The sequence below is a fragment of the Papaver somniferum genome, chromosome 8, assembly GCF_003573695.1.
Source record: "Papaver somniferum cultivar HN1 chromosome 8, ASM357369v1, whole genome shotgun sequence".
Lineage (NCBI taxonomy): Eukaryota > Viridiplantae > Streptophyta > Magnoliopsida > Ranunculales > Papaveraceae > Papaver > Papaver somniferum.
In genome coordinates this window covers 29803124-29875212 of record NC_039365.1, presented here as the reverse complement: position 1 = coordinate 29875212, position 72089 = coordinate 29803124, and the positions used below count along the sequence as shown (strand labels likewise).

Genomic DNA, 72089 nt, shown 5'->3' with positions numbered 1-72089 from the left:
GCCGTTGTTACTATTTGTTATGAAGCTCAAGCTCGTCTTCGTGATCCTGTTTATGGTTGTGTTGCTCATATCTTTGCTCTTCAACAACAGGTACGTATATATATTTATTTAAACTAATCAAAACTTCATGTCAGGAATTAATTTTATTCATGATCAGATATACTTATATAACATTTTTAATTAGCCCATAATACATCAGTACTGCACTCATATAAAAATTTCACTATACTGATCAGGCTTTTGGTTTAGTTTAAAACATAGATCCATTCCCGTTTCCCGGTCATTGCTAATAGTACTATATTGCCAATGATATTTTTTGCTTGACTATGTGAATTGTAGTTCTTGTTGTATCAGATCTAAGACTTAGAAATTAACAATCATTTCTAATGAATTATTTTTAGGTTATCATCACATAATTATCATTATGGAAAGTGGAAACCCATATTAAGAGATTTAAGATAGAGGGTTTGAATCGTTTGATCATTATTATTATGTAGAAATTTAAGTGTTGACGAGTTTTAAACGCATAAGTAAACCAAAATTAGAAGAAGTTTAGGGTTATAAGATGATTCCGACCATAGTTGAAGAACACAATTATACATGTCAAGAGTTAGGGTTTCACTGAAGAAAATATCTGCGGTATATCTGATCTTCAAATGGTGTATCAAATTTGCTAATGATCCTTCTGCACCGAAGTTTTTTCCTACTTCTGTAACCGTCACCCATATGGTCACGTCATCTGCTGAGAACTAAATTTAGGTTACATTTCATGAGTTTTGATTGCCTACTCTACAGAACAATTAACACTACCCTAGTTTAGACTTCTCTAGGTGACACGTGGTTAACAAACTGGGACCTACTGAGTTTTCTATGGTTGATAGTTCATACGTCAGTTTTTCTAGCAGGTAGTGTTCACTAGGTTACACGTGGCACTGAAGGTTATGTGGAGTAAGTGTACATTTGTAACCCCTGAAGTATGGGATATGTGTTCCTCTTAAACCGGAAACCAGTCGGGTTTTCATGTGATAAAAACGGGCCGGGTTATTAATTTCCGTTTCTTTTGTCTGAAAAGGGAATATTTTCCCTTTTTGGTATATTTTAAGTACAGACAGCAAACGCGATCCGAGTTTTGGGGATTTGAGTGGGTCCGAATGATTAATAATTGTTAATTTTCCTCATTTTGAGGGGACATCATTTGAGGACTAGCTTAAGTGACTAAATTAATATCGATTAACCAGTGTAGTTAGCATGGTAGTTAAGGTCTGTAAAATAATTGTTAAGGGCTGTTTTTTGTGTTGGTGAATAATCATCTGTGGACTTTGCTCGAGTTTGTTTTTGCCAGCTTTGTTTAGTAGCTGTCTAGCTGAACGTCTGAACTAGATTGAAATGTGCATCAACTTTGAGTTGATGGTGTGCTAACTAGGATTTTGTTATTTCGTAACTGATGTAGGTGGTGAATTTACAAGCAGAATTAACATACTTGCAAGCTCACCTTGCAACATTAGAGCTTCCATCTCCATCGCTGCCACCATCACTTCTCTCGCCGCCGCCACTTTCCATATCCGACTTGCCATCAGCAGCTACTATGCCAGCCACTTTCGACTTGTCTGCTCTTTTTGACCCTCTAGTGCAACCACCATGGACAATGCAACAACAGCAGCAGCAACAACAACAACAATCCAGACATAGTACAGATATTGTTCAACAGTTTGGAGGTGGTATTAGCAGGAACCTAAACGATATTCCGTCAGCTGGTGGAAATGGTGATCTACAATCATTAGCGCATGAACTCCTCCATAGAAACGGTTCATTAGGGGTCTCAGCACCGTTGGCCGGTCCTTCTGCGCCACCACCTAAATGAACATACTGGAACGCTAATGAATAGTACTGTTCTTTGATATACAAACTAACCCTAATGAGATTATTGTTACATGAAGTCTGATTACGTGGTTTTTCCTTTAGGGTTGTTCTTTCATCCATGGCATGGTTAAGTATGAATTTCACACATGGAGTCATGTCGTTCCGAGCTTGGTTCAACGGATTGCTCGAGTTTCATAACCAGTGTAAAATGTTTCTGGTCACATTCTCTTTACACGGGTCTGAGACTCTGAATTCGTTCATTTTTACTAATATCAGCTGATATTTTCAACTCCCTTGGACCCTTGCAAGCTTTTACGTTTCAGATGTACTGATTTTTTTATTTATTTAGAATAACTGAATACCTTTCTGTCTGTTCGTTTTCAGATTCCGAACTGTTTCTGAAATATATTCAAAAGGTTACCCATTTTCACCTAACAAGTTAGAACTGCTGCATCCTGTAATGAGAAAAAAATCAGAATAAACTGATACGGCGCATTTCATGAATCTTCAGACAAAATTCAGAATAAACTGATTAAAATGGGATGAAAGTTACATCAGTTTTCCAGTTGGCAAAGAACTATATTTACATGCGATGCGACTCATTTGTACCAAAATCTTCTCTAATGAAGATATACGTCGACACAAGCTCAAAAAATTACCTACTGCAGAGGCATGAAAACTTGTTCAACTAGATAGCCTAATTAAAATGCAAATTCTCGTATGGCCGAATTGGAAGATTCCTTGCCATCAACTCCAAAATTTCCTTCCAAGCAAAGATGTGATGAATGCTAATCTCATCTTGTTTGTTGATGATGTTTCTCAACTGACAAGTGATAAGGACAGAACTATGGACTTGGAAACTAAAAAGCAGGCGTTTTCTGTTTATCTTCTTGTTCAGTGTATTCCCTCAAAACAAGCTCCACCTCACCTACCACGCCTAACTTACGAAACCACTTGGCTAGAACATCTGAAGCTTCTTGACCAACCATAATACCTTCTTTCTCTAAGCCGATCAAGAGATCCAATGCCATATTAAGCTTGTTTTCCTTTTTATAAGACGACAATATTAAAGCTATACATTTATCACTAGGCTTGAGTCCAGCACTTCTCATATTTTCGAAGACGGTGCGAACCCCAGTGCAATCACCCGATATCGCGTATGCATTCATGAGGAGGGCACATAACCGCTCATCAGGAGCAATTCCGGCAAACTGGATTGAATCGAACACTCTTTGAGCTCCTTTAGTATCACCCACGGTAGAGTAAGCTCTTAATAACGCTTTATAAACCTCACTTCCCGCATATATCTCTTGAGATTCCATTTCAATCAGTAAATTCTCTCCACGGCCAGCAATTCCAGCTCTAACATATGCCATTATCATAGATCCATAAGCTCGTTTATCCAATGGCAAGCCCAACAACTTCATATCCTCAAATGTTTCTTCAGCCCGTTGTAGGTTGCCGTTTTTGCTGTACATATTAATCAGAGTTGTTAGGGTTACTTGATCGCAGACAAATCCCCTTGTTTTCATAGCATGGAAAGCAGTTTCAGCATCTAGTATTCGACCTTTCTTGGCATAACCATCAATTATCTTGGTGTAATCTCGAACATTGGCCTCAAAAGATTCTTCTAGAAGTGCCAATTCGATCACCTGATAAGCAATTAATAAAAATTTCAGTTTTGATAATAATATTGAGAGCATATGATTGAAACTATTAGCACCATTAACCAAATAAGCAGCTTCAAGAAAACTTAGAAGCAGAAATGCTGTAAATACATATACATGAGCGAAAAACAAAGAGATAAGCATTGTATAATGAATGAACCATCTACTTTTCTATCAAAGGTCTACTCTGCAAACAAGTACTACAGATTTCAAAGTCTCACTTCTTTCAACTTTCAAGGAACTGGGCATGGTTACTGCAAACCAGGTAAACTAACAAAACATGGAACTGACGCTTACTCAGTTTTGCTACTAAAGATTTTAACTTTCAAACCAACTGCTTCAATCAACAAATAACATCAAACTAATGAAGCGTAGGAGAAACCAGGATATCACGGGGTGCTACTTCTCACACTTTAGTCTGCCCATATTATTCTAGTATTCTACAATGGTGTCTATATTACTCGCTGGCTAGGGATGAGACCAATGGATGAAATCTCACTACCTTCTCCATCTGTTCTTCAGCAGTGCGCTGTATGCCAGAAGTCCTCGTGAATCTACAAGCATGTACTTGGGCACGGCTATTCATGAGGATACAGAACGAGATAACCCACAAAAAAGCACCTTAAATCTATTCTACAGTATTTATCAAAGTAAAAACACATATTCAGATTTTTACTATTTTGCCACAAAGTTTGATCAGATTTTTAAAATACTGAAAAACCAAGATTCTTCAATTAGAACAAAAAGTTTGATATAGATCTTATGCAGATGGGGAAACAGAATCATGCTTAAGATTTCCTAACCAATTATCCTATGAATATCGAGAAACTCGATGACAACTGATGAGGACCAGTGAGGGTGAGATACTAAAAGCAGAAGAGAGCATTGGGTCATATACACATGGGAGTTTTGTTCCTTGAAGCAATTGTCTTGTGAAACTCAGGGTTTGCTTGTTAAGTATGACATCTTCAAAGAAGGAGATATCTTGTCATTGTCGCTTCTATCTTTCTCTTACTTATACTGAAAAAGGTGACCATATATGGAATCTGAAGAAAGGGAAAGAAAGAGTAGAAATAACCCAAGAGTACAAAGTATTTCGTGCAAGAAATTTCAGGAAATTTGAAGTCATGTAAAAAGAAACAAACACAAAGTATGTTTAAGGACGAGATTGCTGATAACTACAAGGCGATTAACTGAAGGTATATAACATAACACAGGCAAGCTAAGGTACTCATATAATCACCAAATGACAAATTTCCGAGCACGACAGAAAGGAACACAAAGTATGTGTGAGAACAAGATTGTTGATAAGTACAAAGTGAATAACTGAAGGTAGATAAAACGGGCAAGCTAAAGTACTCATACTGTCACAAATGATAAAAATTCTGAGCACGACAGAAATGGTAAGAGAGCGAAAAGACTGAACCAGCATCTTAATGGATGTCAAAAGATTCAAAAGCTATCCGGGTTTGAAACCTGTGACAAACCATCGATAGCATACAAATACTAGCTGTGACCGTAGCAGACACAACTAAGATGGTTATAGATTTCAAGACCAGTACAATGGGTTCAAAAGGTTCCACGATCCACAACATTGCATCATATAATATAATATATAGCTAGCTAGCTATCAAGTTCAACATTCCACAAAAAACATTTACAACCATGAGACCAATTTTGATTGTTCTCCAATCAAGTTTATAAATGTCGTTCAGTTTTCACTAAAGGAGTTTTAAATTTGACAGTTAATGGGTTTTAGTGCAGTGATGAGTAATGAGAAACCTTTATATAACACAACACAAACCAATTTTTGAGCCCCACAACCTCAATTCCTTCCTAGACCATATAGGCATATACCCTAAACAAAAGACCTAGTGAAGAAATAATCAAATTGATGAGCAAAATTAAGGAGAGGAAATAATCACCTCAAACAACAAAGGATGATCCAAATTAGTCAATTCCTTGAGAACTGCAAGCCAATCACATCTCTGGGGCTTCATAATCTTAACCCAAGAAGTCAATAACTGATTCAAATCACTCTCTTCATTATTACCAAAACAGATGAGCTGTTTCATAAGTGCTTTACATCTTTTAGTCATCTTAAATGGAAGTTTAGAAATGGCTTGCTTTTGTTCATCGCTAATATTTGTTCCAATTTCAATCCACTTTAATTTCACTTTCTCCCCCTCTTTCTCTTCATCTTCAACTCTCAATTTTACTTCTTCTTCATCAACTGTTTCTATTTCGTTCTTCCTAATCCATACATTTTTAACTGGTAAAACAGATGATTTAACAGGAATTAGGGTTTTGAATCTGTTTTTATTTGGATTTAAGTAATGGGTTTTGGCTGAAGTATTGAAATGAGAGATTGGGCAAGTATAGGACCTATAGGTTAACATATTGGAGGCATGTATATTCATTTTTGCTGAACCCGGAAGAGGATATAGAGCAAGTTCCTGAGAGGCGTTTTGCACTAACAAAAGGGTGGCTGAAAATTTTGGCACAGCGCTTATTTTATCTGTACACCCACAATTAGATCTGGGGCATGGGATGGCTGTATGTGTATCCGCCTCATGTAGGCATGTATATTCATTTTTGTTCACAATACTGATAAGATGATTAATGTCATGATCTTTGATAACCCAAGCAAGCCTACATTTTTAGGCACGTCAGTTTCCTTTTCTTCTGTATACCCCGAAGAAAAGATGACACAATGAAAATTCATCAGTAAAATTGGTGCTAGAGCCAATCTTTTTTGGGTTATTATAGGTGACCTCAATATAATTATGTGTGATTGTGAAAGATCTATACTCTCTACTCCAACTACTATTGAGTTTCCTGAAATTCAATATATTTTGGATAGTGCTGATCTTTCAGACTTAGGTTATATTGGCAATAGATTTACCTGGAATGACAAGCAATCTGGTGACAATTGTATTTATGCTAGATTGGATAGGGCTTTGGGTGATGGTCACTGGCTGCATCATTATGGCAGCACCCATGTGCACCGTATTGATATTATAGGCAGTGACCATATACTCATTATCTTGGAGACTAACATTATGTCTCGCCAAGGTAGTAAGCCCTATAGATACTTTAAATGTTAGGGTAGAGATCCATATGTAAGAGAAGTTATTAAAAATGCTTACTCAAAGATGTCAGAAACCCTTCCTCTTTCGAGTTTACTAATACGTTGAGAAATATGAAATATAAACTGAAATTACGAAATCTTAACCATTTTGGAAACATTGATCATAAGGTTAGTCTCTGAATAATCAACTCCATGATCTTAATAATCTTCCACATTCTCCAAACAATGTGGAATTGATTAAACAAGTAGAGTTTGATCTAGAACATTGGCAAAAAGTGCAAGAAGACTCTTATGCCCAAAAATCTAGACAAGAGTTCTTTAAATATTTTGACATAAATACAGGTTTTTATCATAATTATGCCAATAAGAGAAAGCATTTTAATCATATAAGTGCTCTCACATTGGATAATGGGCAGTGGGTTAATGATAGAGCTGACCTTGAAACTCTTTTGATAAATTATTTCAGTTCCATTGGAACTACTTCCAATCCTTACAGAAATCCAGAGATTCTTAATTGTATTGATCCTTGTATTTCTATCGGTGATAACATCAATCTTCTTAGGCCAGTCACTGAGGAAGAAATTAAGGATACAATTAACTAAATGACTCCCTGGACTTCCCAATGGCCCGGTGGTTTTCCTCCTGTGTTTTATAAGGAGACTATGGATCTGTTAATTGATGATGTTTGGAAAATAGTTAACAATTTCTTTGATTCCAAGCACATCTTAAAAGAAATGAACCACAATTTTCTCTCTCTAATCCCCAAAATCAACAATCCTTCAAGTCATACTGAGTTTAGGCCAGTTTCTTTGTGTAATTCTATTTACAAAATCATTTCCAAGATTATTGTAAATAAAATGAAACATCTTTTGAGTAAAATGATAAGCCCATTTCAGGATGCTTATGTTCCTGGGAGACATATTCAAGATAATGTCATAATTGCTCATGAGATGGTCCACACAATGAAAAGGAAAAGGAAAAGGGACAAATGGGGTGTCATGGGCCTTAAATTAGATATGTCGAAGGCCTTTGACAGAGTCGAGTGGTCTTTCCTTAGAGATATTCTTAGAGCTTTTGGTTTTTCGGAACACTGGTGTGATCTAATCTAATCAACCTATGTGTTAGTACCACTGGCATTTTTATCATGTTAAATGGTTCTCCATGCAAAACTTATAGACCAACAAGGGGTCTGAGACAAGGAGATCCCTTGTCTCCATACCTGTTCATAATTGTCATGGAATCCTTTTTTAGATATCTTATCCATGCAGAAAATTGTCATCTCATACATGGGTCAAAAGACATTAAGGAGGATCCGAGTATCAGTCATCTTCTTTTTGCAGATGACCTCCTCATATTTGCTAAAGCCTCTCACACTGAGCTGTAAACTTAGTGAGTTTAATTAAGGACTTTAGTTTGGCCTCTGGCCAAGTGATTAACCTTCAGAAATCAGGTTATTTTTCAGTAGTAATGTTCATCCTGATCATGTTGTTTCTCTCATAAATGACTTAAAAGTTAAGAAGATAGATCTCAATAAAAAATACTTAGGCATTCCTCTTTTCATTTCTAGAGCTAGGTCTGATTCTTTTAATCATCTCAATGAGAATTTTGACAAAAGAGTAGCTAAATGGAAAGGTAAACATTTCAACCAAGCAGGTAGGTATGTGATGGTTCAAAATGTGTTAAAGTCTTCTCCTATTTATTATATGAACGCTTTCACTATCCCTGATAATATCAATAATAGTATGGAATCTGCTCAAAGAGATTTCTGGTGGGGTAAGTCCAAAGTTGGGGGTATGTATCTTAGGGGTTGGCCAAGAATCTGTACTCACAAATACCAAGGGGGTCTAGGATTCTGTAATCTTAAGCATGTTAATCTTTCACTTTTCACCAAAAATGCTTGGAAGGTTATTCATAAACTGATGCCATTTGGGTCATTATCTTGAAGTGTAAGTATTTCAAAAATTGTCACCATATGCATGCTGTTAAAAATGTAGATTGTTCATGGGTTTGGAGAAGTATTAATCGTGGCCTTGAGGTTATCAGTCACAATTCTATTTGGGAGGTTAAAAATGGTGACAATGTTTCTGCTTTTACTGATAATTGGATTCCTAATGCTGTTGAACCTAATTTTGTTTCAAATCCAAATCCTAATATTATTTTTTTTTGCTTTTATTGATAAAGAAACCAAATTTTGGAATGTTGAACTAGTTAATTCCTTCTTTACAAATCAGAATGCTAGAAACATCCTTAGTATTAGGGTTCCTTTATCAGGTTGTGATAGAATCATTTGGCCATACACTAAGAATGGTCAGTTTACTATCAAGTCAACATATGAACTAATTTCTGGGCAAAATGCTTATATGAATAATCCTCAGAGTAGCAACCATGTTTATAAATCTCTGTGGAAATTACCTATTCTTCCTAAAGTTCAGACTTTTGCCTGGAAGTGTCATGAAAACATACTTCCAGCTAAAACAGTCCTTGCAAGATATGCTAATGGGCATGATACATCTTGTAATATGTGTAACTGTGGTTTAACTGAATCCCCTGAACACATTATTCTTCATTGTGTTTTTTCAAAAAATGTTTGGTCTCTCACTCCCTATGAAGATATCATTGAACAAGATTGTGTTTTAGATATCAATATACATGATTGGGTCGTCAATAAATGGATGTCTGATGATAATCAGAAGGAGAAAGCAGGAGTTGTTTTCTCAATCGCTTGGAGTATATGTAAAGAAAGATGTTTTTGCACTTTCCAGGGGAAAAACCTTAATCATCACACGACAGCCAGACTTGCTCTTAATCTAGTCAATGACACTGAAATGTATTCGAGTAACAATAGTTCCCAGGTTTCAAATTGGCATGTTCCTGTAGAAGATAAAAACATCTCAAATGTCATAAGCTCTCTGCCACATGACTGTCATATTATATTCAGTGATGCTGCCTTTGACAAGAACTCTAACTTATCTGTCATTGGTCTGGTGTGGAATGATATTGCAGGTTCGTTTCGGGGATGTAAGCTCCAAGCAGGGAATGTGAGAAATGTTGAAGAAGCAGAGATCCTGACATTGTTTGAAGCAGTGAGGTGAGCCAAAGCTAAAAGTTTGGAGAAAGTCTGTTTTATCAGTGATGCTAAGTCTATCATTGACTCCATCAATTCCAATAATAACCAATTGTATTGGTATAATAATTCAGTCTTAGATGACTGCAAAACAATTTCTTCTAGTTTTAATTTTGTCAAGTTTGAATTTTTACGTAGGAATCATTTAGAGTTGGCTGATCAAGCAACAAAATTTAGTAGAAGGTCTAGAACCTCTGGTGAATGGATGGGTCATATCCCTGCATCCCTTAATTCTACTATGTAATCCCTTTTTATCAATACAATTACTTCTTTTCTAGCCATAAAAAAAAAAAAACTCATGCAGTAAGTATACTGTATTTTATTTTCTAGTCGAAGCACTTGTCATAGGTTTGATTCGATAATTTCCAAGTTCCGATGCTAGATGATGCATATTTTCTATGTTAAAGAGAAAAATAAATTTCATTAAAACCAACTAATTAATTTACATCTTTTTGTCAAAGACAAAATAAATTTCGTTAAAACCAAGTAATTAATTTACATAAACTTCTTACCGGATGGTTATTTTGGAAGCTTTGGAGATTAGCAAGGTTCACGTAATAGCTGATGCGGAAACTGTGATGAAGTCAATCACAATGAGTAACTTATTTGTCAGTTGGGAAAATGGGAAAGTCATTAAAGATATTAAACCCATTTTATTTTATTTTTAATTGTGTAGAATTACTCATGTTAGATGGAAATCATATAGATGATGTCATCTCTAAAAAAGTGAGAAGAGGGAAATTTTCAGTTGAGGAGAAACAAAGTGTTTCCTCCTGTATTGATACTCCTTTAAAGAGGCATATTGATCCTTCTCATATTTAAATAAAATGGATAACCTGTTGTTCAATTAAAGACATTTTTAACGAAATTAACACGCACGTTCAACAACTTGTTTAACAAAATTTTACACAATCTGAAAATATAATTTCCTATGTATTATTATCTAGAGAACCATTTATAGCGAGCATTCAGTTTTTGCAATGTGATTTTATTTATGCTTGAGCCTTCATCCAGTTAAGAGATTGGTAAAGAGTACATGTTTCAGCAAGTTCTATATCTCCAACCCTAATTACTGTTTGATTAGTTGTTACAAAAGAATTTACCGGAGTTGTCTATACAAAAGCAATACATTACGTGTGGGGTATAAGATATACATCCACATTTATTATCAAACAATGGTTATAATTGTTATACTAATTTTAAGAATCAGTAGCAGAGTGAGTGAGCTTGTTAGTAGACATATTAGTTGGCGCTACATAAGAATCCTATAAAGACGGAAATCTTTTATCTTTCATATAGTTACTTAAGGAGCTTGGCGATAATGATCAATAACAAAAGCGCATCTAACTTTTCAAAGCTGCCACATTGTATTAATCAAAAACTTATTGCAAAAAGGAAATGTGTTAGAAGAAACCAGCCACTTTATCAACCATTGAGAAACATATTGTCGAGAAGTGATGAAACTAGAATAACTTGGTAAACTTGCAACCAAATTATATATTTGATTTGATAAAGAGGGATTTATCTGTAATGCGAAGATCACAATCTAAATTAGTCTACTATTAGGATATCTATTTTCATAAAAAAAAGGATATCTTCATGAAAAATTAGTTTACAATAGTAATAAATATTATTGTGAAACTTGAAAATAGGATAGGAGACACAGGGTAAAGAGGAAAAGGAGAGAGATTTCTTATTAATGTGTGTGTATTACAGGGATTTATGTCTCTATTTATAGGGATAGAATAAACCATAATGTTAGATACAAGGACATCTAAGTAAATAAACATTGGTTTATAACATTCCCCCTGATGAACATTGTGGCTAAGTCGTTACAAACATACCAGGAAAACTCAAACAAGAAAAACCTGAAATCGATGGACATGCAAATTTTGCCTCGTTAAAACCTTGACAAGGAAACCCAGTGGGACAAAACCTTGACGAAAGAAAAAGAGTACCACGCGATAAGTCCAGTAAATGCACCACTAATGATGGCACTCTCCCTAATGAGCATTCCAGTTAAATCTTGTCTTGCAAATCTTCGAGCCGAGACTTCTCAATTTTGATGAAAGAATTTCTTGAATGCGAAAGAAGGTTGTTCTTTCATGGAAAATTGCTAGTTGATGAAGTCTGATTTTGCGTTAGTCTTCTAATAATAGTGTTCTCGGGTCTTCATGATTCTGTAAATACATTGAGGACTTGTGTCTTAGATTGCTAGCTTCTTGGAGATGATTTGTAAAAGTAGTTGATGTAATTTCTCCAACAAAGTGCCAACATACGAATGTGTTACAATAGGCGAACAAAAATCGTATTTGTGACTAAATCTTATGTGGTTGATAAGGACATCCAAATTTCTAAGATATGATTATGTTGATTTGGTCTAGTCAAATGTGGACATCCACAAAATAACCGAAATTATACAACTCTTCAATAAAATTGCCTCACTAAAACCTTGCTAGTAAAATCAAATGGGACAAAATTTGGACGAAAGAAAAAGAGCACAATATCGATATTTTAATATTAAACGTCAGTGAGATGTTGCCTCGTTAAAACCTTATCAGGAAAACCATATGGGACAAAACCTAGGATGAAAGAAAAGAGTATAACAACTTTTGACGTAAATATGGGTGCTAACTCAAGTAGATGAGTATCACAGAAAACAAGCACTAAAATCATAACTCTAGTCTATATCATAGACAAGTTTAATGCAAACATAATATTTGCATATTTAAGAAAGTAATACTTATGCTGCTAAAGTGTGGATGTTTGTGTTTTTAAGGACTCCTCAAGAGACCTGTAAAGTTGATAGCATCAAGTGATCCAGATTTGATCTTTTACCGATTTAAAAAACACAACAAGGATTGCAAAACCTGATATAATCGAGTCAGGTGGCTGCCTAAATATAACTTGAATCCTATAAGGATTACAAGTCGAATATGTTCTCCGACCATATTTCTTGTGTGAATGCAATATGAGTCCACGCCAAATCTTCATATATGAAGAACAAAATTTATTGAATGAATCCCAAGGCTTGAGTAAAATGCAACCTTCAAATAGTTTTTACAACAAACATATTTTTTCGTATAACGCACTTATGACTATACACCAACCTGTAATTAGTAGGCTTGGAAATCTACAATTGTTGGTCTTAGAGACAAAATTGAGTCAATCAACCGAGATTAATCCAACTTAATTTGGATTGTATGTCAACCAATCACATATGTCGATATTCCTCTGCAAAGGGGTTCACAATCACAATCATTTATTTCAGTAGCTATTATAAACGAATATTCGACAATCATTAGTTTATTATGACCCGACACAATTTTTTAGTACAGGAGTTATAATCTCCTCTTCTTCAAAAGCATTATTTGGTAGCTTGTAATAAAATGCTACGTTCTTGCTAGAAGTGGTTGGATTTTCCTTTTCAAACGGCATAAGCTTATGGAAAAGCTAAATGAGATAATTTCACGTCTATTATTTAATGGAAGCCTTTATAGTTTTGAACATGATGGGAGCAAAATTGATATAACTTTGTAGTTAATGAATGCCAACATTTGCTAGTGTATAGTTTCCCCCTGATTATGACGAAAATATTTTCATCTCATATACGATTTTCTCGATTAAATTGAAGACATATATTGATAATCTATGGATTTTAAGAACACCGGGTTGGATAGTAGATGCTGACTTCAAAAGTCATACAAAAAATTATCATAAAATTAAAGTATATACAATTTGAACATCAACCATGGATTTTAACGGTTACAGCCAAAAAATTCTTAAAAAATCTCCAAAAATTTCGTGACTTAAAAGGCCAACGATATAATGATTCAAAATAAAATTATGGACACTTTCCTTATCAAAAGAGATATGTTTCAAGATTCATTTAGTCACTACAAGGACTAATAATATAGGCTAACGAGCTGAGTGCGCACCCAATGACCTTGAGTGTCCTACTGTATTCCAACTACAAATGGAACACTTTCAAATTTGTGAGATTATTACCACGAGAAAAAAATCAAAATTACTAGATATCCCTAAAGAATGCAGCAATTCCTCGTTACTAGTATTTGCAATTGGCTTATACCGTTATAACAATATTTTCATCCACAATCAATAGGAAAAAAAAATTAATTGGATATTATGTTTTTTCTTTTAAAAAAAATACATTATCATTATTCTTGGAAAGAAAATGACTTTGTGGTTGATTGATGGTTTCTCCCAAGGAATAGAAACCAATGGTTTATTAGAAGAGAAAACCATGTGTAATGGTTAAGGATTCTTGTAATCTTACGATCCTTGTCAATGTATTTGAATCGGCCAGATAGATTAGACCATATTAAAAAAAATGTTAATCAATTTTCTTTTATCTTATAAAATGATGGAAAAATTTTACACCAAGTGGTTTGTACAATTTATCAAACATGTATTGACAAATTAGATTAATTAGAGTATTGTCGTTTAGTTATCGCAAAGGCGAAAATCCATTTTATTAAGATATCGACTACCAAATATGTTGGAAGCCTCAAATTTTAAGGTACTTAGCTAGTCACAAGCTGTAAAATGCAATGTATTTACTTTGTATCGCTGTAAGCTAACATGTCGTGGGAAACAAGTATAATAGTAAAGTAAGATCAAAACATCGAGAGACTCATATCTTGTTAAAAATTCAGACATGGATCATCAAGGGGACGAATTCACGAAATTCGAGTGTACTTCCCCATTGACTTTCGTTCCCAACATAATTTTCTCTTGAACCGTACAATGTCTTGACTACCATCTCTTTGCAATCCACAAACAGAGCCCTGCCAGCATGTATCAATATCAAGACTTGGTCCAGATACACCATCTTGAAATTGTAACCATACGACATACTGGTATGCAAATTTGTTAGTACTTTAAGATCAACCTTGCATTCATGGTCCAACCAGGACATTCAACTGTCATTTCATACACATCCATATAGCAACCCTTCCTGGAAACTTCCACGAACCTCAAATTCCCGATCTGAACTCCGAAGCAGTTAATATTGTGATCGGAAACCGACTCATGCCAACCGGTGAGAGGTCTGAGAAGTTCCTCCAAGGTTTTACGATCAATATTAAAAGAAACCAACGATCCATAAAACTTGATCCAGCTCAAGCAGTCATTCCAATACACACTTGACTTACTCCTCGAAGGATTTGAAATATCAACATTGTCTGCATAACTACTCCATGTGGAGGTTTCTGATGAGTAAACCTCGATAGAAAATTTAACGGTGGTTTCTTGTAGAAAAAAAATAGTAACCACATGGATAAATCACATGATCCTTGTCTACTTGACAAAGATACGAAATTTAATTGGTCGTAGATTTTCAAATATGCACGTGATTATTTATTGTAAAGGTAACCAAATTGGTATAAAACTAAATTTTGGTGATTACAATTTCAGAAGAGGAATAAAAACTGTAAACCATCTTTTGATGGATTTTTTTTCTCTATGAAATTGATTAAAGAAGAAAGGGAACCAAACTTATTTTACAAAGTTGATCACCCACGCCCTAAAAATATGTACAATACTTTTTATTATTATTTTTTTTTTGCTTTTTAGGGTTAACCAAAGGATTTAATTGCACCAAAAAAAAAGAGTGAGTATATTCATATTCTCAATTACACCCAAAAAATTAGCGAATGAATATAATCATATTCTCATGGTCGGGTTGCGGAAACATATGAAATCTCCATTGGGATGCCACTTCTGTAATTTCCTCGGAAGAAGAAATAGTTATTTTCATATTTAAAAAAAGGGCAAGATGAGCTATTGATGAGCACGAAAGTGCGACGCATTTTCACCCATAAATACATTAGCTAGGACTTATTTTATCACTAATAAACTTTTTTGTAGGTGTTTTTGTGAAATAAGCTCTTATGGATAAAGTTACTCGAAAAGTGGTTTTTGTACCTCGGAAGACACATGTTATTCGAACCCCAATTTTGGATAAGGGGCAACTCAATTACTAAGGGGCACCCAGATGATATTCACACCCCAATTGTTGGATAAGGGCTGACCCTCCTCTTCGTTTGAATTTCATGTTTTGGCGGGAAATAGTGTTCATCAGTAACAAATATTAGGGTTTGTGTTTTGGAGGTGATTTAAGTAGACTCAATGGCTGAAATTGCTTGTAACGACTTTATTAAGACTAAACAGGGTTGATATATGCAAGGGATTCGATCAGAGTTGGTTGAAGAATCATGTTGGAGCAAAACAAGAAAATAAATATTCACGGGCAGTTTCAGGCAGATTTTGGATACGAATTTCAGGGTTGTTCGGGGAAGATTCAATCGCTGGATTCAATTTTGTTGGACCTGTTAACACTAAACATGATTGATATAGTCATTGTATTCGAAAGAATTTGGCTAGATAATTCTATTGAGAAAATCAGGGAAGATAGGTATTTCTAGGGTTTTTAGTTTGAAACAAGGAGTGATTTGAGAGAGATTATTTTGGTGAGTTGGATTTATATGATCCTGTTACGACAAAACATGATGGGTATATTGGTTAGAATCGATTACCAAGGGCCGAATCATTGCTTTTGGATAAAACAGAGTAACCCGAGTTCTGTGTGTGTGATTTGGATGGTTGCTTGTGGTTGTTGTGCGTCTAACCACTTCTGGGATGCTGACTGAGCGTGTTTGGAGTGTTTCAACATGAGAAGACAGCGTGAGAAGATAAATTTGAGAAGAAAATATCTTGAGGATATATTCTTTTACTGCCGAATAATGGAAGAAAATTTGGAGTGATTGAGCGAGATTTCTTGGTGATGCTGGCTATATAAAGAGTGTTGGTGTTGCAGAGAAGGGTATCGAGAGTTGGGTGAGGCTACAGAGAGGAAGAGGAAGCTGCGGAGCAGATTTCTCTGCTGCTGCAGGGAAGAAGAACCTGAAGAACAATAAACTGATAAGAATTATCGTTCTTCACCGTCACATATCCTATCCATAAACGGAAGTTCTTCGCAACAGTTGTAACAGTGAAGTTGTAACGACCATTAAGCGTTGCAAACTTCTGGTTTATATTATTTTCCTCCCTTTTTTTCTTTGTAAACACCATTTGAGCTATAAAAATATATGAGCGTGTTTTTCATTATGTGGAGCTAAACCTTTCTCTGGGACGACGGAGGAAACCAAAATTCATCATGTGGTAAATTCATTTAATTCTTTATATGACTATTTGCATTGAATTAAAATTAAAAAAAAAATTCTTAATTAATTGTCATTTGGTTTGATGGTTTATGCTTAAGATTAATTCTTTTGATATGCCATGCTTAAGATTTACAATTAATATTTTAAGAATCTACCTTAGGTAAAGAAATAGAGTCAAATTCTTATTGAATGAGCTATAATGGTTTAGAATAAATAGGTGAATCGCATGAATTTGAATATTTGGTGGAATCCTAGTCCCAGTAACTCTCGCCTTTGTTTATTATTTTATTTAAACCTTTAAATTTAATATTCACAAGTCTTAGAGTTCGAATTCTATTATCGCAACAACAATTAAAAATCAGATCATTTTGGCGTCGCCGACGCGGATTCGTTTTTAGATTAATTTTTAGGTTTATTTTTATTTTGTACAGTATTTTCATTTCATTTTAGATTTTCTTTTTTCCTTTTTATGCGTTTCTTTTTGTATTTCTTTTCAGGGACTTTTTGAGGATGATGACTTCTTCTGAGGAGACGTCACCTAAGATGACGTTGGTGGAATATAAGCGTAGAAAGTCAAATTATCAGGAAACCTCATCTGAGATGATGCTTGCTGAATATAAGAGTAGGCAACAGTATGGAGTTTCTACTCCACATGTGGTAAGTGAAGAATCACCTTTAACAATATATGAGAAGTATTACAAACACACGCCGCCTAGTTTGGAACAAAGATTGAGAGTTCTTGAATGTCAAAGATTATATGCTGATGATGATGAATCTTGTAGTGACTCTCTGTTCCAAACAGAACATATAGATGACCCTATGGATGATTGTGTGGATGATTTGCCTAATTTCATAGATGAATCCATCCCACAAGATAATTCACCCAACTTAGAGGTTGTTTCTAAACCCCTACACTTTCAAAAGTTGCCTAATTTAGGGTTAGAATTGTGTGCTTCTAAAGTGTTGTTGGATTACTTTGCATCTAAGTACCCAGAGGACTTTCCTATTCCTGATATCGTGCATGAGCCAATTGAAAATTTACCAGTCCCAATAATATCCCCATATTAGTTCTTTACACACTTTCTTGTGTTGTAAAAACTTGGTTTGGAGGTAAGTCTCTGTTTTTGATAGTTTCAGTGTCTCTGCATCGTGATAACATAAGTGTGAAGCTGTCATTTGTAAATGTTGTATTTTGGGTTGATCCCCAAATTTTCCGGTTGTTAGTTTTTGGATATCCTTTTTGTACATTCCAGTAGATGTATTTTTATTTTTATATTTTCGTTTACTTTTTGCATTTCCCATCTTAATATTTGCGTTGGATGACTCAATTACATTGAGGACAATGTAATGCTTAAGTATGGGAGAGAGGTTAACTTTTTACTTTATTTTTTCAGGAAATTCTTTGCAAATCATGACCAGCTGTGTAGCGGGTCTGTTCCTTTTTCTTGCATGTTATGACCAGCTGTGTAGCGGGTCTTTTCTTTTTTCTTGCATGTTATGACCAGCTGTGTAGCGGGTCTAAAAAAAATATATTTATGAAAAATAAAAATAAAAATAAAAATAAATTATGACTAGCTGTGTAGCGGGTCTTCTCTCTCTCTTATTTTATGATTAGTTGTGTAGCGGGTCAGCTTTCTGTTTTGCTCGAGGACTAGCAAAATGTAAGTGTGGGGAATTTGATGAGCACGAAAGTGTGACGCATTTTCACCCATAAATACATTAGCTGGGACTCATTTTACCACTAATAAACTTGTTTGTAGGTGTTTTTGTGAAATAAGCTCTTATGGAGAAAGTTGCTCGAAAAGTGGTTTTTGTACCCCGGAGGATACATGCTATTCGAACCCCAATTTTGGATAAGGGGCAACTCAATTACTAAGGGGCACCCAGATGATATTCACACTCCAACTATTGGATAAGGGCTGACCTTCCTCTTCGTTTGAATTTCATGTTTTAGCGGGAAATAGTGTTCATCACTAGCAGATATTAGGGTTTGTGTTTTGGAAGTGATTTAAGCAGACTCAATGGCTGAAATTGCTTGTGACGACTTTATTAAGACTAAACAGGGTTAATATATGCAATGGATTCGATCAGAGTTGGCTGAAGAATCATGTTGGAGCAAAACAGGAAAATAAATATTCACGGGCAGTTTCAGGGAGATTTTGGATATGAATTTCAGGGCTGTTCGGGGAAGATTCAATCGTTGGATTCAATTTTGTTGGACCTGTTAACACTAAACAGGATTGGTATAGTCATTGTATTCGAAAGAATTTGGCTAGATAATTCGATTGAGAAAATCAGGGAAGATAGGTATTTCTCGGGTTTTTAGTTTGAAACACGGAGTGATTTGAGAGAGATTATTTCGGTGAGTTGGATTAGTATGATCCTGTTATGACAAAACAGGATGGGTATATTTGTTAGAATCGATTAACAAGGGCCGAATCATTGATTTTGGATAAAGCATAGTAACCCGAGTTATGTGTGTGTGATTTGGATGGTTGCGTGTGGTTGATGTGCGTTTAACCACTTCTGGGATGTTGACTGAGCGCGTTTGGAGTGTTTCAACATGAGAAGACAGCGTGAGAAGATAAATTTGAGAAGAAAATATCTCGAGGATATATTCTTTTACTGCCGAGTAATGAAAGAAAATTTGGAGTGATTGAGCGAGATATCTTGGTGATGCTGGCTATATAAAGGGTGATGGTGTTGCAGACAAGGGTATCGAGAGTTGGGGAGGCTACAGAGAGGAATAGGAAGCTGCAGAGAAGAAGAACCTGAAGAACAATAAACTGATAAGAACTGTCGTTCTTGACCGTCACATATCCTATCCATAAACGGCAGTTCTTCTGCGACACCATATAACTATAGTTCTTCGCAACAGTTGTAACAGTGAAGTTGTAACGACCATTAAGCGTTGCAAACTTCTGGTTTATATTATTTTCCTCCCTTTTCTTCTTTGTAAACACCGTTTGAGCTATAAAAATAGATTTTGAGCGTGTTTTTCACTATGTGGAGCTAAACCTTTCTCTGGGACGACGGAGGAAACCAAAATTCATCATGTGATAAATTCATTTAATTCTTTATATGACTATTTGCATTGAATTAAAATTAAAAAAAAATCTTAATTAATTGTCATTTCGTTTGATGGTTTATGCTTAGGATTAATTCTTTTGATATGCCATGCTTAAGATTTACAATTAATATTTTAAGAATCCACCTTAGGTAAAGAAATAGAGTCAAAATTCTTATTGAATGAGCTATAATGGTTTAGAATAAATAGGTTAATCGCATGAATTTGAATATTTGGTGGAGTCATAGTTCCAGTAACTCTCGCCTTTGTTTATTGTTTTATTTAAACCTTTAAATTTAATCTTCACAAGTCTCAGAGTTCGAATCCTATTACTGCAACAACAATTAAAAATCAGATCAGTTTTGTGCCATTTCCAGGGGTTGTTATGATTATCGTCAGATTTTGATAGCATATGGGTGTGTTTGAAGATTGCATTTGCTTAACTACTGTGTTAAGTAACACTCACTTTGATGTGTGGTGATGCATGATTACGGAGTAAAAGAATCCTAGGCTAAGAAGTTTAGATTACTAGTGACCAAGTACCAACGGGGGAATCTCCTGCGTTTAAATAAGTATGGTCTTCTGGAATGATGAGGTGATCCTGATAAATGCCGTGATGTGTTTCCTATAATCTAACAACTTGAAGTGTTGGTAAGGTTTACTTCCCCGATGCTGCCATCAAAGAAAAACATAAACAACTTCAGCAGCATTTTGTAAATACTAAAAGTAGCATTATTTTTGTAATTTGATTATCATACATGCAAAAGATCAACGGTTTTCACCATTTAAATTCGTTTCAAAATTCCTCATAACCCAAGTAAATTTATTACTATATACATGTTTGATAATGTTTTTCGTTGAAATTTTTTGTCATCCAATTTCATGTGTTTTCTGTCTAATAAATTTTTATAATACAATTCTTGTTATTTTGTACTCTAAGATACATGTGAATAACTAATAAAATGACCAAAAAAATCATTTATTTCGATACATCTTCCAACTATAGTGGAATATCATAAATCTTTCGGAACCATAAATGTATTTTTTTTCCGACAAAGAGGCATGCCTCAACTATATTAATAATACTTCGATTCTAGATCGAGATCGGTTACATGATATATATACCTGGGTGTTTATAAAAATTACAAGAAATTTGAGCAGGCAACAGATACATTCAAGACACTTAACATCATAGCTATAAGGCTCAAACCAAAGAATGATTCTATCAATTTCATACGGATTTCTAACTAACATAACAAGTTCGAATGGCCTATTTTGAATTAAAATCAACTCCTCCAAACTATATAACAAACCACAAACAACAAAGATGTTAGGATCCAAAGATCAAACCTTTCTCAAGGTTTTTTTTTTCTAAAACATGGGAATACAAGTGACATGGTAAAACGAGATCTATAAATCCAACCATTTATCGAGAGTTTTTTTCTTCATAATAACAATAGAAAGAATAACCTTAATCAGTCATCATGTAATGGTATCTGTCGAAATTGGTCTGGATCTTCATCGGAATCGTTCTTTTGTACGGTTTGTTCCCGGTGTCTTTGGAGACATTGTTGTTATTGCTGGTGTATCTTTAGAGAATTTTTTGCTTTTTCCTCTATTGTAGCTCTCTTGGTGATGTTATTGTGTATATTTTACTTCATCAAAAGTTACATACTATATGAAAATCCAATAAAAAAACTTCTACAACTAAAACCCTATAAATATAAATATAAAAAATGAATGAGAAACCTATCCTATTAGTGAAATCAAAAGAAGGGAAAGATAAATCTACCTTAGGATAGAAATCAATAAAGAAAAGGGGGGAAGGGGGGTGAAGGTCGGCTCGGATCGGGCCCCATGGGAGCAAATATGAACCAGCGGTAAAACTGGGGCTTCTTGCTCTATAATATCAGAAAGAATATTGAGAGAATGTTTTTAAGAACCATCGATGAATTTACATAATGAATTTTGGGTCTAATTAGGAAAACGCCTACTACACTATGGTATTCCACTATCTATGGGAGGGTGAGGACCATTCTCACTCAAAAATTTGTCACTCTCGCGATCAACCACACCTTATATATTTCTCACTCTATCAATCAAGCTATCATCCATGATGAAGTTTGTGACTGTGAATTAAAAGATAAATTGAAAACGCGGGGGTATAACAACCATACCCAATATTTCATTCGACAATCTGTATGTATTAAACTCCAGTATAATTCTGAGAGAACCAACTAAAAAGTGAGAGTCAATCAAGAAAGATATCAAAGAGCTTTATCTCTTTCTCAATACACTCAGTAAATCAACTAGATAGAAATCCGTGAGACTGATTGTTATGAGAATAACTCGGATGGTACCAAAAACCAATGTCCGAGTGTCAATCAAGTCATATCCAACAAACAATGTCGGATTTATCAACTATGATTGAACTACACACAACCTGTGATATTTCAATTATATAAACAAATATAATGCGGAAAACAAATAACACAAACACCAGAAATTTTGTTAACGAGGAAATCGCAAATGCAAAAAAACCCGGGACCTAGTCCAGACTTGAACATCACACTGTATTAAGTCGCTACAGACTCTGGCGTACTACAAGTTAACTTCAGACTATAATATAGTTGAGCCCTAACCAAGTCTCACAACGATTATATCTTGAATCCCAGTAGTACTCTGCGTACTTGATTCCCTTAGTTGATCTCACCTACAACTAAGAGTTGCCACTACCCAAAGTCGAAGACTTATAAACAAATTGGTCTCCCACAGATAAGTCTATTCTGGTTTTTGTTTCCGTCTTAAGATAAAGGTGTACATGAAACTCAACTAATAATCCGGTCTTATACCCCCGAAGATAAGCCTAGAAATATTAGTCACCTCACAATAACCTAACTGATTAACATAAGAAGTTATTGCGGAATCACAAGAGTCTGAGACGAGAACTGTTGTGATTATCTTTTATATCTTACCTATCGGAGATAAATCTCGAGAAAATCTTAGATAAGATTAAACTCAATGAGATAAAAAAAAAAAAAAAAAAAAAAAAAGTAAGATTAGAATACACAACTACAGAGAAAATAGTTAGATCTGGCTTCACGAATCCCAAATGAAGTCTTCAAGTCGTTAACCGAAAACCCTAGGTTAATAGAGAATCGACTCTAGTTTGCAACTAGGACACACGAGAGTGTCGGGATTAGGTTTCCAAGATGCTAGATTTCTCCCTTATATGGTCCTTCAAATCAGGATTGCTTACAATCAAAGATAAGATAGCTTAGTAACAAAGCAATTGATACTCACCGTTAAATGAACTCTAGATTTAAGATTCAAGCTAAGTATGCTTGGAAAATAAGCAATCAATCTCCACCGTTAGATGGTATTAGATTGATAGACAAAAATGAAATATACTCATATTTAGTTATGGATAAACGGTACCTAAACGTGTATAACCGTTGGCTCAATAACAGTCAACTGAAGTTAGCCACATGAACACTTATAATTTAGCGATATTAATATAACACTTCTAGATCAAATATGATAATCAATAAATCATCATAGATAATCAAATGAATCTAAATGTGCTTTAAGATGTTCAAATGTTCACTATCTCATAGAAATATGCATGAACAGTTTGAGACATATTCAGAGTTGGTTTGTAGTTGTACAAAGTACTTATAGAAGAACCAATTCATAAACATAATGCCATGGTTTCTAAAAAAGTTCGCATACCTTATTTCATTAAAGTTCTAGGGACTTTTGTTCGCAAACAAACCTGAGTTGATGAGTACGAATTGCCATATTTACCGGTTTTAGAACCTAACCACTGTGTTCGCAAATAGAATACGCGAACCACAGTTCTGGACTTACCTAGTCTAGCCGTTTGCAAATATTGTTCGTAAACCACAGTTTCGGACCTTTCACTGTTAAACCCGTTCGCAAACAAGAGTTCCAGACCTGAACTAGGATTCACAGTTCGCATACAAGGTACGCATACTGTGTTATATCCAAACATTGGTAGTAGTTCTAAAACTCTCATTTAATCATTGAAACATCCTTAGAATACAACAATGGTGATCTTATACATACCACTAGCTTCAAGTAATTTTCAAGTGCTTAATCAATCAATACAAAACTTCCCAACCCAAGTTAACATCAAATGATTGTCTCACACAAATCATATAAGATGTTTAAGGTAATTTTCACATGATCATCTTGACTTAATATTTAGTTGCCAAGAAATAAATTGTTTACAACTAAACTCGTCAAGTAGATGATGAAGTTTAGATAAATTTAAAAAGCTTCCAATACGTATCTCGAGAAATATATAAACTAGATAAACTCGGCTCGAAATTTCAAATGTGTATAATATAAAGTCTATATGGCTATACGACTTAGTCTCTTTAGAAGATAAAATATAATAGACTTCTGAGTGATAGATAAGTTTTAGTCTCCAAATACCTTTTGTTAATGAAGTTCCTCCAAATTCTTCAGTAGATCTTCTTCTTCAATCAGTGGACGACGTGAAGTCTAATGCTCAACTACACACTTCTATCCTAATCCGAGACATAGCTGTAAGTAGACTAGAAATCAAGTATATAGTTTCGATCAAATAAACTTGACAAACAAGCTTGAGATAGCAACGCTTGCGAGTTCGACCGAGCAGTGCTCTAATAATCTCCCCCTTTGTCAATATTAGTGACAAAACTGTCAATACATATGGATTACAAAATAAATAAACTTTGTAGCTTCTGATCCATCATGCTTGATTTCCTTGGCTCTTCAACTTCCTTGAATTCTTCGTTACTTCAAGTTCTCAATTGATTCTGAATGTGTTCAACTCAGCATCATTGTTGTTGAAGACCCGCATCAATAACAATATGAAAATGAAAGTTCTCAAACATTGTTATTCAGTGTCGTAGTATTATTATATAGAATCAAAGTCCAATTGCATCACAACTTTGAAATAATACTACAATGATATGTATCACTCCCCCTTAGTCAATACTTCCATCTTAGAATGGAATCCACTCTCCCTTACATAATGATCCGTGAACCATATGTATGTAGTGTGAATTACTAAATAATTCTCCCCCTTTTTGTCAATATAAATTGGAAAAGGTACGAAAACTATGGGATCTTAATGAACTCACAAAATATAATTCATGACTAAAAAGAAACATATTAACTTTTTTCGATGATTTAACATAGTCGAAACTTAGTGTATTCATCAAGGAGTTTATTAAGATATAAGTTAACCCCTTCAAATTCCACAACCGCTCTTCCCACAAAATATGGCAATTAAGCACAAGTTCATATAAGAACTCTCCCCCATTTGATGTCATTCCCAAAAGAACAACATGAGCGACCTTACTTTTACAAGAAAAGAAGGATTTCTTTGGATGCGATTTGATAATGTCCAAAATATCATCGAGTAAACTAATCAAAAGAGGAACTTTATGATTAATTCCGGAAACACTCAACATAAGAAAAATTACGGAGTAAATACAGTACTTTCACATAAAGTGGATCAGGGTAAGATCAGTATTGCAGAATATCTCAAAAAGTTCATTCTATTTTTTATCTATATATGCATAAAGACATAATAGACTTAACTTTTGAGCTTTTATGAGATAATAACACAAAACACAAAAAGTAAAGGAACATATCTCATAAGACATTTGCAATATATAAAACCAATAAGATTAAATACTGCAAGTTCATCTTCCAAAAACTTAGAATTTAAATAAATAAATCTAAAAACATGTAAGATAAAAATTGTTGGAAATAACTTATGTAATCACAACATATGCTATACCAAACCCTAGTTATCCTTCTCGAACACAAGAATAAATTCTCACAAGAAGTTTCCTAGATAATGGCATTGTTTCTTCAAACCTGATCATTTAAGAATCTTATACACAAATCAAGTTTGGTACACATGAACGACACACAAGGTACATGGATTACTAGCCGCATTGGTATGTCTATCATACGTACTTCACCTAAAATCTATTATCTCTTAGCTAATGTTGAATGATGCACCCTAAATCATTATGATTATCATGTCTTGAGAGTTTTTACCCAGATCCTCAAGTCATTATAACTTGAACTCAAAAGTGGAGTGAAAGAAGTGTGACGAAACGGAGCAAAAGTGCTCAAAATCAAGAGATGGGCCAAAGACAAAACTTAACCCGTTCAAATTAAGAATTTTTCATCACCATCTTAAAGATAATTGAAATACAAAGAGAATTAAAAAAGAATGAGGTCATTCCAAGTTTGTACGAAGAAGTTACAGCCAAAGCAAGTTTACCGAATATCTACGTCTACAGGCCAGATCGCAAACTGGGTTTGCAAACTGGCGTAACTGGAAATTTCGTGAACTGGAGGAGTTTGCAAAATGGGTTCCCAAACAAAAATACCTGGATTTTATTTTAAAGCATGGTTTGCATACCTGGTATGTGAACCACGAGGACAGAAAGTCACAAACTTTATCACGTCTTTATTTGACACTAAATAATCTCTTTGGAGCGTGGGCGAAGAAGTTACGGCCGAAGCAAGTTTACCGAATATCGACGTCTACAGGCCATCTCGCAAACTGGGTTTGAAAACTGGCGTAACTGGAAATTTTGTGAACTGGAGGAGTTTGCAAAATAGGTTCCCAAACAAAATCCCTGGATTTTATTTTAAAGAATGGTATGCATACCTGGTATATGAACCACGAGGACAGAAATTTCACAAACTCTATCACGTCTTTATTTGACACTAAATCATCTCTTTGAAGCATGGGCTCAACAAGGTAGAGATAAAAGTTCTTGTGTTCCAAAAAATTGGGTATTGAACTTCAAGGTATAAATTTGTCAATCAATCAAGACGATACTCGGGTTTTCACCAAAAAACTTAGCGAAAATAAGAGTACGAATTGCAAACACAAAGATGTTTGATATAAATAGATCATGACATCAAGCAAATAAAATCATAAAACTTGCTTAAGTTTATAGGCATACATTTTAGAAGAATCCAATTATGAATCTTACGGCTTTACCAAATATTTAATATCTTACCTAACACAATATGTGCGCCCCAATTCTCGTGCTTCCCTCACCGTATACATAACAGTACATTCCTTGGTGAGGATGCACTTACAACACAATCAAGTTGTGTTGAGGTGAACAATGTTTTGCTCACCACAAGTGACTGGAACAAACTTTTCCGTAACGATGGATTTTTCACCATCTATTGGCTTGTTCCATTTCTTTCCACCAATTCTTGTGTTTCACTTTTGGATTATCATGAAAGAGATCGCTTTTAGAACCTTTCATATCCAAATCCATATTTCCAAAGAACTCTTTAACTCCCAACATCATGGATACTGCCTTCTCCATTGTCATGGAATTTTCTAGGAGATCATTCCTTTTCGCACTAAAAAAATCATTGACTTTCTTTGGTATCCACTTCTGAGTGTGTTTAGGAACAATCAGAACCTTCTTCCCATTACTCTTTTCTAGATTTCTCGGAAGAGAATTGGACTGACTATTCTTTTGCAAGTTAGTCTTTATCCAATTGGGAGCATGGATCTTGTCTTCGTCTTTACAAATTTATCCTTTTGATCAACAATACAATTGTGAAAAGACTTCGTATGACGTTTATAGACAAATCTAGGTTTATCACAGCACTGATTACTTTGCCTAAAGGTTGGATGTTCACAACTCATAATGTCAAGGGTATTAGCCTTAACATATGATATAGGTTTAATCACTTCTTTTGACACCCAAACAAGAATATCATGAAGTTTTTCATTCCTTATACGAAAACGACATCTCCTTTCCAGGTGACCTTTGACTCCGCAATGGTGACAAATATAAGAAACGTTCTTACCCGGATTCATGTGTGCTGGTCTTGGAGGTTTATATACTTTGCTCTTACGAACCTTAACTGCCGATGAAGGTATTTCACCTTTGCCATCAGTAGAAACCTTTTTTTTTCAGAAGAATCACCAGCCTTGACAAATTTTACCTCTTTGCTAATACTTGGAGCATCTATTCCCTTTTAGCTCAATCCTCGTGTATCACGATGATTTTTACTTGCTCCTAGCATTGTGGCTAATTTGTTTGAAATAGTATTGAACTTTTACAAGCCATCTTCCAACATCTTGATTTTATCAAGAGCAGCAGTTAAATCAGCCTCAAGGCGTTTTTCTCGAACGAGATAAGCGCTTTCTCTGTCATCAAAACTTGTTTGCTGGGAGTTAATCCTTGCTTCAGTTGTTGCAATTTTTTCTTCCAACTTAAAGAAATCTCTACGAAGATTATCACATTCAAGTAATTTTTTTACTTAGGTCATTCTTACGATCTTTGAGGATCGAATCGTTACTGGAATTCTATATATAAAGACCTTGATAAATTCTTCTCAATGTCTTGCTTTAGCGACAGAGATTAGTCAGAAAATGTGTGACATGAGAAGTTGTCATCTATTTCTTTTCCAACAAATCCAATAGCTTAACATACTCTAAGACTTTCTCATCAAAATCTCCATCAATATCTGAGTCACTGATGGATGTCGTAAGTGCAATCAAATTAATAATCTTATTTCCACACAATTAACTGGTAATATAATGGAAGAAAGGATCTTTCCCACGAAGAGCAGTGAGTTGCAGTTGTCAAAGTGTCACAAAAGTTGGGTTGTTTTAGATTTTCAAGCAAAATAAAATAATCAAAAAATAAATAAAATTGAATTGTAATCAATAGAGAGAGATATGATCGAGAAATCCTTCTTTGTCAATAAACCGCCAATGAGTTATTATAATTTCCTACTTGTCGTTAATCATAGATTATCACCAACCGTGGAATAACAGCTAGCTCAGTGTTAATCCCTAAATTCCTTTTATCACTGAGTATAGAAGCTCTCTAATACCAGATTCTATTCGTTTAAACCACCTAGTAGTAGCTCACTCAAGGTGTAATTTGGTTGAATGCTTTATCTTTCGTGAATTTATAGGTTGATCCTAATAGTTAGACTCTTAGCTCAAGGTCCACTTTCTAGTGTTGTTTACACCCACAATCGCTCCACATAATCCCTCTGTAAGGTCTCGTGTTCTCTACTTGTGTATAAGTTATTCGACAATTACTTATCTCCTAACTCAATACTATAGCAATAGATTAAATCAACAAATAAATTTAGTTGGCCACCTAAACAATCTATCAATCAATCATAAATATTCGATGTAGTATAAACAAGCGATAATCATATGAAGAACTTCAAAGTATCTTTCTTTATAATAAGAGACCCCAAAAATGCCACATGTCGACACCACAATCGCTCTTGAATTTGGTGAGGCCATGTCAGCAGTATTTTTCCATGTCATCGCCATTTGAAATGAAGAGTCGCCATCGGAGAAAAACCTGTTTGAGACGGAGTCATTGATTATCACAAGAAACGCATCACAATCCGATTTGCTAATGCAAGAGTCACTATAGTTTGGGACACAACCCATTCGGCTGCTCCCAGCGGTCACTCATCACTCTAAATTGTTCAACAGGTAAATTTTAAATGTACAACCATTGGCCATCAAGAATTTCCTCCTTCCAGAAATACGAATCTCAAATGTTCAACAGATGGAACTTCTAATATACAGTACAATCGGTGACCACCAACAGTTGCGTCCCTAGAAAATATATTTCCTTACTTAACCAACGTAACCGCGCAACTTCTAATAGATTACATTGTATTAATCATAAGAGAGAAATCATCCACTGAATATTGAAAAAATTCTCAGTCTGAATGCATCAAATAAGCACTGTATTAGAAGGAAAAAAGAAAAGCAACAAAAGAACGGAGACTATTTTTGGCGGAATGACAAAAGAACAAAACAGTATTGTTGATTTCAACCCCGTAAGGTAATGATTGTGAACAAATTTTACAGTACGATATCAACATCAAATATATATAACACATGAATTGGGTGGTGTAACAGTTCAAACAAGAATAAGAAATAATTGCAAATATGCTGCAAAGGCAAGAGCCGCGAGGATAACATTATCAGCAAAAAGAAGGGGCACATCACAAGGAAACAGGCGCGCATATTTTCTTATCAAACTGTTCACGAATCGAATGGTTTCAGGTAAAACCACATAACCCTAACACACAACACTTATCAACCGGTCTGTGATAACGAAATTGAAATTTATAATCTTATATATAAAAGTTCGTACATAACTGGGAAAAACGGAGAAACTTCATTTTTTCTCTAAAAACACCCCAGTTATCTTTTAATTTCTCTAATAATACAGAGAGGCCAAGTAGGAAATAATGAATTTTTTGATATTTGAATAAGAAATTATGATGATGAGATTTTAAGTTATCGACCACCCAACAAAATATGTTCCGATTGCGGAGCTATCATATGGTATATGAAGAAAGAAACAATAAGAGCCAGAAAACTTCAAATCCGAAATTTTGGATACGCACAAGAATTATTCATTTCAGCAATTTACACCATTGAATTTCAAAAGTGACGGTTAATTCATGTGCAAATTTATTGTTCCTGCATCAGACTGATAAATCAGCGTCTCCTTCCAACATCAATAAAATCGTTTAGCCAAAAGGATACGAGGCCATAGTTCAATTTATGATCATGGGCTACGTGGAGATCAAAATCCCACACAGTGCATATATGCAATTACCCAAAGCATTTTCCATAAAACTTTGCGGCCAGACGACAGTTGATGAAGCGTTTTCTCAGTTTCTGGATATTAGATGGGTGGTTCCGTATAATGGAAGCTTGATTAATTGGAAAATACCAAGCACAGATTATTGTGGAAATCTGCAACAAAAATCAGGTTGTGCAATATTTGTTCAGATATATATGCAAAGGGAAAGATATGGAAGTCGCCAGAAACTTTTAAAAATTGTATACAACAGTTCATTATAGAAAATTCGAATAGGAAGGTACCTAAAGTAGATGGAGTCCAAGAATTGCTTAAATTGTCGCTACGTATACCAGGTGAACAACAAATCAAATTACCCAAAAACGAAGACTTGGTAGCTGTGTTGAATCGAATGGATCCTGAAGATACGGAGTTCATACAGTGGATGAAGGAAAAAAATATTTGAAGATGCAACGGTTTAGCTTACGAAGAATATCCAACAAAATGGGTATGGGACTGACGAAAAATAAGTGGTCTAAAAGAATATCGAAAAAGGCTTTATCATTCACATCACATTGGGAGAGAATTTCCACCTGCATTTGTTACTCAACATAGTATAAGCTAGGTGCAGTTCTCCATGTAGCTTTGACGAAATTAATACTGTGAATGGGATAGATTTGTTCATCCAGCATTCAAAGATGCATGCATGTTCGGATATATGTTCACTGGATAACGACAAAGAGGAGGGTAACATTAATTTTCTACGAATGCGTACTACTCCCCAGTTAGCTGTAATACCATAATGGTATCCAGTATTTGGTCTAGGGCCTCTAGGGTTTTGTTAGAATTACTTTCAAATTCTAATGTACAACAGCACAAATTCCATATAAATGTCGACGCCTTTCAAATTACGACCGAATGATGTGGTTTTGGTTTCAATGTCTGAACCGAGAGACACTTTGAGTTTTCATTTTTCTGTTCTTTCTATGATTTAGGCCGTGATCTTAGCTTCCATTTGAATAATCAAAGACATAAAAGACGAGCATGATGAGTTACAAATGGATCCTTTTCGGTTTTAAGACATATCAATGACATTTACAATGCAATTTATTTACATCAGCTGCTAGAGAGTCTAGAATTTCAAGAAGAGATGCCATGATACTACTACATTTGGATCGATAACAATCTTAACCGCTACACTCTAGGTGATGTAGTTGACGAAGTCAGTGTTTCTTACAATTGTTCTCATTTTCTGGACATTTGATATCGTAAGAAACACTGATACATACCAATGTAGTTCAAATCCAAGGGAAAAGTTACCACACGATAAAAACTAAGATGTGTTCTCCATATCTGCCATTGTCATATGACATTTTCCGTCACAAATGAATAGCACTATTACTCGCTCGGTCCCTCCTATCCCCATTGCTCTTTTCTAAAGAGACATCTTATTCAATCGCCAGAAGGAAGATGAGTGACTAATCTAATGGTAAGTAATCCAACTTCTTTTGTTTACATTTTGGATAAGACAAAGGAATAGATAAGAGATAATTATTTATGGACAAACCAACCTACAAAAGTTACTGAAAATATCAAAACTAAACATTCCAATTTAGTGGGATGATAAACGATTTGGGTGACTTCAAAATAAATGAGTTAAATTTTGCCAATATATATATGACATAAAGTTGAGCCAAATTGTACAATAAGAATAAAAGTTGAGGGGTACGCCGGTGCGTATGCACCGGGTTAGGAGCTTGTATTAATATAATAATTCAAATCTTGTTTACAACTTAGAATTCATCCTCAATCAATAGGTGTTTAGCTACTTATGGATGCATAAATATCCATGTTATACATATAAGAAAAGTTTAGAGATATCGTTACGATTAAAGAACCGCTTTGAAACCCTAGTTTTCGATCCGTGTGATGTTTCTCCTCTCCAAGACTTACAATTTCGTGATCTTTTGATGATGTTTCATTCATGACCTAATACCTATTTATATAGGTGTACATTGTTTGTCCTTCAAGTATCTAGTTTGGTTCAAGAACCCAACCCGAAAATACGAAATAAAGACCATAACCGTGAGTTTTGGCCTTCCATGGTATGCATACCCATTTGCACGCTTAGATTTCGTTAAATTCCATGGGAATACGTATGCATACCCGTTTGCATACTGAAAATTCGTTTGCATACCCGTTTGCACACTTGCTTGTCTTCGATGTTCGATAAAAAGCTTGTTTTGCCCACAACTTCTTCGTCCGAACTCGGAATGACCTCATTTTTTTTGAATTCTTTTCCTCTTTCAATTATCTTCAAGATGGTGATAAGAAATCCTGAATTTAAATGATTTAATCTCGGTCTTGGGCCTGTTTCTTGATTTTGAGCGTTTTGCTCCTTTTCGTCACACTTCTTCAACTTCTCTTGGACTTGGGCACTTGGATACTTGGAAAACTTCTCTTATTTAATATTTTTAGCACTTTGTAGCTCATTTTTGGATGATTCACCTATTAGATACAAATAAGAGAAAACAAGGATAATAATACGAAAATATGCAAGAATAATAGCTAAAACAAGTACGGAATTGACACTAAAATCATATGAATTATGCACTTATCAGTCACTGTCGTCAGAAAGTTCATCCAACTATGCTTCTAGGCGTGTTTCCCAGTTATCAACAGTTTATATATCAAGAGAATGTTTAGATATTGACTTAGATGTGACCGTTCTCTCAAGTGAATCCAAGCTTTGAAAATCATCTGGTAATTTCTGAACTGGTTCGTTATTAGAGATAAACTCGTCCATAATAACCAGATTGCTTCAAACACAAACTTATGAGGTCTTAGCGTGTTTGCCTGCTGATACCAATAGAAAACGCTGGGTATAACAACCACACCCAGTATTTCGTTCGACAATCTGTATGGACTAAACTCCAATAAAATTTCGAGAGCACCAACTTAAAAGTGAGACTCAATCAAGAAAGATATCAAAGAGCTTTATCTATTTCTCAATACAATCAATAAATCAACTTGATAGATATCCGTGAGACTGATTGTTATGAGAACAAGTCGGATGGTACCAAAGACCAATGTCCGAGTGTCAATCAAGTCATATCCAACAAACAAGGTCGGATTTATCAACTATGATTGAACTACGCACAACCTATGACATTTTAATTATATAAACAAGTATAACGCGAAAAAGAAATAACACAGACACCAGAATTTTTGTTAACGAGGAAACCGAAAATGCAGAAAAATCCTGGGACCTAGTCCAGAATTGAACACGACATTGTATTAAGCCGCTACAGACTCTAGCCTGCTACAAGTTAACTTCAGACTGGAATGTAGTTGAGCCTCAACCAAGTCTCACATTAATTACGGTACAGTGGTGTTTCTTACTCCTTGTGAATCCTAGCAGTACTCTGCGTACTTGATTTCCTTAGTTGATCTCACCCACAACTAAGAGTTGCTACTACCCAAAGTCGAAGACTTATAAACAAATCGGTCTTCCACAGATAAGTCTATTCTGGTTGTTGTTTCCGTATTAAGATAAAGCTCAAGGTGTACAAGAAACTCAACTAATAATCCTGTTTTGTACTCCTGAAAAGCATCCTAGAAATATTAATCACCTCACAATAACCTAGAAACAAAAGAAGTTTTTGCCGAATCACAAGAGTCTGGACGAAAAACTGTTGTGGTTACTTTTTATATCTTACCTATCGGAGATATATCTCGAGAAAATCTTAGAGAAGATTAAACTCAATAAGATAGAAAAAGCAAGATCAGAATACACAACTAAATAGAAAATAGTTAGATCTGGCTTCACGAATCCCAAATGGAGTCTTCAAGTCGTTAACCGAAAACCCTAGGTTAATGGAGAATCGACTCTAGTTTGAAACTAGGACACACGAGAGTGTCGGGATAAGTTTTTCCAGATGCTAGAGTGCTACCTTATATGGTCTTTAAAATCAGGGTTGCTTACAATTAAATCTAAGATAGCTTAGTAACAAAGCAATTGATATTCACCGTTGGATGAACTCATGATTTAAGATCTAAGCTAAGTCTGCTTAGAAAATAAGCAATCAATCTCTACCGTTAGATGGTATTAGCTTGATACACACAAATAAAATATACTTATATTTAGTTATGGATGAACGGTACCTAAACGTGTATAACCGTTGGCTCAATAATAGTCAACCGAAGTTAGCCACATGAACACTTATAATTTAGCCATATTAATCTAACACTTCTAGATTAAATATGATAATCAATCAATCATGATAGATAATCAAATGAATCTAAATGTGCTTTAAGAGAGTTGTTCAAATGTTCACTATCTCATAGAAATATCCATGAACAATTTGAAACATATTCAGAGTTGGTTTTTAGTTGTACAAAGTACTTATATAAGAACCAATTCATGAACATAATACCATGGTTTGTAAAAAAAGTTCAAATACCTTATTTCATTAAAGTTCTAGGGACTTTAGTTCGCAAACGAACCTGAGTTCATGAGTATGAATTGCCATATTTACCGACTTTAAAACCTAACCACTGTGTTCGCAAACAGAGTACGCGAACTACAATTCTGGACTTACCTAGTCTAGCCGTTTGCAAACATTGTTCGTAAACCACAGTTCCGGACCTTTCACTGTTAAACCCGTTCGCAAACAAGAGTTCCAGACCTGAACTAGTACAGTTCGCATACAAGGTATGAACATTGGTAGTAGTTCTAAAACTCTCACTTATGAAACATCCTTAGAAGACAACAATGGTGATCTTATACATACCACTAGCTTCAAGTAATTTTCAAGTGCTTAATCAATCAATACGAAACTTCCCAACCCAAGTTAACATCAAATGATTGGCTCACACAAATCATGTAAGATGTTTAAGATAATTTTCACATGATCATCTTGACTTAATATTTAGTTGCCAAGAAATAAATTGTTTACAAATAAACTCGTCAAGTAGATGATGAAGTTTAGATAAAGCTAAAAAGCTTCCAACACGTATCTCGAGAAATATATAAACTAGATAAACTCGGCTCGAAATTTCAAATGTGTATAATGTAAAGTTCATATGGCTACACGACTTAGTCTCTTTAAAAGATATAATAGAATATACTTCTGAGTGATAGATAAGTTTTAGTCTCCAAATACCTTTTGTTAATGAAGTTCCTCCAAATTCTTCAGCAGATCTTCTTCTTCAATCGGTGGACGACGTGCAGTCTAATGCTCAACTACACACTTTTATCCTAATCCGAGACATAGCTGTAAGTAGACTAGAAATCAAGTATATAGTTTCGATCAACTAAACTTGACAAACAAGCTTGAGATAGCAACGCTTGCGAGTTCGACCGAGCAATGCTCTAACAATCCCCCCATTTGTCAATATTAGTGATAGAACTATCAATACATATGGATTACAAAATAAATAAACTTTGTAGCTTCTGATCCATCATGCTTGATTTCCTTGGCTCTTCAACTTCCTTGAATTCTCCGTTACTTCAAGTTCTCAATCGATTCTGAATGTGTTCAACTCACCATCATTGTTGTTGAAGACCGTAGCAATAACAATATGAAAACGAAAGTTCTCAAAAATTGTTATTCAGTGTCATAGTATTATTATATAGATCAAATATGATAACCAATAAATTATGATAGATAATCAAATGAATCTAAATGTGCTTTAAGATAGTTGTTTAAATGTTCACTATCTCATAGAAATATCCTAGAACAATTTGAAGCATATTCGGTTCGGTTTGTAGTTGTACAAAGTACTTATGCAAGAACCAATTCATGAACATAACGCCACGGTTTGCAAATCAAGTTCGCATACCTTATTTCATTAAATTTCCAGGGACTTTAATTCACAAGCTGAGTTCGCAAACGAACCTGAGTTCATGAGTATGAATTGTCATACTCATGATTTTAGAACTTAACCACTGTATTCGCAAACAGAGCACGCGAACCACAGTTCCGGACTTACCTAGTCTAGGCATTCACAAACACTATTCGCAAACCACAGTTCCGGACCTTTCGCAGTTAAATCGGTTCGCAAACAAAAGTTCCGTATCTGAACTAGTATTCATAGTTCGCATACAAGGTACCCAAATTGTGCTATGTCCAGACATTGGTAATAGTTCTAAAACTCTCATTTAATCATTGAAGCATCCTTAGAAGACAACAATGGTAATCTTACACATACCACTAGCTTCAAGTAATTTTCAAGTGATTAATCAATCGATACGAAACTTTCCAAGTTAAAATCAAATGATTGTCTCACACAAATATGCAAGTTAAAGGAGAATCCTAAGTGAAGATCAGAATACACAACTACAGAGAAAATAGTTGGATATGGCTTCACGAATCCCAAATGAAGTCTTCAAGTCGTTAATCTAATAACGGTTTGGGATAACCTAGATTAAAGGATAATCGACTCTAGTTAGCAACTAGGACACACAGAAGTTTCGGGATTAGGTTTTCCAGTTTCTAGTGTTCTCCCTTATACAGTCTTTCAAATTAGTGTTGCTTACAGTCAAAGCTGATAGCTTAGTAGCAAATAATTCAATATTCACCGTTAGATGAACTCCTGATTTAAGATTCAAGCTAAGTCTGCTTAGAAATTAAGCAATCAATCTCCACTGTTAGATGGTATTAGCTTGATACACATAAATGAAATATACCTATATTTAGATATGGAAGAACCATACCTAAACGTGTATACTCGGTTGGCTCAATAATAGTTAGCCGAAGTTAGCCATATTAACACTTATAACTTTGCTATATTCATCTCACACTTCTAGATCAAATATGATGATCAATAAATCATGATAGATAATCAAATGAACCTAAATGTGTTTCAAGAGAGTTGTTCAAATGTTCATCATCTTATAGGAATATGTATATGAACCATTTGAAGCAAAATAAGTTTGTTTTGTAATTTTACAAAGTACTTATACAAGGACCAATTCATGAAAATAATGTCACGGTTTTTAAATTTATTTCACATACCTTAATACATTAAAGTTCCAGGGACTTAAGTTCGCAAACGAATCCTGAGTTCATGAGTAAGAAAATCACACTTTATCGATTTTAGAACATAACCCCTCTGTTCGCAAACTGAGTACGCGAACAAGAGTTTCGAACTTTGGCTTTGTTCAGCCGTTTGCAAACAGCGTACGCGAACAGGAGTTCCAGACTTGGCCTTGTCTAGTCCGTTCGCAAATAAGGTACGCGAACACAAGCTTCATACCTTTTCACAGGTAAACCAGTTCGCAAACTGTCACGAGACCTGAACTAGACTTACACAGTTAGTATACAAAGTATACAACTTGTATTATATCCAGACATGGTAGTTCTAAAACACTCATTTAATCATCGAAACATCCTTGGAAGATAATAATGGTAATATTACGCATACCACTAGCTTCAAGTAAATTTCAAGTGATTAATCGATTAACACGAAGCTTTCCAAATTGACATCAAATGATTATCTCACACAAATCATATAAGATGTTTCAAGGTAATTTTTACATGATCATCTTTTGACTTAATATTTAGTTTCCAACAAATAAATTATCTCCAACTAAACTCGTTAAGAATACGATGAAGTTAGCTAAAGCTAAAAGCTTCCAACACATATTTCGAGAAGTAGATAAGCGAGATAGACTCGGCTCGAAATATCAAATGTGTATAATATCAAAGTCTATATATCTATACGACTTAGTCTCATTAGAAGATAGAAGAGAATAAACTTCTGAGTGATAGAGAAGTTTTAGTCTCCACATACCTTTTGTTGATGAAGTTCCTCCAAGCTCTCCAGTAGATGTTCTTATTTAATTGGTGAACGCCGTGAAGCCTAAAGCTCAACTACACACTTTTATCCTAATCTGAGACATATCTATAAGTAGACTAGAATTCAAGTATATAGTTTTCATCAACTAAACTTGACAAACAAGCTTGAGATAGCAACGCTTGCGAGTTCGACCGAGCAATGCTCTAACAGTTTCGTTCCACTATCATACTTTTACGCCACTGAGTATCAAACCTGATTAAAGTAGTGGCTATAACTCTCTTATAATTGTTAGGGATTCCATTTGGAGGATCCACATCAAGAACAATTCTTATAAATCCTCCTAATTTGTCTGCCAAAGCTTTTGTTTGATATTCTTGAGGTAAGTTTCTTAATTCAAATCCCACCACTACTAGATTTCAGTTAAGTTTATTGACTTCTAGCAACAATCCCCAATGATGCATAAGAACCAAATTTCCATTGAAAAAGGTGTATTTCTTGCGTAGAAGGAATTTTTTATCCATTTCGTTTTCAAATTTAATGATGAACATATTTTATCATGATAACTAAACTTAAATTCTCCAACATTTTTCCAGATACGCTTAACCGCTCTTTCTGCTGCGCCAACAAACATAATATCTTCAAGAAAGACCCTGGTTGTAGTACTATTTTCCCAATTATCCATACCTTCCCAAATATCCACTTCATCATGTATTAATAGCCGATCTTTCAGAGATGAAGATACCATTTGAATTTATATGGAAGCAACCGGATGTGATGAAGTAAAGGCTATAGTGATAACAAGATAATAAATAAGAATAGCCGCAGAAGAAAAAACCAAAAGAAGAAAAAACCAGCCGATATAACCAAGATGAGCAATTGATGTAACATGGTTTTAACGGTAACACGCTTACGAGATTCCAATTGGAACACACGCTGCCCTAACACTAACAACGCAAGTAGGGATTTTAAAACTCATGGATTGAAACATGATCTATATCAGATTTTTAGATCTACACATGAAAACAAAAGGTAGGAAATCAGCTATAATGAAAAGCAATTAAAAGATTAAAAGACCTAATAAATATGCAAATCAATAAAGAAAAACTAGGACTAACAATTTAGGTTAACTAAAACATCAGCTATTGGATTTAAGAAAACCTAAGCAGATATAGACCATGCAATGCTATAAGTACTCTACATACAAACTTGGAACGAACAAAGGGGAATAAAGGGAAATTCAAGATAAGAGAAGAAATCGCTTGAAAATCTCCCATGCAGACGCACCGACCTAGACAATAGACAAGGAGTTGATTGGTTTATTCTCTATTGCACTTATTTTTTTCTCAAACCAATCTATTATTGTTGTATTTATTATGCAGGAGAAGATTCAAATACACGAGAGGTAATGGCATATAGAGATTTTGCTTCAACACCTAGCATAGACACATAATGACTCAAAATATGTACGATGAGATGCAAAATAATTCTACAATTATACATTGACTATATGGGTAATCACGTGTGACTATATCTAAGGATTGTAATTTAAAGTTGAGGTCCATAATCCCATGAATTTTCCTGTCAGATTTAACCTGTTTGGATGGCACGTGAGAAATTATTTTTTGACTTTTGAAAGTCGAAAAGTCATAAATCAGTTTTAGTATCGGATTTCTCAAAATGATTTATAAAAGCCGAAAAGTTAACTTTTTATGAAGCAAAATAGTGTTGCCTTTAACTTCTGCTTGTTAACTTTTTGTGAAGAAAAATAGTGTTGCCTCTGATTTCTGCTTCTAATTTCTTCCGAAGAAGGAGAGGCCACTTGTTAGGGATTTTCCTCTCAATGTCGCATGTGTACAACAATTGATGCAAACCTTGTTGCCTGGCCTAACCCAACGATATTTAAGGCCATGCCAGGAACAGCAGTAGAAGAAGACTGATAAACTCGAATTGACTCGAGTCCTCCTTCACATTAATCCCGCCAATGCACAGAAAAGGGGTTTAAGCAAAACCTCTACACCAAATCGATCTTCATCCCGTCTTCTTACAAATTTCCACCTCATTCTCCCCAAATCTAAATCCCTAATTCTCATCTTCTCGGATTATTTCACTACTACTACCTCTTCTTCTTCTCAAATTATCAGTTTCTAGCAAAACCCTAGAAAAAAGTAAACCCTAAAAAGATGAGTTACGCGGCATTCAAGATGATGCATTGGCCAACAGGAATCGAGAACTGTGCATCTGGATTCATCACACATTCTGGTTTTGATTCAGCAGTACCACAAATTCCTTTGATTCAGAGTTATGATCTTGAACCAGTAGTGCAAGAGCGGAAAGGTGGAATCGGTCCTATACCTAACTTAGTTGTAACTTCTGCTAATATTCTCGAGGTGTATATTGTTCGAGTACATGAAGAAGATGATAGTAAAGGAACAAAGTCTTCTTCTCAGTTGGAACCGAAACGTGGTGGTTTCATGGCTGGATTATCTGGTGCTTCGCTTGAGCTCGTTTGTCATTACAAGTAAGTATGGTAGTTGATAGTTAATCGAAATATGACACTGTCAGGATTTTGTATGCTGCTGCCATAGAATTGAATACGAGACATAAATAGCAACTTAGGTCATTCTGGTTAAGTATAAGAGGTTAACATTTTAAATTATAAAGTATGATGACAGTTCATGGTAAGTGATAGTCTGCAATGAACGCGTAGAAATCAGAACAATGTGGACATTATTACTAAATTAGATGGTGCTGTTCGGGTGCACATTACTACTACTATATTAGATGGTGCTGTTTGTGTTTTTGAGTTGCTGTCTTACAGTTAGTAAATAATTTGCAAACCGTCTTTTTTTGCTTGTTTTTAGGCTGCAAGGTAATGTGGAAACAATGGCAGTTTTATCCAGGGGAGGTGATAAATCCAAGAGAAGAGATTCAATAATCTTAGCATTCGCAGATGCAAAAATCTCCGTGTTGGAATTTGACGATTCAATTGATGGACTTCGGACGAGGTGAGGTGGACTTTCACCATTTTTTTTTCGAGGACATGTATAACGGGGTTAAATGAATCAGTTTCTGTTAATATTTGGAGGTTTGAGTATTTCCTGTGAAGACAGTTAATTTTGAAACTCCTACTGGTCAGAATTCAATTTTTTGAGATGATCCTGCCTTTTATGTAAAATTAGGAGAAAGTATGTTCGTTTTTTTCCTTTCCAGATGCCATTTGAAAACCATTTGTGTTTGGAACCAACAAACTGAATACACCAGTAAGTATGCGATATTTGTTTCATTAAAGAAAAACTTTCAATTTTACCTGCAAGATTACTTTATCCCAGGTGTTGTATTCTAAATATATTTCTTCACTTTCTAAATTCCCTTCTAGCAGAAATCTCCCTTTTTTCAATTCCCTTCTAGCAGAAATCTCCCTTTCTCAAAATGTACCAACTGGACACCACTTGTAGACTACAGCTCTTTTGAAACTAGTAACTAAAGAAATAAAACCTCTTAACAAATTCATAATTTTCAGGAAATAGCAACTCTAATTTTTCTCTCACAAATAGACTTCTACATCCGAAATTACTCGGAGAGTAATTTATTTCTTTCTGTGTAAGCTTAGGTATTGGGTCATTCTTGCTTACTGAATTGTTTGCTCATAATAGCTAATCCATAGGTGTTATCGTTAAGCACGATTTTCTATTTAGTACAGTTCTATGCACTGCTTCGAGGGTCCCGAGTGGCAGTACTTGAGAAGAGGTCGAGAATCATTTGCTAGAGGTCCATTAGTAAAGGTGGATCCTCAGGGTCGCTGCAGTGGGGTTCTTGCGTTTGGACTAGAGATGATTATACTTAAAGCTGCACAGGTGCTTTCTCTTGATAACACATTTGCGTATACCATGTTCTTTTTCAAATTCACTTGAAATAAAAATAAATAGTAAAGTATATACAGTTAGTAGATGAATATTGAGCCCCATTTTAGATATTCCTAGGGAACCCTGATACAGTATCGTGGGGCTCAAATAACGGAAAACTATCTGTTAAAACTTGAGAATTTTCTACCTCTCTTGTAAAATTTTAGATTTAGATTTTCGGAAAGCTTTTTATTGAGTTGGAAGTTGTAACTGGTTAGTTTTGGATGTGCTGTTTGAGTTAATTGTATATCACACCCCACCCAATGCAAGGCTGATTCTTCATTATATGGGTCCCCACAAGGGATTGGTCATTGGTGTTACGTTGGGGTTTAATAACCTCTCACATATAGATTTAATTGCTTTTATTGGGTATTATTTCTATTTTCTTAAACTAGTCTCGTGTTATATTAGCTGAATCAAAGATTTTAAGCAAGTTTTTTACTGCATAGCTGATTTCTTAATATGTCTGACAATAGTGAGCTACCTTTATAACCTCAAGCAAGGATGAATTGTCATGTGTTCCTGCAGAAATATGTAAACTGATAAACAGAGAATCTAGTATCAGCAAACATGTTTCTGCTGGAAGCCTGGAACATATGATCAGTACTCCTTTTGATTGTATATCAAATACTGGCAGTCTGTTAAGTATCAGCAAATATGTAGCTACTTTCTCCTGTCTCATGGTACAAGTTTTCCCCTTTCTAGGTGTAAGCTGTAATTCTCTTCTCTATATAACTCGTATTTTTTCTCTAATTTTTTTGATGGTTATTAGGCTGGTTCTGGTTTAGGTGGAGACGATGATGTGAGCGGTTCTGGAGGTACAAAGTGTGCTCGTATAGAGTCATCATATGTGATAAGCTTGCGCGAGTTGGACATGAAGCACGTGAAAGATTTCGTATTTCTACATGGTGAGAACGAATAAGTGTTTCATTAAAAAGAGACTTTATTTTTCATCATTGTTTTTCCTACTTCTGTACTTAACTGCAATTGAAGTTGCACAGTATCAGTTAGTACGCTATTAAGCCTAGCTGCTCAAGTGAAGATAATATATTGCCGCCTTGTTCTGTGAAGTCATCTAGCCAGGTGGAAATAGTTTATATCCATGCGGAGATTACTTTATGAGATTCTTCTGAAATACTAATTGCCCCCTTGTTGTGTAGCCCTAAAAAAACGGAAGAAAATGTAACAGTAATTAGTAAAGCTTAAATAGTTTGGGTAAACATAATGTGTGAATATGTTGTTTATGTTTGCGATAATTCCATCGTGCTACTTGTTTTTGAGAGTGATATGTCCTTCATGCAAGTTCAACTATTCTTGCATCTTTTTGAGCGTGTCTTATTCATATTTAGGGTTATTTATATTATACTCATCTACAGGTGATTGTCGTATTTTTTAGTTTTAACATTGTCATGTTATTGGTGTAATATCCCATTTAACTGGTTCGTGTACTGTAGGATATATTGAGCCAACGATGGTCATCCTTCACGAAAGAGAGCTTACTTGGGCAGGACGTGTCTCCTGGAAGCATCACACATGCATGATTTGTGCTCTTAGTATTAATACTACTTCAAAGCAACATCCCCTCATATGGTCCGCTATTGTAAGTGCCTTGCCCAAAGGATGCCTATTTCATCATCTACGAAACAACTTACAAAATCCTCTTTATTCTTACTATTAACATGCATGCGCACTACATTATAAGTTATCAATTGATCACACTATCAACACATGATAAATTTTGTTTCTCTATGTACTTTAGTTGGCTTACCTTAATGTTAATGGCTATATCATAATTTCAAAACTTGCTACCCATAAAATATATTCAGGGAGTATAGGAGTACAGTTTTCGCAACTTAATTAAAAGAAGGTAGAAGTTGGCAAAATAGGTTTCATTACTGATTCAGTTTGTTTGATTTCTTACACTTAGGACAAGTTTCATGATTAAGTTTCGCTCCATTATATAACAGAAGCATATAACAAAAAATTACTACCTCAATCTTTTTTGTCGTTTCCCATTTTTGGCAGAATCTTCCGCACGATGCGTACAAACTTCTTGCAGTGCCTTCTAAAATGGGTGGAGTTCTTGTAATTAGTGCAAATGCTATACATTATCACAGTCAAGTAAGCTGTTATCTGGTTTGCTGGATTAGTCATTGATTGTTTTGTTAGCGACTGCAAGAAGTTTCAGTTTGCAAGACCAACATGCATTTGTACGTTTCAGATCAGTATATAATTGTTTTACTTCTTTTCTGCTTGTAGTTGACGTCTTGTGCCCTTGCCTTGAACCATTTCGCCGTTCCTGCTGATATGAGGTTTTCTTCCATTTCTTATGAAGGATTATGATCCACTCAATGTTTGCATTTCTTAAAGGGCTATTTGCACACTAAGATGATTAGCATTAGCATTTATTATAATGGGAACAGAAGAGCTGTATTCTTGTTTTAGCTTGGCCACAATAATCGGATGGTTAATCTCCCCACAATGTTAAACTTATCTTTAACTTGCTGAGTGCACTTTTACGAATAAATTAAGAGATTGTCTCAAACCTGCTAACTGGAAGATCCTATTACTGTTTCTTTTCAGTCAAGAATTGCCTCGATCAAGTTTTAGTGTCGAGCTTGATGCAGCCAATGCGACATGGTTATTGCCCGATGTGGCCATGCTTTCGACCAAAACAGGAGAACTACTATTGCTCACGTTGGTTTCCGATGGACGGTATGTTTCTGTGGGGTTGTTTACAGATTATCTTCAACCAAAAAGTCACTAAGAACTGAAGTATACCGATTTGCCAAACAAGCCCTGAGTACGAGGTGTCTGTTTCACAAGGATCATGCCTGTTCCCCTGGCAACACCTTCAACTTTCAAATAAATATTTGTACTCGCATACTAAAATTGCTTGTCTATATATGTAGAGCCGTGGTTAATAAATGTGTTTGTATTTTCCTTGTTCAGGGTTGTGCAAAGGCTGGAACTTTCAAAGTTTAGAGCTTCAGTTTTGACTTCGGTTGGCCGCATCTTTAACTCGTGAACAATTTTTCTTTTTTTCTCATATCAACGACTTCCTGTTATTCTCCTCCACAGCAATAGTATCCGACTGACCAATTTATCTGTTAATTGTACAGGGTATTGCTACAATTGGCAGCTCGTTCTTTTTCCTAGGTAGTCGTTTGGGAGATAGTATGCTTGTCCAATATACGTCTGGAGTGGGAACTGCCGCTTCAACTTCTGGTCATGTGAAGGAAGAGGTGAGCATTAGAATTCTGTAGCATTTCATGCTACTTCATTTTGTTAGAGAGCTGTAGACTTTAGTTGGAAAACTCTTTTGATTGAAAGTATTCTTGGCACTCTAGTGATGTATATTTTGCTCTTTCTACCAGCATACCATTTATTCTAAAGGTTCTCTGTCTACAGCTGCAACTTTCATATCTGAAGCTTTTATCATATACTATATCTCTACTATCAAAGTATTATTGGCACTCTAGTGATGTATGTTTTGCTCTTTCTCCCGGCATACCATTTATCTTGAAGTTTCTCTGTCTACAACTGCGACGTTTATATCTGATGCTTTTATTATAAACTATATCTCTACTATCAAAATGCACCACCACCACCACCACCATTTCACTTGTACAACAAATTGAATGTTCCTCTAGAATCTCCTCTAACTCATGTGTGGCAACACCTTATCAAATTAAAGATACTGTCATAGTGCTCTCTGTAATTGAATTTCCTGAAGGACTTAATTAGTAATGTTGCTAAAGCTCATTATACCCAGATAAATATTACTTTGCGGATTTTGGTAATGCTCTTGTTTTAGGTTTTCCTAAAAGATCAAAAGTTTTTAAGTGCGTGCTCGTAATGTGAAATTCAAATCAATCATATTACTCTTCAGTGGCTCCTGACATACGTAGGTCTGGCGACTGATGTGTTCTCTTGTGTGTGACAGGTTGGAGATATCGAAGGGGATGCTCCGTCAGCAAAGCGATTGCGCCTTGCATCCTCTGAAACCTTGCAGGATATTGCAAGTGGTGAGGAGCTATCGTTATTTAGTTCAGCTCCAAATATGTCTGAACTACCACAGGTTGTCTGAATTGTCATATCAGCTTCTTCATCTTCTCTGCCTTTAATTAGCTCAAAATTCTCTTTTGGCGGTACTTGCATTAACAATCTGATTTCGTCTCCACTTAGTTCTTCTAGTGTTAAACAATCTGAGAATTTGAAAATACGTGCACAGCAAGCAAATGTTATCTCGTTCAGATAGCTGTTTGTACAAATTTGTGTTACTTTTCGCTAATGGGTTGTCTTGCCTTTTGATCTGCACAGAAGAGCTTCTCATTTGCCGTGAGGGATTCATTGATTAATGTTGGTCCTTTGAAGGATTTCGCATATGGTTTGCGGATCAATGCTGACCCAAATGCAGTAGGGATTTCAAAACAGAGCAACTATGAACTGGTTGGTCTGCAGATGTTAATATGGTTTCTTAATTTTTTTTGTTTTGTTTTGTTTTGTTTTGTTTTGTTTTGTTTTGTTTTGTTTTGTTTTGTTTTGAGTAAGCTTAAATTCTGACCGTGCTTCAGTTTTCTATTGTTTCTTCTTAACCGAGAGTACTTCAGTTATTGTGAATTGATCAATTGATGTGATGTATCATTGGAACAAACAACTGCAACTTTATTGAATAAACTTTTGGATCAGCTAGAGACGTTTTTTAAAATTCTTTGAAGGATAACTTATTGGCAACCTTATAACATTAGTTAGCTAATGTTTTTAATTCTTCTCAGGTTTGCTGTTCTGGTCATGGGAAGAATGGTTCTCTTTGTGTCCTTCAACAGACAGTTCGCCCTGAGCTGATTACTGAGGTTTGCCTGGAGTTCTCTTTGAGGTTTAATTCGTCATATTCACCACACAGTGTGTTTGCCACTGGAATTTTTGTGTAGTTTCCTGCTAATCTTCAAATTAACTTACCATTGAAATCGGGAAGGATAGATATCTCTTATTTGAAAAAATTGAGCCACATGAATTGAATTGGAGGAACTGTAGATGTTCTAAGAAAAATAGCTGACCCTATGATGGTTGAGTTTATGAATCTGAACAATTTCTACTAAAGCATTTTTCTTCGAGGCAATAGAGTAAACCGTTGAAAACTAATTAAATCCTAAAATGCCGGTTCATTCAAATTCTGGTTTTGTTACTATCAAATGGCATCCGACATACGCTCTGCTTATTTACTACTTTCTGGTGAAACTTGGTTTTAAGTTGGTACTTGATTCGGGTGACATGCCTATGCTCCTTATGGCCCTGAGGGCTGAGGGTCCTGTTATGAATCTATTATGCATCATATTTATATGTAGTTCTACTGATCTATAACTAGTTTCTTTTTTCTTTTTTTTGTATACTGGAAAAAGGTTGAGCTGCCTGGTTGTAAAGGGATTTGGACAGTGTACCACAAAAGTACACGTGGTCATAATGCGGATTCTTCTAACGCATCATCCGCGGATGATGAGTATCATGCATATTTGATAATAAGTCTCCAGTCAAAAACAATGGTAAAATTTCATTCTTTGACATTTTTTTGTTACACTGGAAGAAATATTTCTGGCCATGCATGTTTGTTATTGCCTTCCTCATTTCCCTAATCACAGAATCGACTATATATATGTGATAGTTGCTTTATGTTGGACACAATAAGCAATAGTACTCAGAAAACGGGATGGATAAAGCTTACCAATGTTGAGCCATCTAAGCGTTTTATAGATGCATTAATTTCTAAGAAACAGTGATGGCAGTATTATCATTTTTTTTTTGCCCAAGTTCTTTGCTAGCAGCTTGTGGAACTTGGTTTGCTAGCATTATAAGTTAAAACTTAAAACTCTTGTAGATTTTGTATTTTTCGTTCCCTTTTATTTTGCTTTGTTTTCCTTTAACCATTTCCGTACCCATACAATTTAGGTTCTTGAGACAGCTGATACCCTGGGCGAGGTCACAGAAAGTGTTGGTTACTATATTAAAGGAAGTACTATCGCTGCAGGGAATTTGTTTGGAAGGTGAATGTTTCTCTGATCCCGTTCACCCTGTTTCAGCGTCACAGTAAATAAAGGAATTGTCTGTTACTATTTTACATTGAAATTTTTGTCTTTTATTTTATATTGGACTTTGCTTCTAACAGTTCCCCAGTAGCCAGAAATATTGGTAGGGAAAAACAAATATTTGTACATGGTATCAAGTTGCACGACACAATATTAAAGAGAAACACACAGCTCATAGTTTTGTTGACTAAGGGCTGTCTTGTGCACATGAAAATGAATTTCTACTTAGAATATTTGTAAATCACTTTGATGAGTTTCTCGACACAAGAGCAATGCCGTGTACTTTGGCTAGTGATAATGTTTATCATATGCTGGAACTGCTTGATGTTTGAGTGCTCGTGTGTAAACTGAGCTCCAGATATCATCATGTCTTGTGTCAATTAATTACACCATAGGGGAGCATCTAAACTTACTTCTGTATTCCGATCAGGCGACGTGTTATTCAGGTCTATGCTCGTGGAGCTCGCATTCTTGATGGATCTTACATGACTCAAGAGTTAAGCCTAGGAACTCCTCCTCCTGAATCAACACCAGCTTCTGAGAGTTCAGCTGTGCTGTCTGTTACTATAGCTGATCCGTACGTGTTGTTAAGAATGACTGATGGCAGTATCCAGCTTCTTGTTGGGGGTAAGGCATTCGACGTACTCTTGTGTTTTTGAGATAATCTAATGGCTGGCATTTAAATGTTGCATCCGTCGAGTTTCTTTCTGGCGTTGTACTGCCTAAACATTTTGATTGAGCAACATGCATTCTGGACGCGTATCAGTTTTAAGTAATGTTACATAAGAGGTATTTTCCCTTATTTCATGCCGTTTTCTTTCTATTTTCTTGTTCAGATCCATCCTCATGTACTGTGTCAGTTAGTGCGCCTTCATTATTTGACAGCTCTAAGAAGTGGATATCTGCGTGTACACTTTACCATGATAAGGGGCCTGAGCCATGGCTCCGTAAGACAAGCACGGATGCTTGGCTTTCAACAGGAGTGGGTGAGGCCATCGATGGCACTGATGGCGCAATGCATGACCAGGGTGATATTTATTGCGTGGTTTGTTACGAAAGTGGTACCCTTGAAATATTTGATGTTCCTACTTTTAACTGTGTTTTTTCTGTGGATAAATTCATCTCTGGAAAATCCCACCTAGTTGATACCTTTACTGGGGTGATGTCTAACGATCCCCAGAAAAACAAAAATAAAAACTCAGAAGACATAAAAGTGATGAAAGAAGATGCTCAGAACATGAAGGTTGTGGAGTTAGCCATGCAGAAGTGGTCGGGTCAGCATACCCGCCCATTTCTTTTTGGAATGTTAACTGATGGCACAATGCTCTGCTACCATGCTTACCTGTACGAAGGGCAAGACAACACGCCTAAGATTGAAGAAGCAGTGTCATCAGAAAGTTCTGTTAACCTTAGCAGTAACAGTACATCCAGACTGAGGAATTTGAGATTTGCTCGTGTTCCACTGGAAACTTATACAAGGCAAGAGTCCTCTTCTACGGGCCCAAGCCAAAGGATGACCATGTTTAAGAATGTTGGGGGTTATCAGGGTTTATTTCTTTCTGGGTCAAGACCAGCTTGGTTTATGGTCTGCAGGGAACGGCTTCGAATCCACCCACAAGTGAGCAATTCTTTTTTCTTTTCTTTTTTTTCCTTTTTTTTTAATATGAAAAATTAGAAATGGCTAAGAGCAGTCGGCATCCAACCATCTTACAGATGATGTTTTTAACAATATTGTATTTCTCATATGACACAAAATACTCCTACTCCCGCCGAAACTAAGTTTTTTCTGTTTCCACTTCCTTCGGAGATTTTGGTTGGTTAAAATATCACTGTAGTGTATGGCAAGCAAAATAAACAAGTACTTCCCCTAATTCTATTTGCTGGATGCAGCTTTGTGACGGATCTGTCGTGGCATTTACTGTTCTTCACAATGTAAATTGCAATCATGGTCTCATATATGTCACATCCCAGGTATATATAACAATTCGACTTTCACCTGTGCAATTCATGCTTTGCGAGAAGCGTTAACACTCTAATGTATTGAACAACTTCTTACTTAAATCTTCGCCGTCATCATTCTTTTAGGGTTTTCTCAAAATTTGCCAACTGCCATCTATATTGAGCTACGATAACTATTGGCCTGTCCAAAAGGTTTGTGGCTTCTAGTTCTTCTTTTCTTTTTCCTTCCTTTTATCAGTCCGTGTCTTATTTAGCCCTTTGAAAGTGATCATTGTTCTTACTAATAAATGTTTGCATTTATCAGATTCCTCTAAGGGGCACTCCACATCAAGTTACCTATTTTTCAGAGAAGAATTTGTATCCGCTTATAGTTTCTATTCCTGTGAGTAGATTCTCATGAACCCTAATTTGTATCCGCTTATTTGAAGAAATCTTAATTGTTTTTTCTCCATAGGCTGTAGGATAGTTGAGAGAATGTAACTAAAGTTAAGGCTTATATGTGTGAAGTCAAAGTCTGCAAGTGGTAGCGTTACACCAAATCAAGTCCTAGATCACCTTTTTGAGGTTTATTGAAAACTTAATTTCCTGTTGCAGGTTGCCAAGCCATTGAATCAAGTCCTTTCGTCTCTGGTTGATCTAGATGCCAGTAATCAAACCGAGCATGATAATATAGGCCCTGACGAGCTTCAGAAAAGCTACACAATAGAAGAGTTCGAGGTTCGGATTTTAGAACCAGAGAAGTCTGGTGGTCCGTGGCAAACAAGAGCTACAATCCCGATGCAAAATTCTGAAAATGCACTAACTGTTCGAATGGTTACCTTATTTGTAAGTTTTCCTGCCTATACTTTGCAAAATGTGCCTCCTTTTCTTACTGGATATTGTTTGATTATTCAGCAATATCTTTTCTCGTTTTTTTTTCCACATCTAATTTTAGTAACACTATATATATAACTTCACCTTTCATCTCAGAATACCACAACAAAAGAAAATGAAACGCTTATGGCTGTCGGGACAGCATATGTGCAAGGAGAGGATGTAGCTGCAAGAGGACGAATTCTTTTGTATTCTATTGGACATAATGCTGAGAATTCTCAAATTTTGGTATCGGTCTGGATAACTTACTTCTACTGAATTAGTCCATGGCTTACTTTATGTATTTTTTTTGGGTTTATTATCGTTAGAAATTCATTCCTAAACTTCTTCTCCAGGTCACGGAGGTCTACTCGAAGGAATTGAAAGGGGCTATATCTGCTTTGGCATCACTGCAGGGTCATCTATTGCTTGCGTCTGGTCCAAAGGTCATCTTACACAAGTGGACTGGTACCGAGTTGAATGGTGTTGCATTTCATGATACCCCTCCTCTGCATGTTGTAAGCTTGAATATAGTAAGTCTACTTCTCTTATATATCATTTTAGGCGTAGGTAGCTTCTGTTCATGGTTACGTTGGGCTTTAGTGTTTGGTTTGGTTTCTTCTCTACTGGTCTGAACCTACTGTTGAGTTTCTGAGATAGTAATTCTGGCATCAGTTCTAAAGGATAATTGATATATATTTATTGTTGACCACTGATAGGTAAGCACTTTATTCGTAGTACAACTACTTCGTCCTGGTCCTCTAGAGTCCATTTCATGTGCATTTGGTTTTTCGAAACCTTAATCATTACTTCGCACATCTTACCTTGTATCTTGCAAGTCATAACTGCCCTTTTCTTGGCTGCTTTGACAATATCCCATTCTTGATCAAAAGGATTCGGCTTTTTTCTTGAGCCACTGCAGTGCTAATCTTTTAATCTATAGAGAAATTCATCTTATAAATAAATTCTTAAATTTTCATTTTTTGCCGTTATTTAATATAATTATTTATTGTGCACTTTCATGTGACAGCATGCCTTGATGGTCATATTAAATGCTTTGCAATTTGCAGGTTAAAAACTTTATCCTAATAGGAGATATTCACAAAAGCATATACTTTCTAAGCTGGAAGGAGCAAGGGGCTCAATTGAACTTGCTAGCCAAGGATTTTGGCACACTCGATTGTTTCAGCACTGAGTTTTTGATTGATGGATCTACTCTAAGTCTCGTGGTAACAGATGAGCAGAAAAACATCCAGGTAAGCACATGCTTCTTTTACCATATTATTACAAGTAATGACTGCACCAAAAATAAATGTTTGTCTAAGCAAAATTGCCTTGTTCGCTTTGTGTTTTTTCTTTGATTCATACATCTTGATTTTGTCAAATCGGATCCCTCGAAATAGAAAGGAAAACAGAAGGTTCGTTAGTCATAATAGGTGAGTCATGAAGTGAATGTTGAGCTTACAGTTACGAATTGCGAATGTAAAAAGGTACCAATGTGCCTATTACAAAGACAATTCGAGTCCCATGTTAGCGTAGCTTGGGGAAATGCTATGTTGGAACGAAACTTCTATATATGTCTAATTTTAGAAGTTTTTATTTGCCAAAGAGAATAGTTTCCGAGAAGACTGACTTTATATGTGTGTGTATATGTGCACGCTCATGTGTAAATTATTAGAATAGTGTTTCAGACATACAGTAAAGATGTTAATCAAGTCAGAGTCTGATTTATAGATCTTTTAGCGAAGCTTCATTCATATTTAAGTGTTTTTTATTTGATTATTTGATCAGGATGTCGAAGTTAAACAAAACTTGAAATGAAATTTCTTCATGTTTCTTTTGGAAATAACTCGTTAATGAGGATATCCAGAAAGAGTTTAAGAGTACCTTTCTCCGTTTCTTGACCTTTGAATTCAAACATTTATGACCAGAAATAGGATTATCGACGGTGCCCGCTATCTGAGCTTTTTAGAATAATGACATGCTAAAGTAACCATGAATTAATAAGCTTAACCCAGTTTTGGTAGGAAATTTTACAGGGATACTCTGTTATGATCTTTTCTTTGGAAGAATGTAATATGTATTGATACTGTATGATCATGCATTGACACCTTTTTTATTTGGATCCCTGAATAATATTAGATAAAGGTTGGGAATCGGTTCCCCATTGAACAAGAGAAGTTAGCTAAAAACGAAATTGTAGAAATTGGGAGTCGATGTAGGCTTCACCATGCAGGAGAAATTAGTGTTAGAGACAGGGCACATTTTCTGATGGTTACTGATTTTGCGAAACTTGATATGAAAACTTAGTGAACTATATAGACATATCCTGTGACTGTGAGTTTATCATCCAAGAATAATACTGTAATATACGGAAGAGTAAATGCAATGGTTGTGAGTAACTTCCAACAAGGTATATGATTTAAGAGGGCCTTGCAGGCCTAAGCTGATAATCACTATAGGTCAAGTCCATTAGCAAATGACAATTATTACTTCTGGAGTTACTGTGTTTGTCTGACTCACTAATGTGTTTTTCCTATATTCATATACCGGTTTTCCACTACAGATCTTTTATTATGCACCAAAGATGTCTGAGAGTTGGAAAGGGCAGAAGCTGCTATCTAGAGCTGAGTTTCATATAGGTGCCCACGTGACAAAGTTCTTGAGGTTGCAGATGCTTCCTGCTTCTGATCGAACTGGTGCTACTACAGGCTCGGGAAGGTTTGCCCTATTATTTGGTACCCTTGATGGAAGTATAGGTTGTGTTGCACCCCTTGATGAGCTCAACTTCCGCCGGCTACAGACCCTACAGAGAAGGCTTGTTGATGCAGTTCCTCATATGGGTGGCCTGAACCCTAAAGCTTTTCGACAGTTCCACTCAAAAGGGAGAGCCCATAAGCCTGGCCCTGACAATATGATAGACTGCGAGCTGCTCAGCCAGTAAGTTTCCACACTTTGCCATTTAGCATGTTCAGTTTTCCGATTTAAACCGAAGACCTTAGTGTACAAATTGTTAATTTGTGTGATTTGGACTCATCAGTTTATGCCCACTTAAGACTGACTCGGCGCTCTGTAACATGAAGATGAACAAGCACTGGTTTTACCATCTCATTGAAATATCAGTTTAAATTGAAACCTGCCAAATATTCAAAATTCTGAATTTCACAAGCATGTCCATGTAAGCCCGTTAGAGCTGGTATATGCATTGTGATCGTCAGGGTTGCACATGGATCCCCTCTATAGTCATACCTTTGTCTAATAGTGTAATCTTTTTGGGTTAGGGGGTTCTTATCTTAGTATAGGAATGAAAAACTTGAAATCGACTATTTCGATTATAGTTCTGTGGGAGACAGTATCTGCTTGTCAGTTTGCTTTTTATTTGGCTCACAGACCCTCATTATCTGGATTTGCTCAAGCTCTAGCAGTTTGATCTTCTTGATTAAGCTGTTGTAAACAGTTGTGCAGATTCGTCTGTGATGCACCAACAGCCTCTTTGCTATTCGAATTGAGTGATTGGCCCTTCCTTTAAAACAAGCTGAATCATCAGGAGATGAACCTGTTGGGAAATCATGTCAAATGATCTCTATATGGTTACAGTATTATGTTCCTCAAAAATGCTGCATCTAGGGTTATTTGTATGATTTAGTTCCAGCTAATGTACGATTAGAGACTTAAATGTTTCTAGTACTTCGTGCAGCTCCTACGAATACAGATATATGACTCCTGATTTCATTTCTCCCTTTTTAATTAAGTATCGAGGGTCTCAAACAAGGGAGATACTCATACTTAGGCATATCTTTTTCTTCTCTGCCGCAAGAACCCCTCAAGTATTTTGCATTAGAATTTGATTGTCCAGTTGATGGTGTATTTGTATGATATTCTGTTTTCCCCTCAGTTACGAGATGCTAGCATTGGAGGACCAATTGGAGATAGCTCACCAGATTGGGACTACACGTATGCAGATCCTGACCAACTTGAATGACCTATCTCTTGGAACAAGTTTCTTATGAGGGAAAGCAAGGTTTGATTGTTGACAGTATCAGCTGTAACGAATGTAAATTTTACCCCCTGTAATACCCACTTTTGGCTTTGTCAGAGCTAAGCTGTATATGAACGTAAGAAGTCCCAAGCTTTTCAATGCAAGTATATTCTATGCTTTATCATATTTGGTTGAAAGAGATCAGATCAGAGCTCCTAACTTAACGGTGGGTTTCACTATAGTGTAGCATAAAGCTTTTCTATCCTGTTATATCTCTTATTCATAAACTGGAATGTGTATCATTTGTTGAAGACCATTTAATGAGCCTTGTTAGGTCTGTAAACTGTGGATTCTTTTATTCTCATTCATTGTCGTCAAGGTTTATAGTTGGCATGAGCCAGATTAATAAACCTCAAGAAGTAATTTTGCCAAGTCCTTGTGTTTTTATTTCATGAGTGGTTAGTGCAATTATTTACAGGTGTTGGATTTTTCAGGGATGGATCTTGGGGAGATCTTGTTATCTTGAAATTTAGTTCTTAAAAGTTTCCTACTTTTGTTTGGTAGCTCAAATATGCTAATCTCTGTAGCCTGCCCTAAATTATTTCAAGTTCCATGAAAAAAACATAACAAGGAATGGGCTGCTGATTTCTCCAAGCTGTTTCTCTTGGAAGAAAAAGATAAATCATGTTTTTTTCCAACTTGTACCAGGCTGTGTATATTATCTATACACAGATGAAGATGTATATTATTATGCAACATGATTTAGGGCTGTGGTAGAATGTGGACACTAGAATGACACAAGGGTCGTACAGTCTTGGCTTCTGACAGATCTCGTGTATAATGGGACCCGAAATGGCTTTCCCACATTCTGACCCCTCAATTTAAGCTGGGTCATTTGAGAACTTTTGGGTAGTGAAGATGATCCTTGTGGATAGAGCGTTAGTGTAAACTTATCATTTCTTTCCCACTGTCCTTAAACAAGTGTGATTGAAAGCCGAAGTAAAAGAAATGAATGTGTTTTCGTTTGACCTAAATCTTTGACCCATAATTGACTGAAGTCCTAGGGCCCATTTACTGTACTGAGGTTCTGGAGGAGTTTGTAAGATAAACTCTGTATTAGTCTTTTGTGGTCAATATAAGTCTGGGGTATTCTTACAGAAACTGGACAAATTTACTGAAGTCCCAAGACACATTTTTAGGCATTGTATTATGTATGTACATCCACTTATTGGTGTTGAGGTAGGTGCAATATGCAACTTGCATTTTAAGCTCATTCCCGAACTCGTAATGTCTGTATCCTCCTCTTTTCCCATGGCAAGCACTCCGGTTTCTGTATTATCGAAGTCAACCACTATCTTTCTTTTCTTTTAAAAATTATATTGGTTGGTTTCCATACAATTGCAATGTACTTGTTTTCCGATTTGACTTCTAAAATTTGCATATCTGTAATAAGTTGGATTCTGACCTCCTGTTGATTATTGAGCACAAAATAATTGAATTTGCATGTGATTAAATAGAATAATATCTCTGAATTTTCTTAATTGCTTCTCTTTTTTCTTATTTAAATTTTCTAACTACCAAATGTATGTTCTAGTATATTACTACAGGCATTGCACGTCCAAATACTCCGACTTATCAATCACATCTTTCAAAAGTAAACCTTCCTGATATTTTTTGAACCCAAGGGAATTCGATTTCTTTTCTAAGCAGCAAAAGCTTACACTAAATTTACGATCTTTAAATCTTTTGATAATAAAGCCAACTTTAAGCTTGGGTCCATGCGAAACGGCGGATAAACATAGCTTAGGTTACAAATTACACACTAATGGGTGAATGGTATTGATTCTTGTGTTACTCTCATAAGATGATGAAAAGTAAAAGTATGTTGGTTACAGTAATATATCCATATATAACCAAACTTTGGGACCATATTAAAGCTATTTTTAAGATGATCTAATTATGTTTAAATTTGACATAAAGTAAATTCACTAATTTTTTTGCTGGTGAGCTGGGGTTTAGATTATTAGTTCAATGGTTTTTCCATTCGGTATGGAATGATTAAAGGAAGAGACTAAATGACTTAAAACTAGATTCCTCTTTGCATTAAAACTCTAAAATAGTTAGTCCCACTACTTGGAATAACATTATGGTGCAAGTTGAAGTTATAGTGCCAAAACAAACCCTACTGTTTTTGCTTTATTTTTCCTAAAGCATCTCTTAACAAAACGCTTCCATTATGATATGATTAGTACGAGTATTTGTTTATTGGTTAATGTTATCATAGTGAGTGGTAGGGTTAGTGAATTGAACAAAGAATTTTTAGTAAAGATAAAACTTGTTTTAACATGCTCTATGTTACCCTACAGGCTGTTGGATAGTAATCAATATCATCATATAGATTGGCATGATCCGATGGTTGTTTGTTGGCGGATCTCACCATCCCGTTTGTTAAGTGAAAAGCCCGTCCAAATCTAACAAAATGTTTTCTGTATTTTACTATGAGTGGTTGTGATACTGCTAAATTAAAAATGCTCTAAATAGTGATAGATAAATAATTACTTTTTCTTTGAATGAACGCTATAAATTGTCTGTGGACATACATACAATTAGAAATAATCTGTATAATTTTTTTATTAAAAATGAGTTCAGCAAGTAACATCCACGAAAATATTCGAATGTTTTCAAGCATCTGTGAGAGCGACTAAGCTCGACACAATTGACCCCAAATTTGTCTACATGCATGAAGACGGATTGATATCGCTAGATTGCAATTTTGCCGTGTGTAAGCACCATCGCCTAACTTCCCCTTTCTGGCCACTTGCGTATCACCGGCCAACCAGAGACGTAAAAACACTTTTGCTCACGGAGACGGCTAGAAGACATGTGCAACTGTTGATGATCTCGATCCATATTGGCATATGATAAATGAAACCAAGCACAAGCAACCATCCTAGGTCCCATGACAATCAAAGCTATAAATAATTTAGGTGTAATTTCAAACAAGGGCACTCTCACACGCATACACACCATGGTTTGTGGTGTTTTATGTATAAGCATGCGCTGTTGCACACACACGCGAGAATCAATTCAAATCATACGGTCTTCCATGTACGTAAAATGATGATTTGCACGTGTATATCATCCGATTCAATAAGTTTTCATTTTAGGGTTCATATACTTTATTTCAGGGTTCATATACGGTATGTTTTGTAGGACCATTGATCCAAACAACTTTGTCCACAAAAAGAGAAACAATATTCATCCCCATACCACACTCTCTACGTATAGTGAAGAAGAAACCAACCTTCACTAAAACAGATGGATATATGGTCGGCTCTTTTATTGCTATAGCCTTTCTCATTATTCTTCTCCCACTACTTCATCTCACTCTCACTCTCAAAGACTAAAGCTTAATTGCATTGCGAAACCAGCACCCTATGACCCAAAACCATGTCATAACACTGCAAAGAATCCCAAATAAGTAGTGGAATCCTTGTAAAAATGCACATAATATATGTAGTAAGCTAGCTAGCTATAATAAGATCGCGATCAATGGAAGTCCATGTAACTGTGGGGAAGGAATAATACTAGATGGAAGAAAATTATAGGGTAGTAGAAGAAAGAAAGTGTTTGCTAACGAGAGCCATCCAATTCTTCTACCAAGTGTTGGCACTGTCGAGTTAATGGCGAGACGAAATTCCGACCTATCGAAAATGTGGCACGTGGATCAATAATTTTTCGGTCGCAAGTCACATATAAAGTCCTATCTTCATCATTCAGGTTTCGTCCCACGAAATCAAATCCTAGTTGGTTAGGAGAATTATATGGGTCAAACACCCATAATCCTAGTTCCATATTCATCTGAATATACCTTTTGTTTTCGAAAAATTTGATCACGACTTGTTATGGGTTGATGAATTTATCTTTTTCAAAACTTCCGATTATGACTTGTTATGGATTGATCCATCAATCGCTTTAGTTGAGTCGACTGATTCGATGCTTAGAGTTGAAGAAAGCTATGGACTAGATCTTTGGATATTCTCTTGCACTAGGCAATAACATGTGCATGCTTTACTTTCGGCATAACTAGTTTAACCGATTCATTTATAGCTATGCCTTGAAAAGACTTCTACATAACTTGAGCGTCCAAAATACTGTGGAAAATGATTGGTAACTTTTTTTTTTTTTTTTTAAGGCAGTTAAGTTCGTCGTGCACAATAAAGTTCATTTGCCATTGTGATCCAATATGTTTCATGATCCAAAGCATGACTCGTGACCTAAAATACCTACGGGACCTATAATATGCGCTTTGGGACTTAAAATATGCTACGCGACCTAAACTTTTGTCGCATAGTGATGCGTCTTTATCTCTTGAACAACATCCTAATTGCGTCGTGCACTATGGTGGCGAAATTTCAGTTCTTGGTTAACATTGCTTGAATGTGCAACACAAGCTTGAAAAGAAGCTTCACCTCATTTAATGACGCATTTTAAAGTGTGTATCACCCATAATATGCGTGTATTATATTACTACACCCGTTAAAGAACTTCATCCCAAATTTCAAAATATAAATTACCCTTAACAAGTTTCGTCAATTAGGATTTTCTGAATATATGTCTCATACCTTAACGCTCATAAAGTCCACAAGAATTCCAAAGTTTGTCCTAAACAACGATTGTGACCTTCCGAGCATATTTCTCATGTCGTATACTTAGAAATCCTAAATGAGTTTATAACGAAACTGGGAATATCAACTCGGAGACGTATGTTCCACACCACATGTTCAAGAACGCCAAGGAATTTTTTAACATGAGATCCTAAATGCACGTTCCATACCATAACATTCTGGAATCCTCAAAGTTCACGATGATAAAGTCAACAATTTGACAAAGATCATTGAATGTAGCAAGCACACTTTTTAGCGTAAAACTATGAGGTCCAACACCGGTACGTATTGTCACTAATATAGTAGGAGTTAACCGTCCTTAAAACGCCCCAAGACAGGTGAAGGATGATCGGTCCCAGTGTCTTCAACTGTCCGGCACGGTCTTCCAGGTATTCGACTATCTGTCGGGTCGTTAATTAAGGTCGGAAAAACTCACAGTACCCGACTAAGTCCAATACGATTTATAAAGTAAATGACGAGGTAGTTATGAATACTCTTTCCACACAACAGCTAGCCTGCTATTCCAAATTTACGTTTACCTTTCATGGAAAACTTTGTAGTCACATTACACTGATGAGTTTCTTATCTCAGAACTTCTATGATACCAACTGTATATGAGTCTATGAGAGAACGAAATATTCCTCCTCTATCGGCATGCTTGGCAGGCCGAAACTCCCCAATTCTCATTTGATGCAGTGACCGGTCCATAAAAATTCTAAGGCCACAACGCAAATGCACATCGATATGCCTTTCCAGATATACTTTCCAAGTATGATGCTCGAACAATAGTTTCCATACTAGCTCCATATCGTTCCAACTTATCCTTGTCCTGGAAACCATAAAGGTTAATACTGATGTATTTTGTAAGCATCAAGCCTTCACAATCGCTTTCCAGGAATACAACGTTGTCTTGGACTTGCACATAGGCCATCATAGACCTAATTTCATCTTTCCTACTTCCCTTCGACAATGAGCTGGATTCATGCACTGATCTTGCTTATATCAAGGGTGTATCAGCCAGGCTCATGCCATTCATCCCGTGCATCGTACTTACGATGCACATGTCTTACAAAAGCTCCCATAACTTGCAACCTTAGTTAGTTTCCTTTCTTTTCCATGCACGATCCACAGTTGGTGCAAGCCAATATCAAATAATTAACTTGATAGGAAATATAAGTATCTAGTGAATGGACTACAACTACCGTATCAAGTGTGTCGCAATCATCTCATAATTCGATGGAATGAGAAATAAGGAGCACAAATGCTGCAACGCGTTGCTGCCTATGTACCCTCCTTCATAGCTCGAATTATTAAGCACACACCGTAATTCATCAATCAAGGAACTAGCAACTAAAACCAACTCGTGTTGCAAGTTCAAAGGACAAGTAAAGCCTAATATGTATAGGCCAAGGGAATTTCGGAACTGATGCACCACTTAGCTCGAAATCATGTATACTCTTGTCAGGGTCATGCAATTTGGTGCAACACTCACCTTACCCATCAGATTGCATCAATATGATGCACTTATCAGTTTAGCAACACAACAATAATGATGCCTACAATCACGAAGCATTACTGAATAAAAAACACGACACAATGATGCTTCACATCATATATAAGTTATCGTCTAAGCTTATGGATTAAAGATGCCTACAATCACGAAGCATTACTGAATAAAAAACACGACACAATGATGCTTTCACATCATATATAAGTTATCGTATAAGCTTATGGATTAAAGATGCATTTCCTCTTGATGCACCTTCAAATCAACATCCCTTCCTTATGTATCTCTCATTCAAATTCTTACAAATGAATATTTTTGGATTAAAACCCATAATACTCGACCGAGTGATGTATCATCGTGATGCATTTTCAGTTCTCCAATGCTCACCTTGGAAATTCATAAATTTTAGTTATTAATCAATGTCCAACTTATGAAAATGTACCATAGTGATGCGTCTTAGCTCTTGCCCAACATCCCACTTGCATGATGCACTATAGTTGTATAATTTCAGTTCTTGGCCAACATGCTCTGAGTGCACAACACAAGCTTGACATGAATTTTCATTTTATTCAATGGCACATCCTAAAATATACATCATGCAAAAATACGGGTGCAACATAAAGCTTCTACTGTATTATAAAATATATCTCTCGTGACACGGAAATCTGCATCCCAACCCAAAATGTTTCCGTACGGTCCAAAAATTTTCTCGTGGCCCAAAATTCACGTCATTATTTATGTCTGAAAAGTTTTTATTTTTGGACATAAATTATTGTACATGCACCAGAATATCCGTTATAGATATAAATTTTCCCCTACGGTCCCAAATTGTCTAGTGAACTGAAATCTACAATGTCACCTTACATTTCGTATGTTGCCAACGATTTGCCGTAACTCATAACCAATGTAGTTAATATCGTTTATCGGTCTCGTATCGACCGGGTCCGATACACCTATACAAAAAGTAATATCGGTTTTTATCGGTGATACATCATTTAATATAGAATTTCAAATAATTATAAAATCATAATAAAAAATAATAAAAATCATATACATATCTCAAATTTCTAAAATACAAGGTGGTTTATTAGCCAATGTTATGATTGTTGTCCCATTATGCCGGTAAATCTTTTTTTATTATCCTTCATATTTTTCTTTTATATTTCTTTGCCTTGCAATCGAAATATGGTTTCCATATCATATTCTACCATATATAGCCATTGATTTTATATTATAAATATATTAGGGCATCTTACCTTCTCCAATTGACATCGTACTTGTCTGTAAAGGCTACATGCATGTTGATGAAAAATTTATTTACGAAGCCGATATTATCGGTGTACAAGTAAAACCGATATATCGGTCTGTAACGACCTATACAACCGATAATATCATTCTGTCTTTGTATCGCCGATATTTTCAATATCGTATAGGTATTTTCCTGTATCCAATAAAAACCTATAATATCGGCCTGTACAACAGATATTAACTACCTTGCTCATAACATGCGTTTATGATGTAAAATCTTTCCCGTAACCTAATTCACGATCCAAAATCTACCTTGTCATAATTTTTGTCCGCTTGTGATAACATATTTGGTCCATGGTCCAAAATTTTCTCCATTCATTCTTTATATAAAAACAAAGTTTTTTCGAGCGTTGTGGTTAATCGGATCTTCTGGTTGATTCTGGCCCCATCATATTTTAAACTTAGTAATAATATTAACACGATATATTTTTAAAACTTATACTTCCTACGTTTCAAAAAGACAGTCCGTTTTGACTTTGTCAAGATATTAAGGAGACCCTAGTAGTTTACATGCCTACCCTTAATTACTTGCCTAATTTATTTCAGTAAAACTGTTAGTAATAACAACTACCAAAAATTGTTATGGGATTGTAAATAGGAAATACAAAAAGGAATGAAGGATATATTTGTTTCCTTAATTACACAAATTTCATTAAAATTTTAGATTGGGTCTCATTAAAAAAGATTTTATAAATAGAAAAACTTAAGGGTATATTAGAGAGTTCATTGGAAAAATATGACTATAAACAGAAGCTGGACATAACTTTGAAACAGAACAAAATGGAATAGAGGACAGTTTTCTTGAAACAAAGGGAGTAGAATTTTATGATGTTGCCAAAAATACATTAAAAAATCTTTGTGGAGATATTTAATTCTAATTATTAGAACTTCATTGATATAATCACATCAAAATTTTCTTTTTTCATCATGATTCCATCAAAAACTTAAATCGATCGTAAGAAAAACAAATTTAAAAATCAATCATAAGAAAAACAATAAAAAAAGGTCCAGTGTACACTGTCCAATTACACTTTTTATAGCTAAAAGAAACCAAAATATTATACTTCCAAGCTTCTGAAAATTAAATTAATGTTGATTATGACTACAATGAAATTAATTAAAACTTCGATAAAATGTATAAAATCAAAATTCATGGAGTTGTGAATGCTTACAGCAGATCGAACCAAACTTCCTCTTCCGCAAACATATTGATTATTAATCCTGCACAATAATTGAAATACAAAATTGTTAATAGAAAATCGTAATAAACAATCAACCATATCAAGTAAAATTTCGAAAACAAATGAACCAAAAATATTAGTAGAAAAGTATAATACATTCATTTCACCATAAAAATAAAATATTATTATTCCTTTTAAAAAATAATAATAATATCGAAATAATATCTGTTTTTAGCTCGGTATGAGATGCTCAATATTTTGTACAAAAACAAAATTTATAAATTCTAGATATATTTAGATTTCACTAACATTATTCTCCAAAATAGCATCGTTTTGGAGGGCTCAGTTAGAGCTATCAATTAGTAACCCGGCCCGCGGGTTGACCCTAGCCCGGCTTGTTTCAACCCGGCTTCGCTGGGCTTGTTTCCTAAACGGGCCGGGCTAGGTCTGTTATATCTGACCCTAATAGAAAACAAGTCGGGCTAGGTCTACCCCGCAGGTTACCAGCCAACCCGTTAAATTATGATAATAACCTGTTATCGGAGGTATCGATAGTATTTCACCTGCTACCCAGGTAACCGGGTACTTCTTCTTATTCTTATCTAAGTTTTCTAAAGAAAGAGAAATCAGAAAACTTCTCTTCAATTTTTAGATATGGAGTCTGGACTGGAGGTATTCGTCTCTTTTTCTCTCCCTGCATGTATTTTAGTTGGAGTCTGGACTGGAGTCACTGGACTCTGGAGGTATTCGTAATCAGGTAAAGTGTCTAACTTAAAACTAAATAGGGTTGTTTTTTCTATTCTGAGTTCTAGATTAGATTTTTATCTTTAAGTTTAACTATAATGATCTTTTTTTTTTAATTTTCTAACTATCTGTTTGATTTTCAGGGGTTAGGGCTTTATTCGTAATCAACTAACCAAGTTTTATCCTTTAGGTTGTTTTTTCACTTCTAAGTTATAGATTAGATTTTGATCTTTAAGTTTAACTTTAATGATCTTTTTTTTTTAATTTTCTAACTATCTGTTTGATTTTCAGGGGTTAGGGCTTTACCTTTAGACTACCGTTGAAGAAAAATAGGAAAAATTGGCCGATGATTTTACTTCTACTTTCCTAATCTAGGTGAGTAGTTCTAAGTTTTTAATGCATAACTTGTCTTTAAGTATTGTTAGGTGTTTGTGGAAATGATTCTTAGAACCCCAATCCCCTTTTCACGAATTTTTATCATTTATTGTTAACTCATGTCTCTTAATGTCAATCTATCTCTTAATGTCAATCTATAATAAATTAATAATGCATAGCTTGCTTACGTTATGCTTGTGAATATTTATTTGAATTACAAAGGTTTACTGATTCTGAAAATGGAAATGAACTCCATATGCAGCATGTCAGAATCAGAAAGCACATGTTTTATTTTGGCTTACATGAAAGTGTAAAAAAGCATACTTTTGTTGGCTTTGCCTTTGCCAGTTTGGGATGTGTACTTGTTGGGATTTTCATTATTGACAGCTCTAGTCCCCTGTGATGTAGCTCAAGGCTTACTAATTTTGATTTTTGAATTCTTTATGTAGCTTCCTAAAATGTCAGTTGAAGAATACCATGACGATGTCATGAGTGAAGAGGATATCACAGTAGTAGAGTCGATGACAATTCAAGAGCATGCTTCAAAGAAAAGGAAATTTACATCAAAAGTATGGAATGATTTTGATTGGTCACGAGACAAAGATGGTAAAGAAAAGGCTACGTGCAAGCATTGTGGGCAGGAATATGCTTATGACAGTCAGAAAGGAGGAACATCAACTATGTCAAGGCATTTAAAGAAGTGCCCTAGACTGAAGATGCAAGATGTGGGGCAACTTTTGTTATCTACAAATAATGGAGAACTGGCTACTCGTGCACGCAAAATAGATCAATCAAAGTTTCGGGATTTAGTTGCAAGACTAATTATTGGTAAAAATCTCCCCTTTAATTGTGTAGAATGGACTGAATTTAGGGAGTTATGTAGTTATCTGAATGTCGATGTTGAAACCATATCAAGGAATACTACAAGGTCTGATATTCTTAAAATGCATAAGTTCCAAAAAGAAGTTATTCGCAAGAAATTACAATGTGCTCCAGGTAAAATATGTCTAACATCAGACATGTGGACCTCCGTCAACACCACTGGATACATAAGTTTAACAGTACACTTTGTTGATCAAGATTGGGTATTGCAGAAGTTTCTTTTAAATTTTTCTCCACTGCCACCACCCCATACTGGTCAAGCACTTTCAAATAAGTTATTTCTGATGTTAAATGATTGGGGAATTGAAGGAAAAGTAACCAGCATCACTTTGGATAACTCTGCATCAAATACTTCATGTGTTAAGATAATGAAGAGTCGATTCATTGCAAGGAATGTTATGTCGGATACTGGGAAAAGAAACTTTCATATAAGGTGTTGTGCTAACATAATAAATCTTATTGTAAGAGATGGACTGACAAAGATTGATCCAGCAGTAATCAAGATAAGGTTAGCAGTGAAGTACCTTAAAGGTTCACAAAGAAGAAAACAAAATTTCTTGGATACTGTCAGCGATTTAGGAATGTCAGTAAAGATGGGTGTTCGACAAGATGTTAAGACAAGATGGAATTCTACTTATCTTATGTTGCAAAGTTGTATTTCGTATGAAAAAGTCTTCACTCATTTGAGGTTGGTGGACCCTGACTATGCAGAGTCTCCTAATGGGGAAGAATGGGAGCAAATCAAAGTGGTCACGAAGTTTCTCAAGGTTTTTTATGACCTCACGACTCTATTCTCTGGAAACAAGTATCCTACTTCTAATTTTTATTTTGATAGGGTTTGTCAGATTAAAGTATTATTAGATCAAGAGACAACTAATGACATTGAGTTCATCAGAAACATGGCGAAGAAAATGCAAGAAAATTTTTCCAAGTATTGGAAAAAATTGAGTCCAATATTGGCAATGGCAGTTGTTTTAGACCCTCGATTGAAGTTTGAATTTGTAGAGTTTACTTTAGAAAAGGTGTATCCTGTTGAGCGTGAAACGAAGAAGGAAGTTGATATTATTAGAAAAAGGATGGCGGCACTCTATAAAGAGTATCATACGGCGTCAACTTTAAGAGGTTCGACAACCAATGAAACTCAGAATTCGGTAACTGTAAATGGTGGGAATTATGGACGCAATGGAAGTGCTTTTATGCAGGTGATATTTCTTTAAGTTTTAACTGCTTGAACATTTCTATAACTGTCCATATAGAACTGGTAGTTAATTGTTGAAGTTTTTTGATGCAGGAATTTGCCGCGGCAAAAAAAAAATGGTGGTCAACAATCTGACAAGTCATAACTAGAACAATATCTAAGTGAGTCATCAGGATCAATGTCAACTGATTTTGACATCTTGAAGTATTGGAGAAGCCAAGAACTACGATACCCTAATCTTACAAGAATGGAAACCGATATTTTATCAATTCCTATTTCAACTGTTTCTTCGGAATCTGCATTTAGCCTTGGGGGAAGGGTACTTGACAGATATCGCAGCTCCTTATCACCTGAAAGTGCCGAGGCATTGATAACAACTCGTGATTGGATATATGGAATCGGTAAGAGGCTAAGTTTCTTGAGTAATATTTAAAATTAGTTGTAAGTCTATTTAACAATATATATGAGATTGATAATTACTTATTTTCAATTATATGTAGGAGCTGCATCAACTGATGTTGAGGAAGTGAAAGATAATGATATTAGTGAGGATGTATTGGCATTTGAGCTAGCAAACAACAATGAGGCAGTAAGTTCTTATGCGTCTAATTAGTATCCGTACTTCAGCGATATAAAGCGGGTAATTATGAAAATTCTATTTATTTACATTAACACATCCTTTTGTTTGATATACTTTTTGATGGAAATTACAGATTCATACTGGAGCATCTTGAAGTGATACACTTCTAGAATCTAGACACACAATTACAAAGATACATGGAAAAAGAACATTTTTTGGGCACTGATTTACGAAATATTTTGGACTTCCATATGATATCACTGTCTCCTATTTTTTGTATAAATATGAAGGGAGACACTAACGATATATATTGTATATGTGACTGCATATGAGGGTTTAGGTTGTGATTCAATATTTCAAAGTCAGTTCAGTAGACGGTAGCTTCAGTTCAGTACTTCAGTTTGTCCACTTTTGTATATAAAAGGACAAACATAGATAATAGTTACTGTCACTTTGAGGATTCTTATATGAATCACAATCCTGGACCTATATCCTTAATTCCTTATTAATGAATATGAATTATATGATACTTTTTGTGCAGGAATTGGTTGTTATTGTGGTCTCCTCTTCACTAGTGATGAAGTGTTTTAGACTTTTAGTAGGTGATACTGTGGTAAACTGGTAGGCAGTAAAAGTGGAAGTTTGTATTTTTTTTTTGGTTTTATATATGTATGTAACTATGTCTATGTATTCCACTCCACAACTTTGGTTTGGTTCATTTCAATCATGTTTTAGTTGTATTGTGGAATCTGTAATCTGTTTTCAATATGCACTTTTTAGTATTTAGACTTGTGATTGTTTACCATATTCATATTTTTAGCACAAAATAATAAAGTCAAATTTACCAGCCAACCCGCAACCCGTCAGAGCCAACCCATCTAGGGCTAGGGTTGGGGTTTTGGGCTTGTACATGAACAGTACTAGGGCTAGGGATGACCCTAACCCGTCCATGGATTGTCAAGCTAGGGCCGGGTTGACCCTAACTTGCCCGGTTGACAACTATAGGCTCAGTGTATCTCTATAAAAGTTTTCCTTTGTCCGTCTGCTTTATATAGAATTCAATTAAGCCTAGAAATTCCATTAATATAAATTGATATTCTTATTCTTATATTTAATTTAATTATGGTAGCAAGAGTTATCCTTTGGAATATTTTTAGTAATCAAAATCATTTTATTATTCCTTTAAAAAAATAATAATATTGAAATAATATCTATTTTTAGCTCGGCAGGAGATGCTCAATATTTTTTGTACAAAAATACAAACCATTCATTCCTTTCCAATGTTCTTATTTTTTTATTATTAAACCATAAGAAAAAAAAATAAAAAAAATCCTATTCTTAGCTATGGAGGAAATGCTCAATATTTTTGTACAAAAATATTTCTATTGTAAAAGGTAAACATCTAGGAATAAATGTATCCATAAATAAATTTTAGGTGCATCTTAGAAGTAATGGTCATATTTGAAGAAATATTGTATTATAGAAAATCTTAAAATATGGAAAACAAATATTTAAAGGAGAGATTTTTTTTTCCATGAAGTAATGGTCTATTTTGCATGAAATCGTTGCAAAAGTGCTAACCGGAGCTGCAGTGGGGGAGGAAGTAGTGATAGGGCGACATATGATGAAATCAAGGGACACACCGTTCCAATTATTTCGGTGAAAATTTCCTTTATAATGCACATGGAAAGAAGCAGGGCACATATCTTACACAATGCGGGATTCTACTTGAAATCAACATTTTTCGATGAGAATGACTATCCGACATACATTGGCATTTTAGATACAACTAAGGGACAATCAAAATAAAATATTACTATCATGAAAAGAACGATTCACCAGATGGATGTACAAAAATTATTGTCCGCCAACATATTCCTGACAATTCCAGATCTATAAACCATATTTTTCTCCAAGCACTGAATGAGAATCGTGAACAGAAGGTTAAAGTGATTTGGATTCAGATTTGGTTCCTTAGGGGTATTTATTTAGAGTTTTCCTTTTATTTTTTCTTTGGAGTACAATTGCTTGATTTCTTAGGAACTACATTTAGGTAGATTTTTTTGGAGTCACAGACTCATCGATTCCAACTTCCGGTTTTATTATTGTTTTCCTTTTAGTAAATGTTTGGGTTCTGGTTTTGCAGTTATACTAAAATTTCCATGCTTGCAAGGTTTGCAATTAACTTTTGATCAATAATTAATATTCCATCATGGTCTAAGCATCACTTAGAATACATTTTTGCAGAAGTACTGATTGGAGACGAAATCAGAGAGGAAGTACTAATAGGGTGCCATGTGATGAAATCAAGGGATGCAATACCACTTACTAAATATCAATTTCCAGTTAAAATTGTCTTCACGATGCACATGGACGTGTGTTCGGTACATGGCTTATACAATGTAGGATTCTATTTGAGATCAGGAGATTTCAATGAGAATGAAAATCCATTGTATATTGGGATTTCAAATACAACTAATGGACCATCAATATCAAAAATTACTATCATCCAAAAGAATGATTTACCAGATAGATATACCAGAATCATTATGCGCCAATACATTCGTGCCAATTCCAGACCGTATTATTCTCGAAGCATTGACATGGAGGAATGAGAATAGTGAATAGAAGATTAAGGTGATTTGGATTAAATTTGGCGCTTTTGGGGTACTCATTTAGATTTTTCCTTTATTCCTTAATTATCACGTACCTTAGGTCGTTTTTTCCTAGGAACTACAGTTTATTAATTGTTTTGGTGAATTTTTAGGAACTACAGCTTAATTGAAGTTTTCTTTTATGTTTGTTCCCTTTTAGTGGATGGTTTAGGTTCCAAGATGTTTCAATTTTTTCAACCTGATTTGTTATTATGGAGTGGTATTTTGGATAATTTGTGTTCTTTATGTGCTGAGTTACCAATGATACCTTCTCAAAGGTCATACAATAACCTTTCACATCAATTGTTACGTAAGAAAGAAACAGACCCGTGCATCGCACGGGTGATCAATTAGTTTACTTAAAAATTAACTATGATAATGGGAAACTGTCTAGTGACCCAAAATCTGCATTGTGCCAAAATCTCCTGCTGCCACCCAAAATTTACCGTGTGGATCAAAATCTATTTTGTACCCCAAATGTGTCTTGACACCAAAAATTTGAACCACTCATAATATAATGCAGATTGCCTGGAACGACAGATGGTTCACAATAAATATGAAGGCTTCAGTTTGCATCTCGAAAAGATATACTCCCTTGGTCCCAAAGTATACGAGCTAGTTGGTTTTAAATTTTATCCCAAAATAGGTGAGTTATTCACTAATCAATGGGGTATTTCTAAAACTACCATTTTAATTGATTATTGTTACCATAAGAAATATATGTAATTTGATAGTCATGTTTATATTCGTTGCGTAGGTGTTTTAGAATATTTTTCAATGGTATAAAGTTTACCAAAAACCGTGGTATAGTTTAAAAAATAAATCATTTCTAAGTTTTACTAGTTATTATCTATATAGCAGTGCTAGATCGACTGAAATTTTGCACAACATTTTGTACCGAGCTGTAATAGAGATGGTGGTCCCACCACCCCTGGAGTTTAGCAGGGGCCCGTTGTTATTAGAGCATGGTGTATAGCGAAGTGTAATACTTCGGTTCATCTATTATTTTTGTTATCCATAAGGCTATAATTATACAAAATAAATATACTCTCCTTTTCTCCTTGTCTTAAAAATTGTGCAAACTACAACTAGCTCATCTTATTTGGGGTGGAGAGAGTATATATGTTTTCTAAAAGTTAAATCTGTTTTGAAGAATACAGTTATAACAATTAAACCAATTCTTAGATGAAGGGAGCGACACTGCATATCTTTTATGCGAGAAGCTCTGTTCTAACACAAGTATCATAATCGAATAACACAGTCAGTATTTAGGTCCAAATACAATGGTTATAGATACTGTCATGCTCTTTGAACCACCAAAGTGAGACCATAGTATCCTAGATATCTTGAGTTGTCGTCACCTGGTTGAGTGTGCATGCTCTCGGTCTTTTCTTGTTTCTTTCTTTTCTTTTTTGCCTCTTAATTAAGTTGTCAACCCACTGTAAGGTAAATGTAATATATTCAACCAAGCTAAATTGTCAACCTTGTTGTAGACCATTAGAATCAGCTTCAAAAGTGATTCCAAAGTCCAGACATGCCAATCTTGCAAAATCATTGTGCCCATGCAAATGCACGTCATCATAAACAAAAATCTATTCCTTAAACTTACAGAACATATATACTAATACTTGTATTAATTTTATCTCCAAGACAAATGGTAGTATCCCGTAATGGATATACGCAAGATATATCACAAAAAATTGTGGATTTTTGTAGCATTGACTAGTGTGGGCAATCAACTTTACTTAAAAAATATATTTCGCAAGAAATCGAGCA

The 72089-nt window shown here is 35.2% G+C and overlaps 4 protein-coding genes across 7 annotated transcripts in view; 3 read left to right on the top strand and 1 right to left on the bottom strand.

The window, feature by feature from the left end:
- LOC113306575 (LOB domain-containing protein 18-like) overlaps window positions 1–2285 on the top strand; it is a 2893-nt gene extending 608 nt beyond the window's left edge. The window contains exons 1-2 of the mRNA XM_026555503.1: window positions 1–90; window positions 1451–2285. The exon at window positions 1–90 is cut by the window's left edge and continues 608 nt beyond it. Coding sequence (XP_026411288.1) covers window positions 1–90; window positions 1451–1861 — 501 coding nt within the window. The 3' untranslated portion in view covers window positions 1862–2285. The remainder of the gene's footprint in view (window positions 91–1450) is intronic.
- Window positions 2286–2363: 78 nt separating this feature from the next.
- LOC113306922 (pentatricopeptide repeat-containing protein At1g01970-like) lies at window positions 2364–6013 on the bottom strand. Of its 2 annotated transcripts, none has more exons than XM_026555839.1 (2): window positions 5453–6013; window positions 2364–3512 (listed from the first exon to the last, which is right to left on the bottom strand). In XM_026555839.1, the coding sequence occupies exons 1-2, from the start codon at window positions 5945–5947 to the stop codon at window positions 2721–2723; spliced, it is 1287 nt and encodes a 428-aa protein (XP_026411624.1). In that variant the 5' UTR covers window positions 5948–6013; the 3' UTR covers window positions 2364–2720. The 2 variants fall into 2 exon arrangements, with proteins under 2 accessions (XP_026411624.1, XP_026411625.1); XM_026555840.1 differs by lacking the exon at window positions 5453–6013 and adding an exon at window positions 4030–4374.
- A 34376-nt stretch (window positions 6014–40389) lies between these two features.
- LOC113304725 (cleavage and polyadenylation specificity factor subunit 1-like) lies at window positions 40390–55649 on the top strand. 3 transcript variants are annotated; one of them, XM_026553868.1, is made up of 26 exons: window positions 40390–40960; window positions 41304–41447; window positions 42143–42296; window positions 43117–43252; window positions 43799–43944; window positions 44370–44465; window positions 44604–44656; window positions 44928–45059; window positions 45297–45348; window positions 45467–45589; window positions 46291–46425; window positions 46668–46796; window positions 47123–47200; window positions 47747–47887; window positions 48291–48385; window positions 48858–49054; window positions 49264–50045; window positions 50318–50398; window positions 50513–50578; window positions 50691–50768; window positions 50981–51211; window positions 51356–51487; window positions 51595–51771; window positions 52309–52494; window positions 53805–54178; window positions 55134–55649. In XM_026553868.1, exons 1-26 carry the CDS (start codon window positions 40623–40625, stop codon window positions 55246–55248), a joined length of 4371 nt encoding a protein of 1456 aa, XP_026409653.1. In that variant the 5' UTR covers window positions 40390–40622; the 3' UTR covers window positions 55249–55649. The 3 variants fall into 3 exon arrangements, with proteins under 3 accessions (XP_026409653.1, XP_026409652.1, XP_026409654.1); XM_026553867.1 differs by having other exon boundaries at window positions 51356–51493; XM_026553869.1 differs by lacking the exons at window positions 40390–40960; window positions 41304–41447 and having other exon boundaries at window positions 42167–42296; window positions 43133–43252; window positions 51356–51493.
- Window positions 55650–65457: 9808 nt separating this feature from the next.
- Window positions 65458–67098, top strand: LOC113305333 (zinc finger BED domain-containing protein RICESLEEPER 2-like). The gene has a single exon (XM_026554391.1). The coding sequence runs from the start codon at window positions 65458–65460 to the stop codon at window positions 67096–67098; it is 1641 nt and encodes a 546-aa protein (XP_026410176.1).
- The last annotated feature ends 4991 nt before the right edge of the window (window positions 67099–72089 follow it).

Excerpts from the sequence above, each read along its gene's own strand:
- LOC113306922 (XM_026555839.1), bottom strand. The coding sequence starts at position 5,947 with ATGAATATACATGCCTCCAATATGTTAACCTATAGGTCCTATACTTGC. Across the intron at positions 3,513-5,452 it reads ATCATCCTTTGTTGTTTGAG|GTGATCGAATTGGCACTTCT; the intron begins GTGATTATTTCC and ends ATTGCTTATCAG.
- LOC113305333 (XM_026554391.1), top strand. The coding sequence starts at position 65,458 with ATGTCAGTTGAAGAATACCATGACGATGTCATGAGTGAAGAGGATATC.
- LOC113304725 (XM_026553867.1), top strand. The coding sequence starts at position 40,623 with ATGAGTTACGCGGCATTCAAGATGATGCATTGGCCAACAGGAATCGAG. Across the intron at positions 43,945-44,369 it reads CCCTCATATGGTCCGCTATT|AATCTTCCGCACGATGCGTA; the intron begins GTAAGTGCCTTG and ends CATTTTTGGCAG. Across the intron at positions 51,212-51,355 it reads TTCGAATGGTTACCTTATTT|AATACCACAACAAAAGAAAA; the intron begins GTAAGTTTTCCT and ends CTTTCATCTCAG.